Source organism: Ischnura elegans, chromosome 12 (assembly GCF_921293095.1).
Source record: "Ischnura elegans chromosome 12, ioIscEleg1.1, whole genome shotgun sequence".
In the NCBI taxonomy this organism is placed as follows: domain Eukaryota; kingdom Metazoa; phylum Arthropoda; class Insecta; order Odonata; family Coenagrionidae; genus Ischnura; species Ischnura elegans.
Genome location: NC_060257.1, coordinates 77,989,839 through 78,061,927, shown reverse-complemented (window position 1 = coordinate 78,061,927; position 72,089 = coordinate 77,989,839). Strand labels below are relative to the sequence as shown.

Here is a 72,089-nt window from a genome sequence, read left to right as displayed (position 1 = left end):
TAACACTAGAATTAGAAGGCCCAATGTCAATAAGAAATCTTTAGCTAAACCAGATGCTTCAGTTTGTCTGCATAACTCTTTACCATCCTTGTGATGCCTACCTTTTTTAAAACCATGAGATAAGAGACGACCCATCAGAAGAGCTATGCAATCATCCGCACAATGTCAAGGTGTTGGAGTTGGACTACTGTCCTATGGAATGTCTCAATAAGAGGCAAAATTTTGAAGAGAGAATATGATGGTGGTGGCTTACCACAAACATATTGCCACCAATTGAGGACCTTACAAAATCATGGTAAACCAGTCCACTAGATTTTCTAGAGCAATGCATTTCAGTGACAATTGACATTTAGCCATGACAGAATACACCCATGCAGGCCAAAAATTCAACTGTCAGATGCTTTTATTTTCCTCCTGGAGAATACGTCTGTTTAGCATTAAAAAGTCTGCTAGTTTATTGGTCTCAGTCACAATTAAGTCACTAATATCACCTACCAGTAAAAGGTCAAAATAAATTCTAGGATCATGTCCACAGTCCAGTACTTTAAGTCCTAGAGTGTCAGTCAAGGAGAATGCATGTTTTTTTAGCCTTCTGTCCGACCAAGTATAGGTTTTGATCCCAATCCTTTCTGTGAAGGCAGGGTTTTGAAGTGTCTCTAGGGAGCTCAGAGAAAGATTGTCCACCTCTTGTGTTTCCTCTTCAAAAGAGGAACCCCACTCAGAAACACCAAGCAATGAACTCTCACTGTCCTCGAAGTCCACAGAGGGAAGCACTGCTGATTCTTCAGGGGACAATGTTCTCACAGAAGAGGCACTAATTTCTTCCACCTTTTTCCTCCTTCCGAAGTGAGGGGAGGCTGATAGGAAGGTCAGCAGATGAAGACACATGGTCCTGGATGGAAGGCCTGGAGACATGTCACTCATGGCAGGTTGGCTGGAGTCAACTTAGAAATTTGACCAAAGGGCAAGGTGAGGGACACAATGGAAAAATTTCCTAGAAACCTCCTTCCTTTTATCTGATGGGGTGACTTGCTGACTTGCCTGGTAAAGATGTCAGTTAGCAAGTGTCATAGTCATCAAACAGCTCATAATTTGCTCGTGGATTGGATGAGCAGAAGTAGGAAGAATGTGACCTAAAGGAAGAAATGATAGGTGGAGTTAATTTACTGCATACATCATCTGATATGAGTAAATTCTTAAAAAGCATGCATAAATGCCATACGTTCCTCAACGATAACATAGGAAAATTAATTCATTATAGACTGACACAATGATGTGGAACTACGGATCAGCATAATTGAGCCATGTGACTTCCTATATGTGAACTAAATATATAGTCATTCCTAAGAAATAACATTGAACCCTTAAGAGTAATAGCCCCAATCACATATTCTTTAAACAACATCAACCCAGGATGATACAGAAAGTCCATTACTTTAAGTATTAAATCGAAGAAACTTGAAGATGAAGGAAGTTATGCTGCACTAATCTCAATAACCAAGGAATCAATGCGAACTGCAATGCGAAAGTTCAAGAAGAAAGTATTCGGTGAATTACTCGAAGAAAATCCAAAATCCTTTAGGTCGTATGCGAGAGAGCTTCAGGGAAAACGTTCAACCGAAGACTCGTTATTTGAAGAAGATGGTAAACTTGTCACCGAAAATATTGACCAAGCTAACACGTTAAATTCCCACTTAGAAAGTGTATACACTACTGACGATACTGAATTTAATCTAGATATCCCATATACTGAGGAATCGATGGAAGATATCTCAATGCGACGTGATGGGATAACTAAACAACTACAATCGACTGAGATTAGTCAATCTCCCAGTCCGGAGGGAATACCCACACGTGTCCTCAGGGAGTTAACTCCTCAGATCGCACCTTACTTAGGGAAAATATTTAAGAAGTCACTATCCGAAGGAAAGCTACTGCTTGACTGGAAAATTGCAAGCGTTACACCCATATTCAAAAAGGGAAACAGACATGACCCAATTTCATTAACATCGATTAAGGCAAGATACTTGACCATATCATTACCTGCAATATCATGAATTTCTTGGACATACGTAACTTCCTCCATGACTGTCAGCACGGATTCCGAAAAGACACGGTATCCGACGCCCAGCTGGGTGCCGAAGAACTCACCCACCAGGATCCCCTTCTCCCCCACGTACGGGTCTCCACGCACGGAAAACACGCGGGTGATCAGGACGCCAGATGTTTCGGCTACTCAGCACAGCAGAGTCACATGCTGTCTGGACGCTATCCTAGCGTACGAAGGGTTTTTGACGAGGTTGTCTCCCCGGTGGGCTCGGGTCCGTGGGGGCGCGTCTCCCCAAAGGAAGAGATTACTCTCTTCCCCCCGTGCGGGGAGTTTATTATGGAAAAAAAAACCTATTGACTGCCATGATTATCTACAAGATTTTAGCAAAGATGTTTCACTGCTACTTCAAGACGGAATTATTCTCAATGGCAAAAAGGTATCAGTAGTTCTGAAAGGGTTTTGCTGTGATGCTCCTGCCAAGTCCTTCATTTTAGGAATTAAAGGACATACAGGGTACAGTTCATTCACCAGATGTACTCAGGAAGGAGTTCTGTATCAAAACAGAACGAGTATATTGGCGCTTGAATTCATCAAGCGGGTAATTAGGGGGGTGGGAACACAGTTGTGTCACGTGTTGTCGAGTATTGAGTAGGGGTAACACGAACAATTGTGTTTATATGGATGTTTGCCCCAGTACCTTTGAAATTGCAGCAGAGGCTCATTAATGATATTTCAAATTCAAATATTTCCTTGAAATGAAGTCTTTCATTCCAAGTGAGTTTGCCAGACGACCATGAGGACTTAATGAAGTGAAAAGGTGGAAAGGAACTGAGTTTAGACAATTTTTGCTGTATACAGGGCCAATTGTTCTGCGGGATGTATTACTACCCGATTTTGAGGATCTGTGTAATAATTTTATTAGTCTGAATATAGCTCTCACCATACTGTTGAGCCATAAGCATTGTTTCCAGCATCAGAACTATGCAAGATAACTACTTGAACATTTTGTCAAGACTTTTAAAAATATATATGGCCAGGAGTTCATCACGCACAACTTCCATGGGTTATTACATCTGTGTCTGTGATGATGTGTCTACATTTGGCCCCTTGGACAATTGTAGTGCTATTTAATTTGAAAAATTTCTTCACACTATGAAGAGACAGATGAGGAAGAGCGACAGGCCTTTTCAGCAAGTAATTAAGAGAATATTGGAAATGCAAAGGTCGAATGTGTGGTTTAACAACTGTCCAGACTCTAATATTGAAGACAACTTCCCAGTTTTTATGTTTCCCCATACCTCAGGCCCTTTGAGTCAAGGTTGTGACAAATCAAGACAGTATAAAGGCATGCAGTTCAGAACATTCAAGTTAACAACTTCGTCCCCCAATAAATGTTGCAGTTTAAAAAATGGGGGAATAGTTCTCATTTTGAATATTGTCTATTCCTCAATTTTGAGTTCAATGGCAATTATGCAAGCAATTTAAGACTCTGACTGATTTTTATACTCGTCCTTTTTGCCCAAGCTCCTCATTGGGTATATATAAGGTCTGTGACCTATCAGATGTCCAAATGGTACTAGTTACTGAAATATTAGAGAAGTTGGTGTTATTGCCATTAAAAAATGGCTCTGGTCATGTTGCCCTGCCTCTAGTGCATCTCAAGGTATTTTTACGTGTTGTCTAGTTTTGTAAATGCATTTTGATATTTTGAAATGTGATTATTAACAAGGATACATTTTGTTCTACTTTTTCCAGGAAAATCCACTTTAAATGGAATTTGCAATTGTTAAATTTACAGAAGAAGACGATGCGTTGGGAATAGTCCCATTGAATTGGATAAAAAAAGATAGGCAGAACTGCTTTTATCCAAATGTATCGACAGACGAGAAGGGAGATAAGTTGATAAAAATGAGGGCAGAACCAGGGTACAATTGGAATTCCTACCCAATAAGAATACTCCGAGAATTTGGTAAGAGTGGTATACTTTTCTTATTTATGAATTATCTAATTTTCCGTTTCCTTATATCACCGTGATAAAATGGCCTGTACATTCATTCTTGCAGAAAACTATACTGAGGCTAGGAGTAAACTACGTCTAGCAGAGGACACATCTAACTTATCGAGTGATGAGGAAGTTAGTCAGGGAAGAAAACGAAGAGAGAGAGTGCTTACACTACCTGGTGAAGAAAGTGACGAAGAAAACGCCCACGGAGCACCGAAACAGAAAAGACACGTGAGGAAGGAAAATTTTATCCCGGCGTATCCATCAATTGAGACATTCTCTCTTCAGAGGACGGAACCCTCAGAGTAGAGTATTTCAGTAGCAGATTTTTCATACTCCGAGGGGAGAAAAAAGTTGAGGGTTACTGGTTGGGAGGCAATGCAAGAACAGTCAACATCTACCAGCTCACATTCACCTTTTTCGGGTATGTTAACATGTTAGGTTTATTTTTGATCATTTGGATGTTATCAGTGACAAAACATTTTATCATATTATGAAATGGGTGATTCCTCAACTTTTCTAACGGTTAAAACTTTCTGTAGCCAGTGACAGGATGATTATTGGGCAACTTCAGGCCACCTTTCCATCTTGGAACAAACCATGGACACCTCCCACTGTGAAGGATCCAAGGCACCAGGGACGGCCAGAGTGCCATCGCCATTCAACTACTCCCGGCACCTGGATGAGACCATTTCAGATGATAAGTTGTCTTTCTACTCGAATCACCCACAAATGTGGGAAAAACGATATCCTACGATTCCTTCGGAAGCAGTGCACGGCATCCCAGAGGGGACACATGGTGGTGTTACAATCATGAGTTGGTTGGCTGACACAATAAAATCCCGGTGTCCAGAATGGTCCTATGCTGTACAACAAATGTGGGAGAAAGTTGTATGCTGTGCATCAACTAGCATACGAATTCAAGCCTCAGGAATGAGTAATAACTCACCCTACCTAGACCTGGAAACCTTTGATGCTATGGTTACACGAGTGTACAATTCACCTGACTGTGCACTTGCATTCAGAGTCAAGCTTCATATTATGGCAATTCATGAACGCCTAGAGAACCTTGATGGAACAACTACTGATGGGAGATCCTTGGAGCCACTACTACCACTCACCTTGGACAGGGACATTGTTTACATGCCCACATTCCCTGGGGGGAAGTTGTGCATACCATATTCCATGCTGGTGTGCGTTCTGGATAAAGTAGAGTCAGAATTCTCATATCATGTGTACATGAACTCCAGGTACAACAATGCCATTCTTAGAGAGGCAGAACTCAAGGGTTTTGGGGACTGGCTGTACACACTCCTTGACGATGTGTACCGAGCATTTGGAAACAGAGCTGTGAATCTATTCAAGTCGCTGGAAGCACTGTTTTGTGGAGTTATATTACAAAGTCTTCCAGAAGAAACTCATGACCATGCGTTTCTTGATGAGATCATGGAAGAACTTGCAGCTGACTCGACTCGCACTCAACCTTATTTACACAGATAGAGGGAAAGATGATGACACGAAATGGCGTAGAATCCCCTATCTCGGTCGTATATCCAAAAAAACTGGAAAATTACTACCTAAAGATCAAGTGAAGGCTGCCTTCTACAGTAGAAATACACTGGGCAAACTGTTGGGCAGTGCCAAGGACAAAATTAGTGCCGGAGAACACAGCGGAGTATATAAACTCCGTTGCAATGACTGCAATTCCTGTTACATAGGAAAAACTGGACGGAATTTCAACATCCGGGCCAAGGAACATCGTTCATGTTTTATTAACAACAAAGAAACCTCACACTTTGCCAAACACCTCTTGGATTCCGACCACACAAGCGATTTCGAACCGATAATCCTACATAAAGAAAACAACGGCCCAAGGCTTGACGCACTCGAGCAGTTGGAAATTTTAGTGGGCCAAACCTCACCCAACATAACATAAGTTAACGAGCAGTTGTATTCTCACCATTCACCACTTTTCAATGTTTTTTCTGAGAAACCATTACAGATGACACTCACCACTCCATAACACCCCTCCCTGTATTTCGTCATCATACACCAACCCTCGGCTACACCGTGCAGTGACCCATCAGCGACGTACTTCCCAAACCTACCTTCCCTTCCCTTACCCCCTCCACCAAATAATACACCGCAATTCAAGACACCACTTCTCTCACAAACTATCAGCAATACATTGTATGCTTCACAGATTATGATTGATTCCATTGTCGAATTACAACAGGATGAAGGAGCTAAACACAATCAAACTAATTGCATCCAATAATGGGTACTCCGAAGTTCCCCCCCTTTCTCCACCTCCACTCTACCTCCCCTCTAACGCCTTCAAGGGTATAAATTCTGTGTACTGAGACTTGTAATTGCCAGATGATGATACGCTGTATCGAAACCGGTCGCAATATATTTTATTTTGTGAAACAGCTAAGTGTTTTCTTAACCTTTGTGCATCATGAAGGAGTTTCACCATGTAACGCCAACCACCATCGCATTTATAGTGCATCTAATCGCAGCGGAAACCTTAAAACCAAAACATGGGAAAAACACCCAAAATTGGGGTTTTTCGAATTTTGTGGATGTTACAGAGTGAAATTGGCAAATCTAACCCAGCCATTCAAAAGAATAAAAAAACACAAAAAATACTTATGTAGAAGTTTGCCAAAAATACCTACATATACTAAAAATTCTTTTAAAAAATCAAATACCGTATTTTCCGGCGTATAAGACGACTTTCTAGCACCTAAAATCTTTTTTAAAAAGTCGGGGTCGTCTTATACGCCGGGAATGTGGCAGCAAGGAGGAGGGGTGGCCGCACTGAACAAACACTTCACACATTTGCAGAACCCTAACCCTAACCCAGTGCTGAGATCTAATATACCAGGCTTTGTGAACTTCCATGTTAAAAGGAGGCCAAGGGAGAACCAAGCAAGACAATTAAACCAACGGTCGGAGGCACTTTAACACAATCAGCAGAGGTCAGTTGTGAATGCAATGCATTAACAGGCGCGTGAGCACGGAATATAAATCAGACAACTGGCTTTAACACTGACATACGAAGCAAAAGGCAGTACACTACCTCCCATTCGAAATATGGGCACCACACCCCGAAACACTACGATGGTGCTTCATTTTCACTTTATAAAATTAAAGACATCACACGGATCACGAGAGCTCCTGACTTGCCAAGACAACGAATTCAAAACGTGGTCACGTGGTAATAACGGCCGTGGGGCCACGTGAGCTCTACGGAAACCCTCCCCTACTTCCCCCTTCCACTCTCACCTCCCCTACACCTTTCAATATTTCTCTCAGATGGCGTTGGTGCAAGCTACCCGGAAGCCCCATAAGAGATCGCACTGGTTGTAATATACCGTATAAATGCCAAACAGTCAAGGCCCCAACATGGCTCCACTAACAAGAAGAAAGAAATATGAAGCCAGTTTCAAACTAAAAGTTGTAAACTTTGCCATGGAACATAATAACTGCGCTGCTGCAAGACATTATGGAGTAACAGAAAAGATGGTTCGTGACTGGAAAGCAAACGAAAAAGCACTGAAGAATATGCCAAGGGGTAAGTGTGCATTAAGAAGAGGCACCCCACATTGGCCAGAACTCGAAAAACATGTAGCAGACATGGTGAATGAGCATCGCCAAAATGGTTATGTTGTAACACGCAATAAAATACGCTTGTTTGCACTTCAGTGGGCAAAATCTAATCCAGATCACAGCAACAGATTTAAGGCCACTGTATCCTGGTGTACTAGATTCTTAGAAAGGCACAATTTGGTACTGAGGCAAAAGACAAAAATTGCACAGAAATTACCTGTAGATCTTGATGCCAAATTAAATAACTTCCATCGATACGTAATAAAACAGCGCAATAAACATGGCTATGCGTTAAATAGTATCGGAAATATGGATGAAACCTCAATGAATTTTGATATGGTTGGAAATAAGACTGTCCATCTAAAAGGTGAAAAAACTATTTTAATTAAAACAACAGGACATGAGAAGTCCAGTTTTACAGTGGTACTAGCTTGCACAGCTGATGGCGCCAAACTGAGACCAATGGTTATTTTTAAAAGAAAAACAATGCCGAAACTCAAGTTCCCTGTTGGTTGTTTTGTACATGTGAATGAAAAAGGCTGGATGGATGAAGAAGGGGTAAAGCTATGGCTTGATAACGTATGGAGCAGGCGACCAGGTGGACTTATTAAAAAACGTAGCCTACTGGTGTGGGATATGTTCAGGGCTCATTTAACTCCCAGCACCAAGGAAAGGCTTGCGAGACTAAATACAGATTCAGCAGTTATTCCTGCAGGATTGACATCATTGGTACAGCCACTGGATGTGTGCCTAAACAAGCCGTTTAAAGATCGCATTCGAGAACAGTGGAATGAGTGGATGGTTAGCGGTGAGAAGTCATTCACAAAAGGAGGAAACATGCGTGCTCCACAGTTGGATGTTTTGTGCAAATTTGTTATAAAAGCCTGGAATGACATTGATGCAAAAACAGTAATCAAGTCTTTCAAAAAGTGTGGCATATCAAATTCGTTAGATGGTATGGAGGAAGACTACTTGTGGCAAAATGAAGAGGAAGTCGAAGCTGAGACCACACCATCTGATACGGAATTTGATCCATATGATGATTGCCTTACAAATCTAGAACAAGACGTTATTGATGTACTGATGATATCAAATGACGAACAGGAGGATTTTAAAGGTTTTTAAATGGAAACTGCGTTGCTGACTCGCAGTGACTTGCGAGCTCTCTCTATCGTTTGTTAACTTCCTTATATCAGACTGCTTTAGGAAAAGTTTAATCCACTTGCACTGTTTTAGTTTTATATGTTTTATGAGGAACTGACTTATGTTTATTAGTGACCGTTTTCATGCTATCATGTCATGCCATGATGTCATAAGCATATTAATTAAAAATTTCTATATTGAAATCAAATCTGATGTTTTTTATTTACCGGTAGTGTGCGTTGGAAAAGGGGTAGTCTTATACGGAGAGTATAGCACGAATTATATATTTTAACAAAAAAGTTGGGGGTCGTCTTATACGCCCAGTCGTCTTATACGCCGGAAAATACGGTATTTTTCCTAAATTCAATTTTGAAACAAAAAAAAATTAAAAAGAATGTTCTACGGCATAAAAATATATGTTCACGAATTTTTTCAGATTATTGAAAGTGAAGGATCCCTTGGGAGAAAATCTTTTTTGAAAAAAAAAATTACAACAGGAGACCCTGAGGACCACCTATGCATCTAAAAATTTTGCTGAAGGGGTTTCTAAATATTTACTTTTTAGTGCCTAATCCCAAATAAAAATCTAGCTGAGCACAGATTTTACCATCTAATCCCACACAGCCTTTCATACAAATTTAATTAAAAAGAAATATTATACGTATAAATTAGAAAAATCAATAATGTAGCCATAAATAATACAATGAAAATTGAATAATAATTTTTCACCTAAACACCCTGATAACCTAAGATAAACTGTAACACTAGAATTAGAAGGCCCAATGTCAATAAGAAATCTTTAGCTAAACCAGATGCTTCAGTTTGTCTGCATAACTCTTTACCATCCTTGTGATGCCTACCTTTTTTAAAACCATGAGATAAGAGACGACCCATCAGAAGAGCTATGTATTCATCCGCACAATGCCAAGGTGTTGGAGTTGGACTACTGTCCTATGGAATGTCTCAATAAGAGGCAAAATTTTGAAGAGAGAATATGATGGTGGTGGCTTACCACAAACATATTGCCACCAAATGAGGACCTTACAAAATCATGGTAAACCAGTCCACTAGATTTTCTAGAGCAATGCATTTCAGTGACAATTGACATTTAGCCATGACAGAATACACCCATGCAGGCCAAAAATTCAACTGTCAGATGCTTTTATTTTCCTCCTGGAGAATACGTCTGTTTAGCATTAAAAAGTCTGCTAGTTTATTGGTCTCAGTCACAATTAAGTCACTAATATCACCTACCAGTAAAAGGTCAAAATAAATTCTAGGATCACGTCCACAGTCCAGTACTTTAAGTCCTAGAGTGTCAGTCAAGGAGAGTGCATGTTTTTTTAGCCTTCTGTCCGACCAAGTATAGGTTTTGATCCCAATCCTTTCTGTGAAGGCAGGGTTTTGAAGTGTCCCTAGGGGGCAGAGAGAAAGATTGTCCACCTCTTGTGTTTCCTCTTCAAAAGAGGAGCCCCACTCACAGACACCAAGCAATGAACTCTCATTGTCCTCAAAGTCCACCGAGGGAAGCAGTGCTGATTCTTCAGGGCACAATGTTCTCACAGAATGAGGAGGATGTTCAAGATGGATGAGATCAAGGTTACTAAGTGACAGTGAAAAAAAATATGCCCACATTCATAAGGAGGCTTTGGCCATCATATGGGCGATAAAAAAATATGATCGCTACCTCAGAGGTAGGCACTTTACAATTGTAACAGATAGCAAACCGCTTGCTTCTATGTTTAATCCTGCTAAAGCTGCTCCTACCATTGCGGCAGACAGGCTGCAGAGGTGGGCATTGTTTCTAGCCAACTATGATTACAGTGTGAAATACAAACCAACACACAAACACGCCAATGCAGATGGGCCATCGAGGTTACCAGCAATGGATGAGGAGGATGATATTAATTGTGATGTTGAGGACATGTGTAAAGTAAATCTGTTGGAAATGGATTTAAGTCCTGTAACCTGTGAGGAAATTAATAGGGAAACTAAGAAAGACAGGGTATTGTCCAAAATATTCCATTATGTTATTTCAGGATGGCCTGAGACCATTTCAGAGGAAACTAAACCTTATGCCAGGAATAAGCATAATTACTCAATAATAGATGGTTGTATTACAATGCATGGAAAAACTGTAATTCCAAAAGTATTACAGGGCAAAATTTTGAATGAATTACATGAGGGGCATATGGGGGTAGTGAAAATGAAAGCGGTAGCAAGAGATTTTGTATGGTGGCCTGAGCTTAGAAAAGACTTAGAGAATATTACAAAAACATGCACAGGTTGTCAAATCACGCAAAATTCTCCGAGTTACTAAAAAAAAAACATCACTGGGAATGGCCAGAATATCCTGGAATAAGATGGCATTTGGATTTTGCAGGTCCTTTCCAGGGTAGTATGTATTTAATTGTCATTGATGCGCATTCCAAGTGGCCTGAAGTGTTTAAGATGAAAAATATAAGAACAGATAGCACAATAGATGTACTGCACACACTCATTGCTAGGTGGGGCATTCCAAAAACTATTGTCACTGATAATGGGCCTCAGCTAACTTCCAGTGAATTTAAGAAATTTTGTCATGAAAATGGTATTCGTCATTTATTTACAGCACCTTATAATCCATCCTCCAATGGATTGGCTGAAAGAGGGGTGCAAACTTTCAAAAAGGCTCTCACTGCAGCAACTAATGATAAAGGGTCAAATAATCAGAAGCTGCAGAGATGGCTTCTCAAGTATCGTTCTACCCCACACTGTTTCACTGGGAAACCACCTGCAGAATTGCAAGTGGGGAGACAACTTCGAACAAAATTAATTATGTTGAAACAAAGTTTCTCTGAGGTATTGAGTAATAAGAAACACACAGATGTATGTACTTATAAAGTATATCATCCTGGTGATTTAGTGAACATCTTAAACTATGGAAAAGGGGACAAATGGATAAATGGAGTGGTTGTGAAACCCATTGGTAATAAGATGTATGTAATATGTACTAGTGAAGATGTATATTGTGTTAGGAATTTAAAACAGATCCTCTCCAGAGAGGAAGGTGACGGTAGAACCCCTATGAAGAACTTAATAGACTCAAAGACTGCTCATAGTAGTGGAAGTCAGGTTTCAGATCGTGAGAACTATCTAAAAGGGGATGGAGTTATAGATTTAGGTTGTGAACGTCTACTCAAATCGGCTGTGAGTCCACAGCCATCAGCTGGTGATAGTGGTTTCAAGGAATGCATGGATACATCAATAACACAGGCTGATTCATGTATGGATTCTGAATGTAAGAGCTCCCAAAGTGATCTAGTGACCCCTAAAACTCCTGAAGGTGGGACTACCCAAATTTCACTCAGACGTAGTCAAAGAGTGAAGAAACCCAAGATAGTGTTTGATTTGTGACTTTAATTTTTGTTTATGCTGGTATTTGTAACCAAATTTTGTTTGAAGGTATGACATTAATGTTTTTCTTTTTTTTTGCAAGGAGGGAGGTGTACTATCTCTATGTTGGTAGCACTGCAAATAAGTGAGTAGTACGGTGCGCAATGTAAAATGTAAGAGTGTAAAGTAACATTGGTTAATAAACAGTTATTAAGTACCATGTGACCATGTCTGAACATAACAGAGACTATCATGAAGTCTTTCAAAAAGTGTGGAATCAGCAATGCGCTGGATGGAAGTGAAGATGACATTTTGTATGAGGAAAGTGACGACTCCCGAGAAAATATGTACGCGAATGATTTTAGCAGCAGTGATGAGGAATTTCTGGGGTTCTATGATGAATAAACACTGATATATTTGCTCATTAATAATTTTAAAATTTTTTAATATTAAAGTTCCGTTTTTATGTAAACTTTTATCATTAAAATTCTTTTTTGTATTATCCAAGTATTTTAGTTTTTTTCGTAAATTCTAACCTGAAAAATCCAGGTGCGTCTTATAGGCCGGGAAATACGGTAAGTACCAATAAAATTTTTAAAAGTGATGATGTCACATTTATTGTTAATGAGATAAATTGCATTGATATTTTCAGTTTTGTCATTATGGTATGCTAAATGTAATACAATTGTGCAATTTTAATACATGATTATTGTCTATTAGATTTTATGCTAAATGAAAGTATTATTTTTTTCTTTTAGCTAAAGGTCCTTGTTTCAGTTGGAGGGAAGGATGCACGTAGTGCAGTGAACAATGTTATGAGAAGGGTGACGGATGATGACTTGGCATCGCAGTTTTCCTACAGTGGCAGGTTATTATCAAAGGAGAATGAATGCGTCAAGAAAAGGACATTTAAATCAAGTCCTTTATGCAATATGGTTCACTGTAAGTGTTTATTTATTGTTATCTTAGTCAGCATGTATGAGATATTTATAAGAATCAGTGTGTGTAATTTCTCATTTTTCTTTTATAGTAGCATTAAAAAAAGGCTTCAAGGACAGCACTGATGATATTATAAAAGATAGCATCAGCCTCTGGTTGCAGCAAGCAAAGCACCGTAGCACACGACGGTATCGTATGATTTTGTTGTTATGCTCTACTGCTAGTGATGAGAAAATGGATTCATGAATTAAAGTAACTGAGTCAGGCAAGGTGTAGCGGAACGACATCCTTATTAGAAAGAGAGATGGCACTGTACAATGAATTCGTGGAACAGTCCCATCTCTCTTTCATCAGATTCATTAATTTTCTTGCTCTTCCTTTGACCCACAACTGTAGGCTATGGCATTAGAGGATGTGGTTGGGACTCTCATGACTCCTATATACCTATTTGTATTTAAATAAATTAAGGTCTGATCAGTTTGTGCTAGCAATGTTTATTTTCATTATCCATTGTTTTTTTTAGGAAATGAAGGAAGGCAATCCTGCACCAAGTCCAGAGTGAGCTCCGAATGATGAGACTGTCGTTTTGTATTTTTTGGATTAAAAATAAAGTGATTCATGCCTTATAGATTGAATTTTATTTCTGCATTAGTGCCCTGGTATATATAAGTACTTGGAATTTGGGTCTTGTAATATCTGCAATTAGATTCTCCTCCTTAATTTGGCAATGTTTTTCATCCATTGTACCTTAGCCAGGCATGACAATTAGATTTACGAATATATTTTCTGGAATTGAGGGGAGGAAGTATCAATTTTTTAGTCATAAATAATCTTTTATGCCAAATATGTACTCTTGAAATTTTAAAGTTAGTGCCCTTGTATCAACTCAGCCTATAAAAGGTGATAGCTTTTGTCTAGTCTTGTATTGCTTTCAGCTGTTAATAACCACAATACACTAGTTATTGGGACTGGGATGTGTTATTAGGTGTTTATTCATCTTATAAGTTTATATGTTGATTTAATTGAATACGAGTACTTCTATATTTACTGGGATTTTTTAAATGGCCTGATGTTTCCTGTAAATTTTATTTTTCCTTTTCAAGAACTAACTTTATAGTGTAAGTAGAATTTAATAAATAAATTAATTGGCATGTTAATGGGCAAGGTGTCATACCCTTTATTCAGGCTTGTTTTTTCAAGCTTCCAACAACCTTGACCGGTGGAGACTAGTTAGCTTGAATCAAGCTTACAGGCTTGTTTTTTCCAGGTTGCTGCAAGCTTGCAGCCTTGATCAGTCAAGCTTGACGTTTGCATTAAAAATAAGTGGTCTCCACGTCCCTAGGTAACGTTTGGTATGTGCCACCCAGCCAGCACACAGGATATCTTATCCCAGATATGAAAGGGATTTACAACGGAAAAGATGCGCTTCGGAAATCCGTGACGGATAGTACACGGAAAAAATGTCAATGATTTATCCGTGATTATGATACTAGGTCGCGCGCGAGCGTACAACTTCCCGAAATTGGAAAATGTTAATTTAATTACCTGCCGAATAATTTGGCGAAAAGTTCTCATGCTGAATAATTTGTTAAAATATAGGACTATATATGAGATACGAGATGTGGTTGACTAGAGTAGTATGAACGAGACGCTGGGTTGATATTGATGGTGCCTCATTCTGTATCCGGGAACGCTTGCGTTAGAGAACCTTGTGGAGTGAATTTTGAGCTTTTATTACATTGGGCATCTTTTCCTTACTTTTGACCATTGCACCGTTTGGACTATTCTCCTGTTTTTTTTTTACCGCTGCGCTCTTTGGATTGTTACTCTACCGGCTTCGACACCTGACCTCTTGGTATACGATTTTTGGATAAATTCCGGCGGTGAAAGTTGGACGCCATCTTGAACGTTTTTTTATCTCCACAACTTTTGGCGTTGCTGAGGTGGAACCCGAGACTGAATTTGCAATTCAAGGTAAGAAAAAGGCTTAGAATTGATGATAGTCTAATTCTATCTACTTAAGTCTTAGATAATTAAGTTAATTTACCATGTGCTGTCGCACTTGAAAACAATTTCTTGTGTTGCTCTCACTGGGAATGTATCTTTTTAATATTTTTGTCGAATTATTGCCTGCATGGTTTTGTACTGAAGTTGTAAAAAGTATGGAATTTTGGGAAGTGATCGGTTTGGCGTGATGGGGGATTTGGATTCTCATTTCTTTGCGTATTTCAATTTCACTATGGCGGGGATGCATGGAAGCCATTTTGTAAGTTGTGCGTATTTAGAATAGGTAATTCGAAGGCCAGAGAAGTTCAAGGAAAACCCTCCTCTGTGGAATTACCGAAATTTGAGTGAGCTAGCAGGTGATTAATTGTTAAAAATACCCTTCCACCATCGATATTAGGTACATTACATTTTAATGGTTGCATTTAAAAGAACTTATTTCACTTATTCTTCTATTTTCTTATAATAAATTCTTGTTATATTAGTTTTCAACATTGTTTTGGATAATCATAAATGCCAACTTAAATTTAGTCATTGGTACCAACACCTAAGCAACGTGGCTAACATAAATTTTTATGATTATATATTTTCTGGTTATTTCAGATGTCTTGTAATATGTATCCATTATCGTCACTATCTGACAGACGAAGACGTCAAATTAGAGCAATCAGGGATCCTGTAGATGGGCAAGAAGCAGTAGCTCCGGTAGATGTCCCGATTGCTGTTCCTGATGAACAGACTGATTTCACTCATAGTGAAAATGAATTGGTGGAAGGTAGCGCAAATGCAGATGATAGTGATAGCAATGGATCTTTTAGTTCGGTATCATTGGTGCATGACAGTGAGGACTCTGACGATGACAGTGATAATAACAATAACGAGAATTTTGAGCTTGCTCTTGCTCATTGGGCCAGTGAAGGTGTTTCAATGAGAAAGGTCAGTGAGCTGCTGCACCTTCTTAAGGGACACAACTGCTTCAAGCATTTACCTTCTGACTCCAGAACTCTGCTCAATACACCACGTAATACTACTGTAGTTCAAATTGGTGGTGGGTCATATTGCCACATAGGTATAGAGAAGGAGTTAATGTCTCTGGCTGCTATTAATGCGGCCATCATGGAGGTAGAGACACTTAAATTACAGTGCAGCATTGACGGCCTTCCTTTGGCCAAAAGCTCAAGTAGTCAGGTGTGGCCCATTCTGATGTCCTTGCAAGATTTGTCTTCTATTCCACCCTTTGCTATTGGAATATTTCATGGTAATGAGAAGCCTAAGTCATTCTCTGAATACTTGGCAGAGTATGTTAAGGAAATCACAATCCTTCAATCAAGGGGTCTTTTGTGTAATGGTTTGAAAGTTTAGGTAATTGTGACATGTTATGTGTGTGATGCCCCTGCCCGTGCTTATGCAGCCCAAATCAAATCGCATACTGGCTACTTTGGTCGTGGAAAATGTTGTGTGGAGGGGGAGTATATAAATCATAGAGTCATTTTCGATGAAATGAATGCACCACTGAGGACAGATCAGAGTTTCATGGAAGTTATAGATGAGGATCACCATGTAGGTTATTCTCCGTTGCTAGCCATTCCTGACATCAAGATGGTGACAGATTTTCCCTACGAATACATGCATCTGGTATGCCTTGGTGTTATGAGGAAGCTACTTCTGGGTTGGTTGAAGGGCAGTCTTAGTGTGAGATTGCAGGCAAGGAAAGTGGTGCACTTGAACTCAAAAATACAAAACATTGTAAAGCATGTGCCATGGGAATTTGCAAGGAAGCCTGGGAGTGTCAATGAGGTACTAAGGTGGAAGGCCACCGAATTTAGAATGTTTCTTGTTTATACTGGCCCTTTTCTTCTAAAGGGAATATTATTAAAATCGGCATTCAAGCATTTTTTACCGCTGCACTATTCTATTCGAATTTTATTGTCCAATGATTACTTAAAGAGTGGGGATTATGAAGGAGCACTTTTGAAGTACTTCGTGAAAAACTTTGCTCTCCTATATGGTCGTGAGGGATTAACTTATAATGTGCATGACCTTCTTCATTTGGCAAGTGATGCAAAGATACATGGGCCCCTTGAGAAGTACAGCGCTTTTAAATTTGAGAATAAACTGGCACAAATTAAAAGGCTAGTAAGAAAGCCAAATCTCCCTCTACCTCAAATTGTCAAGACGGTTGCAGGAAATGCCTCAATTCCATCGACCTGAAGGTGTTACTGATAGGACCCGTCAGTATAAACATCATCATGAGAGATTACCATTTGCCCCAAAGTATCCTCAGTAGGGGAGACTGGGGCACAGTGGGACACGGGGTACAGTGGGACAATTGATTTATTGAAACAATTTACTCGGTCAAAGGGGAAATGTACTTAAATTAAGGAGGTCACATCACGAGGAATAATACACAAAAATCTTATTCCATAATCTTATGTAGCTTCGCGTAAATGTTATAAAATATGTTTTTTGCTATAATTTTCGTAACTTTCTCGATGTGGATATTAATGCAATTCTCCTAATTATAGCTAGTTTCATGCGGAAAGGCTTGGCGAATACATTATTTAGAGACTTTGCAATATTTTACTAAACATATTATACGAAAGTAACATGTTTAAAAAATTTTCTGACTAATATAAGACTTCAGGACATGCGGGGCACAGTGGGACAGCTGAAATTGGGGCACAGTGGGACAACTTGGATTGGGGCTCAGTGGGACAACTCGGATTGGGGCGCAGTTGGACGCCAACTTACAGCCCAGGTGCTTCGATTTATCAATCTCTGTAACCTAAACGCACTCAAATTTCTCACTTAAGCTTACTTTATAGTGTTTTGGCTCCATATTGATGCTTTAGGATTTTAGAATTTGAGCACTACATTTCAATTCAACAATGTGAGGACAAAACTACAGAATGGCAACAGCAATGAACATAAGAAATGTAAAGCCGAAGTGAATAATTAGTGTGAACTCCAATCGTATGCGACAATTTGTCTACATTTCCTAAATCCCACATCTGTTTTATAGATGTGCTCTTTGTACGGAACAGTTCAGTCTTGGCCAGAAGCGAGCTTCAGGTAGTGAGAAAAGAGATTCTCAGAAACATTAGTTGCTGCGACATTTCTCCTTTCTACAGGCCTGCTCAAGGAACGTTCAATGTTTTTCATGATAGGAAGAGTAGTAGGAAATTGAAATTTAGTTTTTAAAGAGAATTTTAAGACAAGAATGTTTGTTACATACTATCTATTTAATGCAAATTATTTATTAATTGAATTTTTGAGATTCACAGCTTATAAAATAAATTACCACCATAGTAAACTGTGGCTTACAACTGCAGCACAACTGCACCACAGACTATGCCACAAAATCTCCTGCTATCCCCTGCTCACGAATTAATTAGCATATGAGTTTGCTCAGAGAAATTGAAAGAAATACCCACCAAGCTGCGATCAGAAAGAAATAGCTGATGATGGTTTGTTTTACGGTTTTATGAAGCGGAAACCTTCGATTAGCCTTCGGAAACTAGATGCAACCTCACTGGCAAGAGCCATTGGCTTCTATAGGACGGTTGTGAGTGCATTTTTTTCCTATCCATCGGGTATTTATGTGAAACACGTATTTTCCGCTGGAAGTGTAACCATGATGAAAGTGGTTCCACTACCGTTCAGCTCCAAGGAAAAGTAATAGCCCCCAAAGGTGAAAACCAGTAGGTGAAGTTACCTCCTGTGAAAGAGGTTCCTCAATGACATTATGCTACATTATAAATGCTCAGGTTAATACAATTCCTCCACTTTTTGTGTTGTCTAGAATGAAATCCTCCCAAAAATACTGTTTAAGTGTCCCATAGGATCAGTAGATGCCGCAAACCCTTCTGGAGGGATGACTATCAATTAATTTTTGCTGGTTTCAAAACATTTCATCATTCATGCAAAATGCTTTAAAGAAAATCCTGCATTGCTAATTTTATATAACCATGAATCGTATATTTCTGCCGATGCTGTTGAGGTAATAAAAATAAATGGGTGGTACTTTTTTCTTTGTCTCCTCACTGCAGTCACAAACTACAGCAATTAGATAACTGTGTGTTCGGCCCTTTTAAAAAATATTAAAATGACTGCAAATGGCCAATAATCCACCCAGGAAAGAGAATAACAATTTGCAACTTGACTGAGTTAGTGGGGACAGCATATAAAAAAGCATTCACATAACAATAACATCTAACAATACATATTATTTCTACGTTAAGTTCAACCAGGATATGCCCTGTTAACCCTAGTATTTTTAATGACAGAGATTTTTCCCAAGACACTGTCAAATATCAGTTTGTTTCTCCTTCAGAATTTAATTTAGAACCCGAGTAGAATCTCAAAAGCCCAGGACATCCCGGATTGAAACTTTCTTTTAGACGGCAAAGTTCTCACCCCCTGAGGAAATACGTCCAAAATCTATCAGGCTAATATTTAAAAATACTTGACAAAGGAAAAGATAGGAGATACCTACGAAAAAACCAGTTAAAAAGAGACTGGAATATTAATATCATCAAAGGAAAGGGAGAAAAAATAGCCTCCTCAAAAGAAAATGTTGAAAAATGAGCGTTAAAAATGTCAAGATATTTTACGATTTTCACATAAAAGGACTACAAAAAAGGATTGAAAATGGAAGAAATAGCTACAATTTTAGAATAAAGTGGCTAAATTTACCACAAAGGACAATTGACAGAACTTTAGCCATTAAATAATTAAATTTTGAAGAAAAAAATTGTGACTTCAATTTCATAATTACATGACTTCATATTTTCTACCAGCTCATGTGTTTTGAATAAAACTTTCTTGATTGATACATTTGCTTGCATGTATATTTAACATATTAATAATAATTAATTCATTTGTACCCTTTATTAATTCTAGCTTTATATTTTATTGACAAATGCAAGCCTGTCCCACTCTGCCCCAGCCTGGGGCAGAGTGGGACACTTTTCAACAAAGAAGAAACTTAAGTATTTCAACTATTTTAAGTCAATTGTATTTCTTGCGGATTTTTTTATACGTTTTAGAATATACTCTCCAAACAATCGCACAAAAATTTTCCATTGGCCAATAATTCTGTGGGAAATAAAAATGAAATGCTAAAACTGTCCCACTGTGCCCCAGTCTCCCCTACTCAAAATATGCTGTTACTGATCACCTGACAATATCTGATAAAGCCCCTAACAACTGTGTGATCACCACATGTGGAGATATTGTGGCAGTTGAAGTTATTGCATCTAGGGATGGTCAGGTGTTCATAGTCGGGAAGGCTTTCGAAAAGATTTCCTCATTTTATAACACGCCAGCTCCTTCAGATGGAGTAGTAGTAGTGTTTATTTTATAGGGTGCGTCGGCGGCTAAGGCCATTTTGCACCACTCACTGACTGGTATTGATAAAGGGGATTAGGCCCGTTCTGAAATTAACGTGTCAATAATTTACAAGAGGTATCATTTATATTTTATTGAAAAGTCGAGTTGAGTGTAGGAATGCTATCAGTCGGGAAATGTTTTCGGGAGTGTCTCCTAGTACCTCAGCTAGGTTGACTCCGAGGTTGTGATTCACCCGTGCAGTACGATATCTTGCACAGTCCGTCAGGATATGTCGCACTGTTAGTGGACAATCGCAATTTAAGCATTGGGGCTGTATTCTCTCTTCGGTGAAGAGGTATGAATGGGTTAATAAGCAGTGACCAATTCTTAAGCGTGTTAAAACCACTTCCTCCCTGCGGACATTTCTTATAGAGGTCTGCCACGCAGTTATTACGGGCTTTATTTCCCGAAGTTTGTTATTTTGGATTTCGAGCCATTGCGTCTTCCAATTTTGTCTAATCATACCCCTCATGGCATTCCCTAAATCTTCCGCTGGCATTAACTGAAAATCTGTATCCGGAGACCTGAGCGCATCTTTGGCTGCAGAGTCTGCTTTCTCATTCCCTGGTATGCCCGCATGTCCAGGGACCCAAGCGAAGCTTATAGTGGTCCCTTTTTTACTCAGGGATAACAGAGTGCTTTGTATGTCCTGAACAATGGGGTGACAAGGAGAATAAAGGGATATGGATTGGAGAGCACTGTAAGAATCTGTACAGATCATAAATGACGCAACACTGTTTTTAATGGATCGGAGAGCAATCCTAATGGCAGTGAGCTCAGCCGTAAAAATGGAACAGTACGGATGCAATTTTGCCTTAAGGACTCCATGATATGGGGATACCACAGCGCACCCACAGGCGGTATCCGATTTCGAACCGTCAGTGTATACAAACGTAGATTCGGAGTTTTCGGCGCGGAATTCCTTGAAAAGTTGTTGGTATTCTCCCGGCATAGTAGTAGATTTAGAGCAGCGAGTAAGATCAAGTCTCAAAGCTGGCCGGGGAATTAACCACGGCGGCACGTTGCTGTACCCAGTGGGGTACGTGGCGGGCAAGGTAAAATTGCGTTCTGCGATTAGGTTTCTGAAGCGAACACTTAGAGGTTTAGTGGATCTTGTCTTTCGGTTAAAAAGGTCTAAAAGCAGTGGGTGAGAAATAATGTTAAAACAGGGGTGGTTCGGCGCGGATAAAATTTTTGTGGCATAATTGCACATCAACGTCTCTCTGCGATTGACTAGGGGAGGCTCTCCTGTATCGGCGTAAATGCTCAAGACAGGGGAGGTCCTGAAGGCACCGGTTGCTAAACGCAGTCCCGTATTATGAACCGTCGAGAGCGGTTTCATGTAGGTCTCACGGGCGGATGAGTACACAATCGATCCGTAGTCTAGCCTTGAACGTACTAATGCTCGATACAGCATAAGCATTGAGGTACGATCCGCGCCCCATGTCGAATGTGACAGAAACCGTAAAATGTTCAGAACTTTGAAGCATTTGTCTCTTAGAGCTCGGAAATGTTCGCGCCAATTCAGGCGCCGGTCCAATGTCATACCCAGAAATCGGGCGTTCTCAACGTAAGGAAGCTCATTACCATTGAGATATAGGGACGGTGGGGCTTGTACACCCCGTCCTCGGTAAAAGTGAATGCATTTCGTTTTCTCAGTAGAGAAACGGAATCCATTCCTCTGAGACCAAACGGAGAGCTTATTCAGAGTCAGCTGGATCAGCCTAGAGGCATTCGTTAATTTTGATGACCTGCAGAAAATAGCGAGGTCATCAACAAACAAGGAGCCCATAACTGGGGAGCGGATACACTCGGTCACATCGTTTATCGCAATGGCAAATAGGGTCACGCTCAGTACGGACCCCTGGGGTACTCCATTTTCTTGTGGATATAAGGTAGATAGATATTCACCTATTCTAACTTTAAAAACTCGGGCATACAGAAAGTTTTTAATGAAAATAGGTAGATTTCCTTTAAACCCCCATTTATCAAGTGTCTTAAGAATTTTGTACCGCCAAACACGGTCATACGCTTTCTCTAAGTCGAAGAACACGCCAATTACGTTTTGCCGCAAGAGAAATGCTTCCTGAATGAAACTGTCAGTCCTGACGAGATGGTCGGAGGTTGACCTACCCCGTCGAAAGCCGCACTGGATATCCGAAAGAAGGTTCCGCCGCTCCAACCACCAAACGAGACGACGGTTGACCATTCTTTCCATCACCTTGCATACGCAGCTGGTGAGAGATATCGGTCTATAGTTGTTTGGGTCCGATCCATCTTTTCCTTGTTTAAGGATGGGTACGACTATGGACTCCCTCCAAGGGTCTGGAAAACTACCCTCTGACCAAATTTGGTTAAGGGATCGCAGCATATGGGGGAGTGCTTCTTTGGGAAGATTTCTTAGAAAAGCGTTATGCACCTTATCTATTCCTGGTGAGCCGTCACGGGATTCGAGGATGGCGGAGGTCAACTCCCACAGAGAAAAGGGGTCGTTGTAAACCTCGCCAGAGTCTCTCGGGTTAAAGGTAAGAGGTAAAGTCTCATTCTGCTCTTTCAGTGTTCTAAATGGTTCGTCGTAGCTGCCGTTACGACTTGTCTCCGCAAGTCGACGTCCAAAGCACTCGCTTATTTCGGGAGGTGTCGTCAGAACTCGGTCAGTCTCCTTCAGGGATGAAATTGCAGGGTTGTGGTTAGAGCCAGAGATGCTTTTAATCTTCCTCCAGATGTTGGATATGGGAGTCCTGTGGTTTATAGAACACACAAACTCCTCCCATGAAGCTTTCTTGGCCTCCTTAACCACTTGCCGAGCTTTCGCTCTGAGGCGCCGGAAGGCGGTGAGATTTGTCGCCGTAGGATATTTGCTAAAGATTCGGAGTGCCCTCTTTCGCACCTGTATAGCTTTTGCGCACTCCTCGTTCCACCAAGGAACTGTGGGCCTGTGAGATTTGCATTTAGAACGGGGTACGGTGGAATTTGCGGCTTCTAGAATGTTATCTGTGAGTACTTTTATGTTCCCCACACCATTCACATTGTCGTCGTGGTTAAAATAAAAATTTCTTTTAAAAAGAGACCAATTGGCCTTGCGGACAACCCAATTGCTTGGTTGAGTCGGACGGTGGATAAAACCGCCACCTTTAGTAATTAAAATAGGGTAGTGGTCGCTACCGCATAAATCTTTATGTACGGACCACTCAAGCCTACGCATTAGGCCACCTGTCGAAATACTTAAGTCGATACAAGAGAAGGTACCGTTGAAGCTGTTGAATCGAGTTTTTTCACCGGTGTTTAGTAAAAACAAGTTAAGGTCATTGATAAAATTTGTGACTATGTGTCCCCTTTGATTGCACTGAGTTCTTGAGCTACCCCATAGGGTGTCGTGTGCGTTGAAGTCACCCATTAAAACATAGGGCCGAGGTAACTGACGAACGAGGGATTCTAAATTAACTCGACTCACAGGTGCACCTTCCGGCAGATATACGTTGCAGAGAGTAATTGCCTCGGGTGCGTGTACTGTCACTGCAATTGCCTGCAGCGGAGTGTCCAATTGCACTCGTGAGGTGTATAGGGCCTCCCGAATAGCAATTGCCACTCCACCCTGGGCTCGCTGACCACTGGTGTCGTCAAGTCTAAAAAATTTAAAACCTTTTAAAACGGTCTTGTCTGTCAGCTTAAAATGCGTCTCTTGCAGGCATATGCAGACGGGGTTATAGTCTCTAATTAAAACAACCAGCTCCTCCTTGTGCCTATAAAAACCATTCATATTCCATTGTAGAATAAAATTCATGGTTTAAATTGTTAAAATAAATAAATAAATAGGTTAAAATCTGGAAATGTACGTATGTACACAGTGAGCGGAGGATCAACGTTTTAACCGCTGTTTCCTCTGCTTTATCCTGGCCTGGAACACTTCTGTGTCCGAGACACAGAGGTCTTCTTCCATGGCATCATATTGTGCATCTTTAGAGGATGTGGGTGGGGGTGTTTTATCCCGCTTATTCCCAGCATCCTCAGAAGTAGATTTTGGGTTTTTCTTAGGGGAAACCGCCTTAGAATGACTTTTCCTGTCTGTGACTTTATTAATTTGCTTTTCTGTTTTTTTTTGTTCTCGTGTGGGCATCTTCGTGCTCTCAATACGAAAATCATTATAAGTCTGAGTAGAGATGGTACATGTAGTTTTTTTAGTGGTGGTTGCGACTATTTGCGAATACGATTTTGAAAATGTTGGGGCCATCTGTGACCGGTATTTCATTCGTGCCTCGGAGTAGGGGATTCTTTCCAGGGTCTTTATTTCCATTATCCTCCTTTCATCTTTCATGACGGGACAATCTCGGGAGTACGATGGATGCGTGCCCTCGCAGTTGACGCAGTAAGGCTCCGATGAACATTTCTCACCGTCATGCTTGTCCTTGCCACAGCGCGGGCAGGTGTTCTTGCCCTCACATCGCGGTGCGATGTGGCCGAATTTTTGGCATTGAAAGCAACGCATCGGGTTGGGAAAGAAAGGTCTCACAGGTACCGATTCATAGCCTAGGTAGACTTTGCTCGGGATTTTATCCAACCCGAACGTGAGGATTACCGAGGTAGTATTAATCACTTCACCGTTACGCTTCGTTGTAAGTCGTCGACAATCAATGACACCCTGGGAAGCCATCTCCTTCTTAATTTCGTCTGGTTCGACATATAGTAGGTCGTAGTGGCTTATCACACCCCTAGATGTATTTAGAGTACGGTGGATCTCGACATTGATTGGTATATCGTGCAACTTTTCTACTTTTAACAATTTTTCGGCTTGTACGTTATTGGCTGTTTCGATTAATAGGGAACCATCTCTAAGTTTCTTTACTGAGTTTGGCTCTCCTGGAATGATGGCTTGAAGTGCTTTTTTAATGAAGAAGGGAGAAACCTTTTTCAAATTTTCGCCGTCCTTGGAGCATTTCAATGACAGAAACCGTTTTGCTCTTTCGAATAACTGTTCTCCTCCGCCCGTGTCCGGGCGGGATCTCTTTGGTGGAGGAAGAATTTCAGACTCCATGCTACGTTATATTTCATCCCCTGGGCTCCCCACCCACCACGGAGCCACACATTCGGGACGCCACACCGAGATTCGGTGTGGTCGCCAGGGCTACCCAAGGGACATAGGAACCTTCGAAAGGGGGTCTCTTTCGGGTTAGAACCTCCAGCGCGGGGGCCCTCCGAACCCACACGCCTTCAGCCACCCTACGGAGACCCCCATATCTCCAGCACTAACCCGTCCTGGCGTACGCTCGGAAGGAGCCGCCAAGCTCCCCAGCCGCCAGGAGCCGATTGACCGAGCTGGGCTCTTCTCGGCCGCCCGTTTTGCGGGGAATCCAGGGCCGAAGTGGGGTGTTGAACTCCGGCCCATACCGGGTATCCGACGCCCAGCTGGGTGCCGGAGAGCTCACCCACCAGGATCCCCTTCTCCCCCACGTACGGGTCTCCACGCACGGCAAACACGTGGGTGATTCTGGACGCCAGATCTTACGGCTACTCAGAGCAGCAGAGTCACATGCTGTCTGGACACTATCCAAGCGAGCGACGGGGTTTTTTAACGAGCTTTTCTCCTCGGTGGGCTCGGGTCCGTGGGGGCGCGGCTCCCCAAAGGAAAAGATAACTCTCCTCCCCCCGTGCGGGGTCCTTCAGATGGAGTGGGAATATATATAGCAAGTCCTTTGCTTCAAGAAAAGTTATATCCTGTCTCAGATGTGAAAAGTAAAGCAATGATGATTCCATTAGGTGCTCCAATTAATCACTACTATGTTGCTGAGCTCCTTCATCATTAATGTCCCTAAGGTGTAAGTTCTTGTATTCATTGCTTCCATTTATTTATTAAAGTGACCCAGTGAATTATGCAAAAGTAATTTAAGGATTTGCATTCAATTTTTTTTCAGTATGCCGTGGGTGGTTGCAGAATTTTTTCCTCATCGGAAATTCTTAGAAGCCACAGTGCAGACAATTCCTGAGAGCTGGGTGTATCATCATGCATCCCAATCATATGCCCTGTACCCACCAGAGACATTCCCTGCTCCTGTGGTGCAGCAAATGATAAGGAAGCAGCATAGTCCCAATAAATCTTGGAAGAAAATAAAATTGAAGTTTGTGACAACTCCATTTGGTAGGATATTCTTTGTAGATTCTTCATATAATTTTCCAATATTTCTAATTTTTCATTTCATTGTAATTAATGGCCCCATGCTTACGGTACCCTTATTCCCGTTTTGTTTTCTCATTATTCCAGATGATGTACTTCTACCACACATCTAGAAATTGAGGCAGCTGACTGTGAGGACTCTGATCTGGAAAGATTTGTTATGATGAAGAAAGGGGCAACAAAAAGGAAGAGGAAAATGAAGGACTTACATTATCCTAATGAGCCATGGACTGAGAGTGACCAGTCTGATGTGGATACTATAAGTAATCCTCCCTCACCTTCAGGTACTGATAAAACAAAAAGTGTTGATGTTTCATACTGTGGTAATTGATAGTACATGAGCTTTTTTTCTTTACAGCTGTAAAGTCATGTGACTTTCCATTGGAAGTGCCACCTGTACCAAAACCTCGAGCTTCTCTAGGTGGTGGAGTGAGTATCTCAATATCAAAAATGTGTTGAGATTAGCAGCCTAAGGGATTAACAATACTTGCCTTAGCCATTGAGTGTATTGATGAATTCATTTTATCCTATATTTCCTCAATGGTAGCTCTAAATAAAGCTGTTCTGAGTCCTCCACTTTTTTTCTTTCAGGGTGTTCGGGATACAGCCAAGAGGTGTAACAAACAAATAGAGTCATCAATGGCGAGGGAGGCAGTTGATTCTGACATTGCAGCAGCAATGAAGACAAATAATGTCTCTTTGAGTGGTAAGAAATTTTCTAACATGGAGTGGCTGAAATGTAAGCATTCCGTACATTAATAGGAACTTACAACAGATAGTATATTTATTGTCATTTTTTCTCTTCCACAGCCGAAATAAAATCTTTCATACAACATGAAATAGCTGAAATGAAGAAAGATATAGAGGCAGATGAGGGAAGACAAAGCAGAGGTCTTGGAGGCGATAAATGCAGTCGCATTTCAATTGAAATCTGCAAGGATAGGTTCAATTGCCGATTCATTTCCTCCTGAAATGGAGTCGAGGCATTGTCTGCCAATGGACACGTTAGAAGAGTTAATAGAGTTTGAAGGAGAAATTGCCTCCGATAAGGAGTATAGGAGATTTTTAGTATGTCTTGGTTAATTTTGCCCATGTAGAATATTGGAATTATCTCAAATGTCCTTTTTGACTTTTATCTGAAGATAACAGTAATTTTTCCCCCTTGCCATTAAAATTTTTAATGTTTGTGTTATTATTATGAATATTTACTGAAGCAATTGCTCTCATTGGCTACTGTATTATTCCATCACTGAATTTTTTGAGCTTCAATAGTTTTTTGTAATTACAGGTCAATTACTTGATGGAACGTTCGTCCAATTTATTGTACCGCAGCATCACAGAAAAGTTGTTCTCTGCTGCAGTCAACAAGACTGTGAATGACATATGCTCGATGATTATGAGCAATGACATGGGGAAGCAGTTCTGCATGAAGGGCAGAACCCCTCATAAAATCCCTTTTGAGAGTACCTTCCCAAATACCATTGACTTAATTTTTGGTAAGTATAAGTTTTGAATGGCTGCTGGTAAATTTGCATAATGCTGAGGTGGCCTGATTCATTCATTTGAACACCTCTCATCCTTTGAATTCATTAGTTATTAGCAGTAGCATAACTAAGGATAGGCTCTGGGGGGATGGGATGGTCTGGGTTGGCCACACTCCACCCCCAGGTATCGGGGTCCGCAACCTTTTTTTAAATGACATGCCTGGAAATATATTTTACATCATTTTAGCTCTAAAGATTTAACTTCAAGCAGATGCAGTTATTTAAGTTCAAAACTAGAGAATAGTTTTAAATAATTTTTAAATTTCTCTGAGGCTTTGGGGGGGATCTATCCCCTTGTCCCCCCATAGTTATCCGTTGGTTATTAGAAAATAAAAAATATGTTTTTTTTCAGACTCTGTAAAAACCAAGGGAGCAAATGGACCACAACTTGACCTCTTCACAGTGAAGAAAAGCATTGGGGAATGGCTCCGGTTGGCAAGGCTGCGGGGAGGATCGAAGAAATCTATGACAAGCGAAATTGTTTAAATATTTGTTTTGTGATGTTTTAAATAAATACATTTGCCTGTAACTTATTTCAATCCTCACTATTGTAATTATACATACAGCTGTACCTCTGTTTCAGATTTTAAAAATATGGGATCCTCATTGTGATGAAGCAACTGTGGGTTAATTTATATTTTAGAAGTGGGTGGGGGTTTCTCGGTGTCGAGTTTGTACTTACTCTCCCCTAGGGGTAAACCTTTCAATATTCGAGTTTTCAGGTGTTCGATGAACTTGCTGTTCTTTTTTTTTTACCATGAACAGTGAACCCAGATGAATAATCTAGAGCCGGCCGGTGACGGAGATTTAAGGGTAGTATCCTTGGGAGATCGGCTTGATAGTTGGTTTTAAATTCATTTGGTGGGTTATTGTTACCGCTGCATGATCGTTGGTAATTTTGAAGAATGTAGCGGTTCTTTTATATGATTTAGCTCTTGCAGCGTGAACGCGTCGAGCACAGTCGATATATCGATTACGTGTCAGGGTCGATATATTTTCGTTGCGATTGCTTCGAGTATGTTATCGATATATCGTTTGCTGTGTCATTCTGGTTTTCATGGGCAGTTATCCCGTTACGGATAACATATCCCGTCAAAGGCGGAAATGTATCCCGTGCTTTTCCCCATTATATCCGAGATATCTTTTCCCGTAGGAGATATAGTATCCGTCTTATATCGGGAAAGTATTATGATATGACTGGGATATATAGCCCCTTGTGCTAGTTGGGCAGATGCCCGCCAGCAACTCTTCTCCTTTCGCACGGATGCTCAACGTGGAAATGAAATCACATTCAACAGTGGTGTGATTTTTAAGCGTGGGCGTGAAGTTTTTGCTACAGGAAAATTAATCGGTTCAGTGTACATGATGAATATTCGTGTTCATGTGCTAAGGACGAGGAAGCAGAATTGCACTTGGTCATATCAGAGGAATTGTTGCGGCAATGGTACGAGCGCCTCGGACATAAAAAACGCCATGTGCGTTAAGTGCTTTCTCGATTCGGAATTGTTGTCAGGTGTTCACAGACCGCCTCATTCTGTGATGTCTGTGCTCAAGGAAAATCGCATCGAAAACAGTTTCGCTTACGTTAAGATCGGCCCCAAGCTATGGGTGAACTTATTAATACTGACGTAAGCGGGCCTATGTCCGTTGAATCGTTACGCGGTTCCCGTTTTTATGTTGTTTTTACAGATGACAACTCGCGATCCGTTTGTATATTCTAGCGTTAGCGCCGTGCGAAGTGGCTGCAAGCTTGAAAATATTTCTGAGTACGACACTGATGGCCATAAAGTAAAGGCTTTCCCTCCAATGATGGCGGTGAGTTCGACTGTACAGAACTATTGACGGTGCTCAGAGATCATGGCATTGAGCACCGCCCAACATGACCGGATACACTCGAGCGAAACTGTGTCGCGGAACAATCCAATCGGCACGTAGTTGAGTTAGATCCTTCGATGCTTTGTTTCCAAGCTGCCTAAGATATTTTGGGCTCACGCGTGTAATACGGCCACACGTTTAATGAACCCTACCGGAAATCAATCGTTCCCGGTAAAACGCAGTATCAACTATGGTCTGATCACGTATTTGACAGTCTTGATTTTCCTTATGCAGGCTTCCGCGGGTCGATGAGTATGAAGATACGTCTCTTTCGGGTAATACACCGCGTGGGTCCATTGTTCTCGGACGACAGTTTCGCCGGCGTTACAGTCGGCTTCTTCAGGTCAGTGAAGTAATGATGCAGTGAATTGGCCGCCTTATATATCTGTCCGTAGAGGCTAGGTCATCTGTGATTGGCTGTCGCTGCTGTGTCTTTTTCCACGCAAAACTCGTTTTCAGGCATGCGGAAGGGGATAGCCGTCTTCCCTATTGAAATTATCTTGAGTCTTGCTTATTTCGATGGCTTCCCGTATCAGGCGTGGAAAATATCTCCTTTCTTCGGAAATAAGCTTAAATAATATTTTCCACGCCTGATACGGGAAGCCATCGAAATAAGCAAGACTCAAGATAATTTCAATAGGGAAGACGGCTATCCCCTTCCGCATGCCTGAAAACGAGTTTTGCGTGGAAAAAGACACAGCAGCGACAGCCAATCACAGATGATCTAGCCTCTACGGACAGATATATAAGGCGGCCAATTCACTGCATCATTACTTCACTGACCTGAAGAAGCCGACTGTAACGCCGGCGAAACTGTCGTCCGAGAACAATGGACAGACGCGGTGTATTACCCGAAAGAGACGTATCTTCATACAGTCTTGATTTTTGCGCAATTTTGGTGTTACGTGACTGTACCAAAGAAGTCTCACTCGAAGGTGGACGACAAAGAAATTTTTGGTCATTTCGTAGGATACGTGCATGAAAAAGATGGCTATAAAGTGTGGGTGCCAAGACGATGTGAGAAGCTTTAAGGGCACCTGAGTCACACAAGTTAAGAAGGCTGTCATGATGGGCTGTAAAGTTTGGAAAATACGAGGTGTGACAATATGCTGTCACCCAACATTCCAGAGAAACGGGCGAGGGTGGAGTATTCTCCAATTACATTGAAAAATTTATACGTGTTTAACAGGAAGCGAGTGGCTGGCCTACGTTTATTACCAGCGATGAAAAGAAGGATGAGTAATAGATCGCGCGAGGAATAATCTTAACCTATTCCTCACGAAAGAAGGAGCCACCCTGGACCGAAACATTAGTGAATATAACGCTGGGAAGCGATCACTAGCCAAGATGTGTCCTAACTAGTAGTAGTGTTTGGATTTAGGGTGCGTCGACGGCAAGGTCATTTTGCACCACTGCTGTGCTATTTAATTACAATTGTTATGTATAAAGTAATCTAATGCATCTGATGTCTTCGTTGAAAGTGTACATAATTAGACTTTATTAAAAATGTTTATTTCTCTGAGAAACCGAAATGTACAGATTAAGTTGGTAGGGTGGTCTCCTAAAAGGGTTTTTAGGTCTCCCCCTAGATTATTTCGCCTTCGCGCTTCGCGGTACTTAACACAATCTAGCATGATGTGTCTAATACTTAATGGACATTTACAATCCCCACATTGGGGAGGTTCCTTCTCTTCAGTAAAGAGATACGCATGGGTCAGGGGGCTGTGCCCTATCCTCAATCGTGTAAGTACTACTTCCTCTCTCCGATTACTACGAGCTGAGGAGGGCCACGCTGCTACCGTGTCCTTGATGCCACGGAGCTTGTTATTATTTAGAATCCTCCATGACTCCCTCCATTTTCCAAATACCACGTTTCTTAGAGATGCTCGTAAGTCCTCGTGGGGAACCAGCGTTGAGACTAGAACTTCGTTATTCAGAGCTTCCTTGGCCATAGCGTCTGCTATCTCATTCCCGGCTATCCCCTCATGTCCCGGTACCCACAGAAAATGGATATTCAAACCCTTTCTCGAAAGGGTCAGCAGGAGAGAGTGTATTTCTTGCACGATCGGGTGCACGGGTGAGAAGCCAGAGATGGCTTGTAGCGAGCTCCTGGAGTCAGTGCATATCACAAAGGAGCCGCCGTGGTCATCTAGGGCTTCTAGAGCTGTCCTTATGGCATAAAGCTCCGCCGTGTACACACTGCACATCGGGTGAAGCTTTGCTCTGATGTTCCCGTGGATAGGGGAGACCACTGCACATGCACAAGCAGAGTTATCTTTCGAACCGTCAGTGTAAACGGGGGTAAGGTTGGGGTGATTCCATCGGAACATGGCAAACAAACGCTGGTACTCCGAGGGAGTTGTGGAAGACTTCGGTCGAGATCGTGAAAGAATATTCACCACCGGAGTGGGAGTAATCCAAGGGGGGTGTTCCGAGAATGAAACAGGATACACTTCAGGTAGCGTGAATTCGCATCCGCGAATAAAATCGTTAAAACGAACGCTTACTGGTCTGGTTGCTTTAGTCCTTCGGTTAAAAACATTAATAAAACGGGGTTTAAAAAGTAAACTATAACATGGGTGACTCGTCATTGCTAAAATTTTGGAAACGTAGCTACAAAGAAGCCAGGTCCTTCGGTAGCATAGAGGAGGCTCGCCTGCGTCGGTATATATACTGGGAATCGGGCTGGTCCTAAACGCCCCAGTGCATAGTCGCAGACCTGCGTTGTGCACTGAATTAAGTGCTTTCAAATACGTCTCGCGTGCGGACGCATACACGAATGAGCCGTAGTCTAATTTCGACCGCACCAGTGTGCGGTAAAGTAAAATTAAGGTGGTGCGGTCTGCTCCCCAAGATGCGTGGCTTAAAAACTTTAAAATGTTTAAAGACTTCAAACAGTTTACCTTGACAGAATTAATGTGCTCCTTCCAGTTGAGTTTGTGGTCGAGGGTCATCCCCAGAAAACGGACTGATTCCACAAATGGGAGGTTTCTACCACCTAGGTGTAACGTGGGATTTACATGGACGCCCCGAGTGCGAGAAAAGTGAACGCACTTTGTTTTCTCCAAAGAGAAAAGGAAGCCGTTATTTTGGGTCCATTTGTGAAGTTTATTGATGGTGAGTTGCGCCATACGCGATGCATTCACGACCCTAGATGATCTGCAGAAAATCGCGAGATCATCCACAAACAGTGACCCTAACACTGGCTCCTTGATGCAGTGAGCTATGTCGTTGATCGCAATAGCGAACAACGTCACGCTCAGAACCGAGCCTTGGGGAACTCCGTTGTCAAGAGGGTAAAAATTTGACAACAACTGTCCCGTCCTTACTTTAAAAACACGGTTGGCTAAAAAATTTTGTATAAAAATGGGCAAACAGCCTCTAAAACCCCACTCGCGTAGTACGCGTAGAATCTTACGTCGCCAGACCCGGTCGTAAGCCTTCTCTAAGTCGAAAAATACGCCGACTACGTGTTGGCGGAGAAGGAAGGCTTCTTGGATGAAATTTTCAATTCTGACCAAGTGGTCCATTGTGGAACGGTTCCGTCTGAATCCGCATTGTATCCTAGAGAGGAGTTTTCGACGCTCCAGCCACCAAATGAGACGTCGATTTACCATTCGCTCCATTAACTTGCACAGGCAGCTGGTGAGAGAAATCGGCCGGTAAGAATTCGGGTCAGCTCGGTCTTTTCCATGTTTTGGGATGGGGACAATGACGGACTCCCGCCAGGACGGAGGAAAATCCCCATTGGCCCAGAGCTGATTAAAAGTTTCAAGGATTTCCAGCAACGCCGATTCCGATAGATTTCGGAGGAAGGCATTGTGGATCTCGTCGGGTCCTGGGGACGTGTCGTGGGAGTCATGAATGGCAGATTTCAGCTCCCAAATGGTAAATGGCATATTGTAGTCTGCCGTTGTTTTAGGCTCCATAAAGGATATAGGGACGTTCTCGAGCCTTTTCTTGAGGATCGCAAAAGAAGGGTCATAGCATTCGTCGCTGCTCACTTTGGCGAGTAATTGGGCGAATACGTTCCCTATCGCAGCTGGAGAAGTGATAACCTTTCCTTCGACTTCTAGGAAGGATATACCTAGATGCTGGCTGCTACCCGATATGCTCCTCACCTTACGCCATACCTGTGCAAGTGGAGTCCTGTGGTTGACACCGGAGACAAAATTCATCCAAGAAATCCTCTTTGCGTCCTTTATTACCTGACGCGCTTTCGCTCTTAGTCGCCGAAAAGCGGAGAGATTATTTGCTGTAGGATACTTGTTGAAAATTCGGAGAGCTTTCTTACGTTTTTTAATGGCTTCTGCGCAGGTTTCATTCCACCATGGCACCGCATTTCTTGGAAGGATGCTTCGAGATCGTGGTATGCTAATTTCGGCGGCTTGAATGATGCTGGATGTCAAAAGATTTACGTTTGTTACACAGTCGTTGTTTTTATCCCACACGTAGTTAAAATTTGAGTTAAAAAGATGCCAATCAGCTTTCCGGACAATCCAACAGCCTGGTCTAATAAAATCGGGGTTTATATTTTGCTCCCTTTTGATTAAAAGGGGAAAGTGATCGCTCCCACTAAGATCCTTATGCACAGAGAGTTTGAGTTTATTGACCAAACTAGTCGATAAAATACTCAAGTCAATGGAGGAAGAATCGCCGCTATAAGAGTTAAAACGGGTTTTCTCGCCGTTATTGAGTAAAAAAAGGTTAAAATCACTAATAAAACTTGATAAAATACGTCCCCTGCGGTTGCACTGTTCCGGGGTGCTTCCCCATAGACGATCGTGAGCATTAAAATCTCCGAGTAAAATAAAAGGCTGAGGTAGCTGGTGAACAAGGGATTCTAGATTAAAACGGGTGACGGGTGCACCCTCCGGCAGGTAAACGTTGCACACCGTTATCGCCTCGGGAGCGTGCACCGTCACCGCTACCGCTTGGAACGGTGTGTTAAGATTTATTCGGGAGGTGTAAAGAGCCTCCCGGACAAAAACCGAAACTCCACCATGGGCTCGTTGGCCACTAGTATCGTCCAGTCTAAAAGTGTTAAAATGTTTTAAATATCCCTTGTCTGTATCTTTAAAACGCGTTTCCTGCAAACATATACAGAAAGGGTTAAAATCATTTATTAAAACAGCCAGCTCCTCCTTATGCCGATAAAATCCATTACAATTCCATTGTAATATAAAATTCATAAAAAGGGTAAAAGATAAATAAAAACAGAAAAAAAGGATGTCAATATTGAAACGTGGAGCAGCATTAGCCCGGAAGTCTTTGGAATCATCGCTTTAAGCGACTTTTCCTTCCCTTATTCCTGACTTTTTCGATCTCTGTGTCCGAAATACAGAGATCTTCGTCTATGTCCTCCTGCATCGGTTCCATACCTTTGCCGGAGGGACCAGGAGAGGGAGTTTTCTCTCGCTGGTCAGGTTTTCTGGTGGTTTTCTTTGTTGTATTTTTGGGAGACACTACGGAGGAGTTAGGGGTGTTTTTTTTAGTATTGCTATTGTTACTCGCATTTGTTTTTTTTAATAAATCTATCTGCTTTTCAGGTTCCGTCTGTGTAGAAATGGTGCACTTCTTAACTGGAGCAGAGGCGATTGCGGCAAAGGAACGCGAGAAAGAGGGGGCACTAAGGGCTTTGAACTTTTTCCTTGCCTCCAGGTAAGATATTTTTTCCATAGTTTTTATTTCCATAATCTTCCGTTCCTCTTTCATTTTCGGGCAATCGCGAGAGTAAGCCGCGTGGGTACCCTCGCAATTCACGCAGCAGGCCGCTTCCGCACATTTGTCCCCATCGTGCTTGTCCTTGCCGCAGCGCGGGCAGGTGGCCTTGCCCTCACATCGCGGTGCGATGTGGCCGAATTTTTGGCATTGGAAGCAGCGCATCGGTTGAGGGAAGAATGGTCGCACAGTTACAGATTCGTATCCTAAGAAGACTTTAACGGGCAGTTTGTCTAGAGCGAACGTGAGAATTACTGACGTGGTATTTATCACTTCACCGTTTCGCTTCGTAGTCAGTCTGCGGCAGTCGATGACGCCCTGGGGGGCCATCTCTCTCTTGATCTCTTCTGGTTCCACGTAAAGAAGGTCGTAGTGACTTATTACTCCCTTAGAGGTATTTAGAGTGCGGTGGATCTCGACTTTAACTGGGATGTCGTGTAATTTTTCAGTTTTAAGCAATTTTTCAGCTTGGATGTTGTTCGCAGTCTCTATTAGTAGGGTACCATCTCTTAGTTTTTTCACCGAATTTGGCTCTCCAGTAATTATCGATTGCATAGCTTTTTTTTATGAAAAAGGGAGACACCTTTTTCAGAGTGTCACCTTCTTTGGCGCATTTCATAGACAAAAAACGCTTCGAGCTTTCAAAAGACTTTTCTCCTCCGCCCGTGTCCGGGCGGGATCTTTTTGGTGGAGGAAGAGTAATCGTCTCCATGAAAGTAAGAACATAATTCATCCCCTGGGCTCCCCACCCACCACGGAGCCACACATTCGGGACGCCACACCGAGATCCGGTGTGGTCGCCAGGGCTACCCAAGGGATATAGGAACCTTTGATAGGGGGTCTCTTTTGGGTTAGAACCTCCAGCGCGGGGGCCCTCCGAACCCACGCACCTTCGGCCGCCCTACGGAGACCCCCATATCTCCAGCACTAACCCGTCCTGGCGTACGCTCGGAAGGAGCCGCCAAGCTCCCCAGCCGCCAGGAGCCGATTGACCGAGCTGGGCTCTTCTCGGCCGCCCGTTTTTCGGGGAATCCAGGGCCGAAGTGGGGTATTGAACTCCGGCCCATACCGGGTTTCCGACGCCCAGCTGGGAGCCGGAGAACTCACCCACCAGGATCCCCTTCTCCCCCTTGTACGGGTCTCCACGCACGGCAAACACGTGGGTGAATCTGGACGCCAGATGTATCGGCTACTCAGCACAGCAGAGTCACATGCTGTCTGGACGCTATCCTAGCGTGCGAAGGGTTTTTTGACGAGGTTGTCTCCCCGGTGGGCTCGGGTCCGTGGGGGCGCGGCTCCCCAAAGGAAGAGATTACTCTCTTCCCCCCGTGCGGGGTGTGTCCTAACTGCTTTTGGTGCAAGCTCAGCTCGTAGTTTTGGGGGTTTGTGTTCCAGGGAAGGTACAATATCAGAGCCCCACACTATTTTCAGTTTTACCGAAGGATTTGGCGAATTTATGTACGCTGGTTTTAAGTTCTTGGAGAAGTGGAGTTTGCTTTATCTCTTCAGAATTGTTTGTAACTTGGGAACCATGGGGCTCCGATGACTTCTTAGAATTACGTTTTTGGCGGTCTGTAGTTTTTTTGAGGCGGCTGGGAGCTGCGTGGATCCAGTCTGGGGAGGCGTAGCTCAGCAGCGGTTTGATAGTAATATTATCAAGTAAAATTTTGGTTTTAAATGGTTGTGGTACTGAAGGTCTGAGCTGGGATTGGAGGGCAGCGGCGACTCCCTTAGCTTTATCGATGGCGGATGTGATTTGCAAAAAAACCATGCTAATCGTTCGTCGAAGTGGATTCCTAGATATTTAGTTAAATCTTGCTATGAGATGGATTTATTTCTGAAGAAAAGGCGAGGCCCTTCTTCGGCTATCGGGAGTATTGGAAAGGCTATGTGAACACATTTAGCGGGACTAATGGTTAGCTTACAGTCGTCGGACCAATCTTCATATTCGTCCTGGTGTTCCTGAAGTCGGTCAGTCGCAGTTTCCGGGTAGGAGCCCTGGGCCATAATCGGGGCATCATCAGCGGAGAGCAGGAGTTGGGTTGGGGGTGGGGTATTGTTGACATAAATGTTGATAGGGGTAGGGGAAAGAATAGCTTCTTGAGGAACGCCGGATAAAATGGAATGCAAGAAGGATTTTGCGAAATTAACTAGGACGAAGGAGCGGTCGGTAACGAATTATTGAATTATTTTTAGAAGGTAGAAAGGGGTTTCTACGGCTGACAGTTTGTGGATTAGGCCCAGGATCCACACCCGGTCAAAGGCCGCCTCCAGGTCCGGGAAGACGCAGTGGCTGAACCATTTCTGGTCGAAACCCGACGTGATTGATTCAATCAGACGCAGGATTTGATGCGTAGTGATATCTTTGGCCGGAAGCCTGCTGGCTCCGGTCGTGAAATTTCTTCGTTTCTGATGAATTCTTTCAGCCAAAGATGGATGAGCACTTCGAATACCTTGCCAAGAGTGTAGAGGAGATAGATTGGACGGCAGGAAGAGGAAATCATAGGTTTCTTCGGTTTTGAGATCATGTTTACTTTGGCTTGTTTCCAGGTCGTTGGGAAGTATGAAGTGGAAAGAAGGAAACTGTAAAATTTGGAAAGGAGGTATATCGTTGGTAAGGGCAGATTCTTGAGGAAACCGTTGGTAACGGAATCGCGGCCAGGTGCAGAAATGGATTTGAGGGTTTGGATGGTTGATTATATTTCAGGAGGGGTGATTGCTAAGGGTTCGGAAATTGGGAGCTCATTTAGACAGAGCCAGGAGCTGTTGCTGAAATCCTCTAGCTCTAATGGCAAGTCGTTTGTGAAGCGCTTTGCAAGCATCTCGCCGAATAGTTCGGCTTTTTCTTAGTCTGCAGTTCCTAGGCCGCTAAGTTTTCATTGAGGGAATTCACATCGCAGAGCTTTGAAACCGCGCAGATGGTGCCGTCCAGTCCCTGCAGATTCTGGATTTTCTTGTGTCAGGATAGCTTTTAATGGTTTTCGAGGAGTCGCTGTACGCGATTCCCGAGTGCATTTAATTTTGTGCGGTCTTATCGTAGGCGAGATAGTTGCCATGCTTTTCTTGCCGCAGTCCTATGTCGGATGAAGACAAAGATCTCCGCAGGAATGGTATCAGGATGCGATGCCGGAGGAGGAATATACGAAGCCTGAGTTACAGATTCAGTGATAAGTCGAGATAGTTGTTTCGTGAAATGGTCAACGTCAGATCTGTTGTGCAGAGGATTCCTTTTAGCCAGAGGGAGTTATCGCTGACAATTCTGGTGAATTTATTGTAGTAGATTCTCTGTTTGGATTGATTTATGCGATGGGCCGGTGAGCAGGGGATAGTAAAAAGGATTGGTACGTGATCGGATGCGGACGAGTCCACGGTAATGGGCTGGTTTTGCAGAGGAACTTCAAAGGTCATAGCGACATCAAGAATATCGCTGGAACCGCGGGTTGAAAACTGGGTAGGACATGATGGAGCACGGATATTTAAGATGTCCTTCTGCTGCAGTCGATGGAGAATGGTGCCAGGTCGGTTGGTGACATTACATCCCCAGTTGGCATTTTTGGCGTTAAAAGCTCCACCTATAACTGTCATCCCTTGCAACAGTGATACTATTGCGTGGAATTCTTCTCTTTTTGGATTGCTACTTGGCGGTCGGTAGACGGAACACTCGTTGAAGTTGCCGATTCTTGTTCGAATTGACACTCCGACGGCTTCAACAGCAGAAGACTGATTGAACGGAAGCCTGGAGGCTTGGTGATTAGCCATCAGTAAGTAGGCTTAGGGCTCCATAGATTACGGCATTGAAAATGATTTGATTTAGGAGAGGTGGAAGGGGAAAGGAGCTGTTAAACAAGGCTGGAAAGCCAGGAGGTAATATTTGTTTGAGGGCTTGGGCGAAAAAGGTTGAAAGTATGTACTGAAGATCGCAATATACAAGAATGGGCTATTGATGTGCGGAATCTACAGTGGAATTTGCTGGTTGTTGCGGCAGCGAAGGAAATTGTTCGTTGTTGATTGCAGGAGCGGTGTTAGCGGTGGCTCGTCCAGCTCGCAGTTTCCCAGCATATTATTTATAATGTGGGCATTTCTTGTAATTTACCGGATGAGGTCCTTGGCAGTTAGCGCATTTTGCTGTATCCGGGCGAAAAACTTGGCATTCCATGTGAGAATGCCGGCTCCCGCCTCGAACGCATCTGACATTCAGTCCACAAGATTTATAAGTGTGGCCAAAGCGTCGGCATTTAATGCACTATCCTGGTGATGGCCGGAATGGTTCATTTGTGCGATAAGGCCGCAGAGAATAGTTAGTTTCTTATATTTTCCCCCATCAGCTGATGAAGTGAGTTTCAGCTGAAACAGCAGGAGTAGACGTGACGGTAAAGGAGGTAAAACTGTGCCTGGGTTCTCCGCGAGAGGGCGTTCTCAGAAATTGCGCTCGGATTTCATTGGCCAGGTTGTCCGGAGCTGGATGGGGGAATCTTGAATTTCAAAGCTTACTGTATTACCATTACGAGACTAAGTTGTCTAAAACGGCGAATCTGTTGGAGACTTCTTCGGGCGGCGGCAACGTCATACGAGGCCGTTTGCGCACTGCACTAAAGACGCCGTCACTAAATGGCGTGGTTGAAGACGGCAATTGCGGAAGGCCCAGAAGTGCACCAAGTTTTAGTGGTTAAGTTTGTCCTTCGATACGGAAAAGTTGACGTAGCCGGGCTCACAGTCATTGCGTTCACTATAGGAAGGAGTGGGGGAAGGGGCTGTGCGATGAATAACCAGGTCACGAACGGGGAAGGCCGACTGACGCTGGTTGGGGGCTGGTGATGGCGGTTCTTTAGGAACGGGGCTGACGGTTGGCTGGCGGCTCTGCCGGCGGTCGATGTTGTCGCATTCTCATACAGCCTCCAGGCCCGGGGAATGGGGAGAGTAGAACTCCATGGCGCCCAATGGCGCACTGTTGCTGTCGGGATCCTTGTCAGTTGACGTGCTATGCGACGAAGCACGATAGAAAAATGCACTGGCAAGTCGCGCGCAGAAGACTGTCGCTAGAGAACACACAACCTGTAGAGTACAGCTGCTCCGTGTTCGGCGGATGAGATCGACAGTAATTGGAAAACTCGACGATCTCCACTCACTGTTATCCAGTCCCAGCGCCGAGGCGCTTCGATTGATCGAAATTAGTGATGTAGTCCACAACGCTCATTGAGAAGAGGTCGCGGAAGTCGTCACCCCAGCTCCGAGTAGCAACGTAGTTCTAACCTGCTACACCATAGCCCATGCAAGACTTGAGTTATATCAATATTTAGGAAAATAAGAACGTCGGACATTGTAACACCACACAAACTAAGCATTGATCACACAGCGCCCTGGAGAGTGGGAGCCGTCCGTGGGAGACTATCTCGACGACATGACTGATGAACTCTCGCCCCTAGGAGAGGGGTGCTATATTTCGGAACATGTGTCTGGCGGTCCTAAGAATTAAGCATACGTCGTCCACTCCAAATGTAATCCAGAATTTGAGAAAAGATAGTGCCAAGTCCGAGGAGTAGCTACTAACTCCTCCAGCGATGAAGCGGTGTGCTTTGATTATACTCTGACATCGATGGTCCCTGAAGGCGCTCCATGGCGAAGACTTACCTATTAACATAGACTCCACCAAACGAATAAGCACGAAGTTGCTACTCGGGAGGAGACTTAACTCTTCATAGTGGTTTACATGAGGAGGAAACGAGACCTGGACTACGACACCCTGACACCCTACCCTACTGATTTAAAAAGCGGAGAGTGGATGGTGAATGAACTGGAGAAGCAGCGTTAATTTTTATTTCCATTTACATAAATATCTATTCCTTGCACATTTTTTCTCTATTTTTTAATTTCATTTTCATAGTTCCACACACACAGACTGGTCAAAAGAAAAAAATATGAAAAACCGTTCATTTACATGAATTTGATATTATGTGATAAAAAATGAAAAAGAGGGTTTGCCTTGTTTAAATCATACTCTAGTCTTAAAACAGCAAACCTGATCCCACTATTAGAAATAACAAAAAATACACCAAAAATCATTATGTATTAACATGCAGTTGAGTTATCTGTGAAAAACATGAGTAAACTATTCCAATCCATTGTTGGGTGTACGTCTGCATGCTTAATATTTTAACTCGACGTTTCGTTCCTCTGGCAAAGCACGTTGTCAGGAGACTGAAGATGTAAATGACTGATGAAGATGAGATGAGATGAAGATGACTGATGATTTTTCCTTCGTACCGTTGTATATATTTACATCTTCAGTCTCCTGACGACGTTCTCAGCAGGAGGAACAAAACGTCGAGTTTAAATATTAAGCACGCAGACGTACACCCGAAAATGGATTGTAATAGTGCATCTAATCGCAGCGGAAACCTTAAAACCAAAACATGGGAAAAACACCCAAAATTGGGGTTTTTCGGATTTTGTGGATGTTACAGAGTGAAATTGGCAAATCTAACCCAGCCATTCAAAAGAATAAAAAAAACACAAAAAATACTTATGTAGAAGTTTGCCAAAAAATACCTACATATCCTAAAAATTCTTTTAAAAAATCAAATATTTTTCCTAAATTCAATTTTGAAACAAAAAAAAATTAAAAAGAATGTTCTACGGCATAAAAATATATGTTCACGAATTTTTTCAGATTATTGAAAGTGAAGGATCCCTTGGGAGAAAATCTTTTTTGAAAAAAAAAATTACAATAGGAGACCCTGAGGACCACCTATGCATCTAAACATTTTGCTGAAGGGGTTTCTAAATATTTACTTTTGAGTGCCTAATCCCAAATAAAAATCTAACTGAGCGCAGATTTTACCATCTAATCCCACACAGCCTTTCATACAAATTTAATTAAAAAGAAATATTATATGTATAAATTAGAAAAATCAATAATGTAGCCATAAATAATACAATGAAAATTGAATAATAATTTTTCACCTAAACACCCTGATAACCTAAGATAAACTGTAACACTAGAATTAGAAGGCCCAATGTCAATAAGAAATCTTTAGCTAAACCAGATGCTTCAGTTTGTCTGCATAACTCTTTACCATCCTTGTGATGCCTACCTTTTTTAAAACCATGAGATAAGAGACGACCCATCAGAAGAGCTATGTATTCATCCGCACAATGCCTAGGTGTTGGAGTTGGACTACTGTCCTATGGAAAGTCTCAATAAGAGGCAAAATTTTGAAGAGAGAATATGATGGTGGTGGCTTACCACAAACATATTGCCACCAATTGAGGACCTTACAAAATCATGGTAAACCAGTCCACTAGATTTTCTAGAGCAATGCATTTCAGTGACAATTGACATTTAGCCATGACAGAATACACCCATGCAGGCCAAAAATTCAACTGTCAGATGCTTTTATTTTCCTCCTGGAGAATACGTCTGTTTAGCATTAAAAAGTCTGCTAGTTTATTGGTCTCAGTCACAATTAAGTCACTAATATCACCTACCAGTAAAAGGTCAAAATAAATTCTAGGATCATGTCCACAGTCCAGTACTTTAAGTCCTAGAGTGTCAGTCAAGGAGAATGCATGTTTTTTTAGCCTTCTGTCCGACCACGCATAGGTTTTGATTCCAATCCTTTCCGTGAAGGCAGGGTTTTGAAGTGTCTCTAGGGAGCTCAGAGAAAGATTGTCCACCTCTTGTGTTTCCTCTTCAAAAGAGGAACCCCACTCAGAAACACCAAGCAATGAACTCTCACTGTCCTCGAAGTCCACAGAGGGAAGCACTGCTGATTCTTCAGGGGACAATGTTCTCACAGAAGAGGCACTAATTTCTTCCACCTTTTTCCTCCTTCCGAAGTGAGGGGAGGCTGATAGGAAGGTCAGCAGATGAAGACACATGGTCCTGGATGGAAGGCCTGGAGACATGTCACTCATGGCAGGTTGGCTGGAGTCAACTTAGAAATTTGACCAAAGGGCAAGGTGAGGGACACAATGGAAAAATTTCCTAGAAACCTCCTTCCTTTTATCTGATGGGGTGACTTGCTGACTTGCCTGGTAAAGATGTCAGTTAGCAAGTGTCATAGTCATCAAACAGCTCATAATTTGCTCGTGGATTGGATGAGCAGAAGTAGGAAGAATGTGACCTAAAGGAAGAAATGATAGGTGGAGTTAATTTACTGCATACATCATCTGATATGAGTAAATTCTTAAAAAGCATGCATAAATGCCATACGTTCCTCAACGATAACATAGGAAAATTAATTCATTATAAACTGACACAATGATGTGGAACTACGGATCAGCATAATTGAGCCATGTGACTTCCTATATGTGAACTAAATATATAGTCATTCCTAAGAAATAACATTGAACCCTTAAGAGTAATAGCCCCAATCACATATTCTTTAAACAACATCAACCCAGGATGATACAGAAAGTCCATTACTTTAAGTATTAAATCGAAGAAACTTGAAGATGAAGGAAGTTATGCTGCACTAATCTCAATAACCAAGGAATCAATGCGAACTGCAATGCGAAAGTTCAAGAAGAAAGTATTCGGTGAATTACTCGAAGAAAATCCAAAATCCTTTAGGTCGTATGCGAGAGAGCTTCAGGGAAAACGTTCAACCGAAGACTCGTTATTTGAAGAAGATGGTAAACTTGTCACCGAAAATATTGACCAAGCTAACACGTTAAATTCCCACTTAGAAAGTGTATACACTACTGACGATACTGAATTTAATCTAGATATCCCATATACTGAGGAATCGATGGAAGATATCTCAATGCGACGTGATGGGATAACTAAACAACTACAATCGACTGAGATTAGTCAATCTCCCAGTCCGGAGGGAATACCCACACGTGTCCTCAGGGAGTTAACTCCTCAGATCGCACCTTACTTAGGGAAAATATTTAAGAAGTCACTATCCGAAGGAAAGCTACTGCTTGACTGGAAAATTGCAAGCGTTACACCCATATTCAAAAAGGGAAACAGACATGACCCAATTTCATTAACATCGATTAAGGCAAGATACTTGACCATATCATTACCTGCAATATCATGAATTTCTTGGACATACGTAACTTCCTCCATGACTGTCAGCACGGATTCCGAAAAGGTAGATCATATGAAACAGCTCGTGCTCTTTCTTCACGATGTTCTAAAATCTGGTGAATTGAAGAACAAGCTGATGCATTATTTCTAGATTCTAAGAAAGCATTCGACACAGTACCTCACAAAAACCTTTTATACAAATTACAGTCATGTGGATTAAACGAAACAGTGGTAAACTGGATAAGCGACTTTCTCAGCGATCGTAAACAAAAAGTAGCTCTTGACGGAATTACCTCCGATGTAGTCAAAGTTACATAAGGTGTTCCACAAGGAAGCATAATCGGCCCCCTTTTGTTCATTATGTACATTAATGATCTCTGCTCCCGCATCAGCAGTAACATACGTTTATTGGCTGACGATGCAGTCATCTACCGCAAAATTACTGATCACTCTGACATTGAAATTCTATCATCAGACTTAAACAATGTTCATTTGTGGAGCCAAGAGTGGGGACTCGAACTTAATATGAGCAAATGCATATCGGTACATTTCTTGTGAAATTCGACCAACTATAACCATGATTATGCTGTGGATGGTATTAACAAAAAGGCAACAGATCAAGAGAAGTACCTGGGAGATACGATAACCGCTCGTGGGGAACACACATAAGAAATATTTGCAGCATAGCCCTGAAGAAATTAGGATTCGTCAAGCGTATTATGGGTAGATTTTTGGATGAGAAAGTAAAAGAAAGGAGCAATTTTGCACTTGTCTGACTGTACCTTGAATATGCAGCGAGCCTATAGGATCCGGTGCAGAAAGACTTAATCCGCGAACTGAATAAAATACAAAGGAAGGCTGCACATTTCGTAAAAAACAGCTATGGGTGTACAGACAGCATTACCCAGATGTTAAGCGAATTAGGCTGGGAGCCACCAGAGACTCGGAGGCTGTGCGCTAGGCTCAGATTGCTTGAACAATTGAGAATGGATACTTTAAGAATGACACAGAGAAAATAATATTAGAGCCACACAATATTTCCAGATCCGATAAAAGCGATAAATTAAGCGAGATGTTTTACCAAATGGATAGATATGGGAATTTTTCCCCTGAATCATAAAGGATTTTAATAAACGCTAGTCCCAACTTCGTTAGAGCACTTCACTTTCATGCGTAAATGGATGGTGTCCTAACATCCCCTGCCACACGCCTTTTAGGCGGCTTGCAGGGTATTATGTATATGTAGATATGGATGTATTCCAGGCAACATAAAAACTGCACAATTTTATGGTGAACACATGCAATTTATCTCAGTAAAGCCTTGCTATTCCAACGTAATGACGAAATCAAAATGTAATACATATCTTGGATGATTACTCTGCAATGAGCAAATAAATAGTTATTTTCATTTGGGACCATCACTTTGTGTCCACACTTTCCTTTAAGCATACATTAAGTACGAGGTACAATGCTATATCAATCAAGGCCCACTCCTCCATTCAGTTTCATAAGAGGAATTCAATTGTGACGACTTACACTATATCACAAAAGTAGAACATTTTTTTCCATAAAAAATAACATCAGTATGTTTATGAGAATTCCTTATTTAATAATTAATTTTCATGAACTGAGGTTAACTTAGCAAAAATGAAAATGTTATCGCATAATTTTGAATTAAATGCAACTTCCAAAAAATGACTGGAATAATTAAACAGCTGTACATTAGGGTGGGTCGAAAAAAGGTTTTTTTTCCTGATCAAATTTGCCCTATGCGGGAAAGTTGCGAAATGATATAAGGATCTCGCACACAAATTGTTTTTCAAATCGGATAATATTAACCACTGCCGCCCGAGCTCTAAAGTTTAAAATTTTGCGAAAAATCAGGCTGATTTCTGAATCAAACGGCTATGAAGACGAATTTTATGAAAATATGGGATAATGGATAATATCAAGAGTGCATACATGTTTATAAATTATGAAAATGAAATTTGAAGTTTTTTTGACAAAATCTATGGTTAAAAAAATGTCTATGAATTAACAACAAAATTGGAGTATAGACCACCCGCACAACACAACTCATTTTTGCCTACATTTCTAAAATTCCATTTCGGGGGCTAAATTGCAGCTGAAATAGTATTTATTTCGATTGAATTTCATTTCTTATCAAATGAGTCATAATATGGTAGTAAATAACCCCACAAAAAGTAATAATAAGGTAAATTATTTGAAATTAACATCAATCATAATGACGAATAACGTACCTGTGGAGCTATTTTCAACAAGAAATTCAGCCAAGGCTGAGAAAAAACATAACCTGCACACCAAGCATTTCACTAAGAAGCTCTCTGCCAGTTTCGTAAAGAAACTACCCAGAACTCACCACGAGGAAGAGGCTACCATGGAGTTCCACCCGTGTCCCCCCAGCCAACCTTCCGAAGGACACGATTGTGAAAGCACATCAATTACTCTGACAAAATTATTTTGTGATTTTTTTCGAATTTCGGCTGAATTTCTCCGTCTCTTATGCACGATAATGCCCATCCATGCCTGCGTTCTATACTGCACACGGATTTTGATGCTAACATTATCATTTGTACCATCCTTTCAACTGCTTGTTTATGGCAAGGAAAAGGTACTTCTAATACAGATCTTTCCGTAACAAGGTCTTCCAAGTTTTTGTTTGTCATCCCAGCTACTATTGGTGGTTGATTTACCTCAATTGGTTCCCAGTCAACCGAGTCAATATAATTTTGAGCATCAAAGGTTAGAAAGATTTTGTGCTTTCCCGGCGAATGGGCTGAGTGAAGAGTTCTCGGGATCGCCACCGGGTCAGTAACTCCATATCTGCCGTCGTTTCGATGACCGAGTCGGGCATCGAAACGTCGGCAGGTATGGAGTTCCTGACCCGGTGGCGATCCCGAGAACTCTTCACTCCATCGAAGGTTAGCTTTCGAAAATTCGAATTTCCTCAATTCCTCCTGCTGAGTTTCTCTTGATTTCAATGTATTTGTGATCGCCATTGCACGGATTTGTCTGCGTTCATTGGCTAACATTGCAAGCAGAATATTCTCTGCGTGAGCAAAATTACATTTCCCTGAATCATAGAGTAGCGGCGTTATTTGATGTCTCTATCTATATGTTTCATAAAAAGAATCATGTTCATAATATGCTTCGGGCCTTCTGTTCAATATTGTCTCAATTTTATTGAAAACCGCATTGGAGCGTAAACTTCGATAACAAATTTTGCCAGGGTCATCAGTTCTTTTGACGGTGCTGAACGATAGTTCATTGCAATGACGCAGGCAAACAAACCAATGCAAAGGTCTTCTTATGGCCATTTCCATTCTCCTGATTACTCCGGCATGGCTTCCGGTGTTAACCTCAGCTCCATCGCACACAATTGCTTGGAGTCCATCGATAATGATCATTTCCTCCCCTAGAAAATTCGCTATGGAATGTTAGAGGCCAATAGCTTTGCTGACACATGGGGTGACATGCCATAAGTAGCGTAAACCGGGCTCTTGAACGAGGGTTACATGCTCCTCAACTATTGTTTTTCACTTTGATTGACTATAAACGAAAGCAGAGTCTTTCCTCTCGTCGAAGTAAAGCGCTTGCAGTTTAACAGTTCCCACATTCCTCCGAAGAGAGGTGCGCAATCTTTCTCTTTTCCTTCTAACTTTGTTCTTGCCAACAAAAAGTACATTGACTCCTTGAGTAACCAACCCGATATCTATTAGGTGCGCAGATGCAAGTGCTGCAGAGGAATGGTTTGATATGCAGAATTATTCACAGGATGATACAAATCTTGGCAATTTCAAATTACTTACACTAACCTTTTTCCATGAAATCCTCTCCTTCACTTGCATTACATAACTCTCCGTTCAATGTCATTTCATCACCTGAGTCTTCCGAACAGAAGTGTTATGACAAAAAATAGGGTGGAATATTCGGGTGTTCCTTTTCTCCTTCCAACCTGCAAAGCCTCGTCTTCCTACTTTTAGTCTCCTGCACATCGATGGTGCCTATAATCATTTCCCTGCCACTTCTCTGTCCTTAGGGAATTCCCATTCTAAACTAGGCATTTTCGAAAGAATATCACAAACAGAATCAGTCTCACTAAAGCAATTTACATGACGCAACATCAAAAAGCTGACGTGCGAGACGAAGAAAGTCTTGCTTCAGATCCATGAAAGCATTCTTGTTGACAGATCGAATAATATTGCGATTATTTCCATGATATTGAATAATTTGTCAAACAATTTGCCTATATCCAATAACTGGGATAGAGGATCTATGCCAAATGCCTTCAATGGCATAAGTCACTGTCTCCGCGATTCCCGGCAGAGAAATGATGGTATTTTAACTTTCTTCTTAAATGTACCGATCATTTTCATCATCTCTTAATAAGTGGGCAAATCAGTACCCATGAAATTTTCGGGTGCAACAAATATCACGCACTCCACTCCACGGTACGCTTTCCCTCTATTCTAACTATTGCGTCAATTCTCCCGTAATCCTTTGGAAGGTTGGCTGGGGGGGGACACGGGTGGAACTCGATGGTAGCCTCTTCCTCGTGGTGAGTTCTGGGTAGTTTCTTTACGAAACTGGCAGAGAGCTTCTTAGTGAAATATTTGGTGTGCAGGTTATGTTTTTTCTCAGCCTTGGCTGAATTTCTTGTTGAAAATAGCTCCACAGGTACGTTATTCGTCATTATGATTGATGTTAATTTCAAATAATTTACCTTATTATTACTTTTTGTGGGGTTATTTACTACCATATTATGACTTATTTGATAAGAAATGAAATTCAATCGAAATAAATACTATTTCAGCTGCAATTTAGCCCCCGAAATGGAATTTTAGAAATGTAGGCAAAAATGAGTTGTGTTGTGCGGGTGGTCTATACTCCAATTTTGTTGTTAATTCATAGACATTTTTTTAACCATAGATTTTGTCAAAAAAACTTCAAATTTCATTTTCATAATTTATAAACATGTATGCACTCTTGATATTATCCATTATCCCATATTTTCATAAAATTCGTCTTCATAGCCGTTTGATTCAGAAATCAGCCTGATTTTTCGCAAAATTTTAAACTTTAGAGCTCGGGCGGCAGTGGTTAATATTATCCGATTTGAAAAAAAATTTGTGTGCGAGATCCTTATATCATTTCGCAACTTTCCCGCATAGGGCAAATTTGATCAGGAAAAAAAACCTTTTTTCGACCCACCCTACTGTACATGTATGACTGATTTCTTCCATCAGTTCCTCTCCCAAAACTTGAGGGTAATGATAACTGGTTATTGTAGTGGGGAGTGTCAAAATTCTGATTCACACGGAGGAGGAAATAATTTAACTCAAAGCTAATTGGCACCTGAATGTTGCAAACATGGACACTATGTGAACAAAACTGCCTTCATTGAATTTCATCCCATGCCATCACCATGCACAGAATTTCGAAACTTTATGCACAACATACTTCTGTAGAATTAAATTCCAAGAGCTGTTGCCGAATAGCAGTAGAATAGGTTAAACTGAGAAATTCTTATATTAAAAAAATTCATATGACAAAAAGAATGGGATTTGCTGTTGTTGGGGTATCTATGAGTGCCACCAACAAATGGAAAATAGGAACTGCTCAAACATATTCTTAATACCTAGACTGAGTGTGTCAAGCATTCACCTAAATAACTGAATCATCACAACACTATAGATATGTCCTCACAAATATTGATCTTAATGCCATAAGAACTGCTGTGGTAGAAACTGACATCTCTGATCATTTTCTCATTTTCACTACAGTCTCAATCAAACTCATACAAAGTGATCAGTAAAAGAAATTCCAGTGTTCATGTTGCGTATTTTCAATACATTTAAGCTCACTATTGGTCTGAAGTATATTACGCTAGTTCCTTCGAAAAAAGCTTTCAGGCCTTTTACACTACCTTCCAACATCACTTCGATGTGGCTTTTCAGCTGGAAAAAAATTAAGGGTTGCTCAAAGCATAAATCCTAGGTCACCATGATATTCATTTTTACTCCAAAGTCCTTAAAAACCTTGCAATGGAATCAAAAGCATCAGGTAATGAGGACTGTGAGGCACATTACAGGTAAATGAATATCTGGTATAGGAAATTACTTGTTACTGCAAAAAGGATGTTTAATGACAATACTTTATATAATGCAAGCAACAAAACAAAACCTGCCTGGAAAATTATAAATGCTGCCAGAGGAAATTTCAAAAATCACTCTTTACCTAACATAAAGGATACTACAAAAGGCTGACAAATAAATCACACCACCCTAGCTGATCTTGCAACTCAACATTTTTTCCAAAACCCCAAGTCACCGTCATCCAATAACCCTTTCAGATTGTCATTCTTTACTAGACCTTGCAGAGAATCTGATCTCATTCATTAGCAGAGTCAATCATTACCAGACTAAGCCGCAAAGAAAGTACTGGGCCTGATGAAATAAGTGGGAAAGTGATATTATCTTGTTTTGATAGTATAAAATTACCTTTAATACACTTAGTGAATGAATCGCTGAAACTAGGTATTTTCCCAACACCACCAAAAAGGTTAAGAATAATACCACTCTACGGAAATAAGAGCAACGCTGATGACCTCTATAACTATAGCCTGATATCACTACAAAATAAGTTTTCCAAAATTTTTGAGAGAGTCGTGTATACTCAATATCCTGCATAGAAAATTAAACCTATTCCCTAAAGACCAATATGGTTTTCAAGGAAAATCCACCACGTCTGCTATTTGTCAAGCAATCGACAATGTACTACTCTCCAATGTTAACAAACATGAAACCTTGGGGCTTTCCTTCAACTTCTCCTAACAATTTGATCTAGTGAATCATAAGCTCCTCTTTCACAAACTAGGTCGCATGGGCATCAGTGGCAAACCTCTTCTCTGGATTACACCTTACCTTCACAGTCCATCTCAGACAGTTAATCCTTTGATCGATGACACTAAACATACCTCTAGCATTATTCACCCTCAATGGGTGTCCCACAAGGGTCTATTCTTCTAATACATCAATGATTTACCTGCAACTATATCATACACAGATAATATTACACCAATTCTCTATGCAGAGGACACAAACATGATCATCTCCTCTTCTTCACAAAGCTACCACATTGAAAAAGCTAGGCAAGTTGCAGACATACTTGTAAACTGGACCAAAGATAACCATTTAATTGTTGTAAACACTGAAAAAAAGCAAATTTATTCATTTCTCCACCACTAATAATCTCTCATCAAGCTTCCTGATTAAGAGCAATCACAAATCAATGGAGAAAGTGTCTTCTCTTCAGTTTTTGGGGCTGTTTGAGTTCAAATTTTTCTTGGACCCAACATACTGATTTTTTGAGCCATAAATTAAGTTCCACATGTAATGTTCTTACTGAGACAACTTATCCATACAGTGAGAAGTTCAGTTCAGTTCAGAAGAAAAACAGTTCACTCCTTAGACTGTACTAGGGAGAATTTTATTCCCATATCCTACACAGCATCTTATTTCATTGCGCATTTTGCGGCTTCAAAAAAAAGGCTGTCAGAAACATAGCCCAAAAACCATACAATCATTCATGCAGACCCTTATTCAAAGAACTGAGCCTTCTACCACTTCCTCGCATTTACATAACGATCACAGTGTTGAACATCAAATCGAATATTGTTCACTTTCTCCTCAATAGTGACCATCACCCCCATCACACGAGGTGCAAAGACGATATACTATACACAAATATAAGAACAAACTTTAACAAACTTGGTCCCAGGGAAAAGGGGATAAGACTGTACAAAAACTTCCTGCTCATATGAAAAATATAAAAAAAATCAATATATTTAATATGTATTAAAAAGGTTCCTTTTACTAAGATCCTACTATTCTTTGGAGGAATATATTTGATTAAAGGAAGGGCTTGATGAAATGTATACAATGCGTTTATTTGTACTGGATGTTAATTATAAGTTAAATATGTTTACATTGATTTATTATGTTTTCTTTATGATTGACGTGCCTTATATCATTGGACAAATGTACCTTGCTCTTTGGGGAAATATAAGCTATTATTATTACTTTTGCACCAAAGACAAAGTTACTTGTTACCAGCAGTAATTAGAAATAGTCGTGAGTTGAAAGTGAAAAAGAATGGCCTCTACCATGATAACTTAGTAAGCAAGGCTATTGCCTGCTGTGCCACAATGTGAAACTAGAGACCCAAACACTTGGTTTGGAAAACCTAGACTGAAAATCACCTAGGAGGATGATGGCCAAGTGGTATAGCTGGTAGCATACTTGACTGACAATTGAGAGCACAGTTTGAATCCTGGCTATGCCAAATGATTATTGTGAGATTCATCCATAATGCAAAGAAGTGTTTGATGTCTGATAGACTACAAGAGAGACCATGATAAGCTGGTGTTAGCAATGGTTTATGAAAATAAGATATTGCGGCCATACAAATGATCTATGTGCCATACCTTTCAGCAAATCTATGAAACCGAGTACTGAGGGTAATAAAATCAAACATCTTCCGTAAAAATGACAGTGTAATTGGGGTGTAAGGGTGACATTTGGGAAACTTATATGATCACCTGAATAAAAATGTGTGTGCTGGCACTTGATTTTTACAGGAGTGATAATCTGTGCATACAGGGTTATGTTAAACGTTAGCATTCATTGTAGTTTTGACCACTTTTGTTAGAGAACTTCCCCTCATATAAAAAATAATATTGTAGAACACGTCGAAACCAGTTGCAGAATATTAAAATAAGTGTGGAAAGCACTAAGTGCCTTTATTTTATTTTTGCATGCCAGGGGTCCCACTCCAGTTAAATTATAAAATTCACGGTTATTTCCCGGTTTTCACTGTCTAAATGCCGTCAAGTTCACGTTCTGTTGATAAGCTATTTTATGCAGAAATATTGATCACATAACAATCACCAGCCGGACGTTAACTAAAATTTCATCAAACATGATAGACGCCGTGAATGCAAATGTGGCAATCAAAGTGCTACAAGGCAGGTGGCAAGGATGCCAAAGGCCAACATCTACAAATGAAATAAACTGATGGGTGAGGTGAATGAATGATGTCACCTATCGTTAGCAAAATTCAGGGCCGGCCAAAGGCTGTTGAGTGGGAAAATGGAGGGAGCAGGATGGCATGGAAGTGAAGAAATGTCTGAATTTGTGCCAGGGTTAATGAACACTTCGGTTACCAGTCTAACCGGCTTTGGTACAGTCTTAAGGTCAATGTGTTGTAATTACGCAAGGACCAATAATTGTGCTTCGAATATATGTGTGCAGATAAATACATGGACAGTGTCTGCTTGTGACTGACCTTGAAATATGATCGACATATGACTTTTTTTTACATTTCAACCATAGTTTTACCATCAAACCAGACTAGAGAGATTTTTAAGGTTTTACGATGAAATTCACGGCTTATTCATGGTTTCATCCACAGTTAACTCACCAACCATCAACTTCCCCTTATGTCTTCATAAAAGTTTTCAGTCCTCAGTATGAGAGCCTGGAACTACATAGACTCCTCCTTTATCTCTCATTTACAGCAACCATAAATGCTCCAAACCTCAGAACTACAGTAGAAGGCATATAAGGTAATGGAGATTAGAGACAAGAAATGAAGGTCACAGTGAACCTTAGAGGAAAAAGGCGAACTCCTGTAAGTAGTGGACTCGTGGATGGATGAAAGAGAAGACAGCATGAGCTATTACTTGTGATAATTATTTCATGAATTGGATATGATGCAATTGTGACCACATAGACAATCAATATGCCACAACTATCAAATCAACGGAAGCAGGTGGCAAGGATGTCAAAGGCCAACATCTACAAATGAAATCAACTGATGGGTGAGGTGAATGAATTCAAATATGAATCACTCGCTTGGATCCAAAATTACTACTCACAACAAGAATTAATTGAACATTAGGACAAGATAAGTTATGACAAAAAATCTTCCTCAGAGAGCCCTCCTCTTGTAAGTTAAAAAAAGAACGTGAATATTTTCATCAACTTTTCATGTGTTGGTAGCTTCATTGTAGTTCCAGCTCATTTACTAGTTCAGAATGAACTTTTCATTGAGGGAAGGGATGGCTCACTACAACTCAGCGTGTACACTGCAATGAATGACACGAAGCCCACAAAGATGTAGGATACACCCAGTGGCTTTAACCCTTGGGCTGCTGGGGTTTGTGATTTTATCTACCAGCCCTTGTGGGAGATGAGAAAGAAATATTTTTCCCCTCTAGCCTAGCTCTTTCAAGTCCAACTACACATCAAGGATGCAACAATAAATAGTCAGTAACATCGAGAGGAAGATATAGAACCCATATGTTATTAGTGTTTAAAACAATGGAATGAAAAAGCAACAGGTGGCTGGTGGAATGTGCCTGCGAAAACTATTAGTAACAGTTGGAGAAAGGCACATTTCGACTTCTCCAAAAGTGAAGGAGAACTTGATGCATGTCCAAGTACCAGTACCAGTTGTGATGGCGGTACGACGATCTAATTATTAACATAGCTAATAATTATTCATCCAAGAAACTTTGAAATCAAATACCACGTAGTTAAAAATGAGTCAATGAATTTTGTTCTAAGCATGCCTCGACTCGGGCATTCACATAAATTGACTGACAGCGACAACCGATTCACTGTGCGTAAGATCAAGAAGGACCCTATACCCAGCACTTCCAAGGTAACTGCTTACCTACAGAAGTGTGGTGTTTACATGAGCACTGTTCAGAATGTGTTGCAGCAAAATGGGTACCATGGCTGAGTACCAGAAGTAGGCAGAACCTTCGGATCAGCGTGATCAATAACAAGAAGTGGGTAGATTTCGAGCAGGAACATCAATATGAGCCTCTTGAGCATTGGGATCTTGTGCTTTTCACAGACGAGAGCAAGTACAGCATATTCTACTCTGATGGCTGTCACATGGAGTGACATCAGAAAAATACAGAGCTTGATCCCAAGGAATTGAAAGCAACAGTGAACCATGGGGGAACCATGGGGCAGTTCTGTGTTACTATGGGGATGCATTAGCTAGTTTGGAGTGCACTTTGTGGCAGGGATAGTGGACCACAAGATGTAAACTGACACATTGGAACAGAATTTGTTCGTTGGTGCTGAGGAAATGGGACCTAGAAACTTTCCCTCCCGTCACCCCCACTAGCTTTAGCCACACCAACAAAGATAAAATGAACAGAGAATAATTCGGAAACATAATAAAGATACACTCGTATGTTACACAGAAGTTTTAATAACCGACCCAGGTTTCGACAGTACACTATGTCATTATCAAGGTGACTATACACAAATTTGTGAGCTTGTATATACCAGGGAGGAGGTGGTGATGGTGGGAGGGGGAAGAGCTAACAAGGAAATGGATTCCTCAAGGTCAGTGGATTTACTTGCTGAGTCCACAAAAACTGATAATAAAGGAGAGGAGTGGGAGGGGTACAGAAGGTCGTTTACCACACGTACATTTTTTTTGCGACATGCTCTTAAAATTTCTAAATTCTCGAAAGGAAGTCCAACTTTTTTCCTTTATAAAGATTGTGAAGAACCTTGACTTTGAAATCACTGCTATGGTTGCAGTCTAACTAATGTTTAGCAAAATTAGAGGTTGAATCGCCTCTTACCCAACACTTCATGTGTTCATTTGCCCTAGTTTTTATGGCACATCCAGTCTGACCGATACATACAGAATTACAATCAGGCATATTGCAATACAATTTATATACACCGCTTTGGTCCTTGTCAGTAAATTTTGGCTTTGAATTCAATAAAAAATTGCCAACAGTTGTCACATTATAAAACGATAATTTTACTTTATCTTTTGGTAACATTGCAGTCACCCGATAAGATAGGGGACTAAGGAATGGTATTTTCCCCAAGAGGTTGCAGATCTATCACTATTAGGATATGTTGAGGGCAAGGTTGTGACGTCTCCATTGTGTGCTTTTTAAGTTTCTTACCAAGGATTTTGTCAATTGTAATTGATTTATACCCGTGTCGAACAGCAATTAGTTTGAATTCAATTGATTCGGCTTTTACTTGATGAAAATCCATGTTGAAATGAAAATACACAACCTAGGTAACTTTTCACTGGAAAAGTTATTGGCACGACGCGTTTCGATGCTGAGGCGTCTTTCTCAATTGTCTCAAGACTTGAGAATGACGCCTCAGCGTCGAAACGCGTCGTACCAATAAATAATTTTCCAGTTTAAAGTATACCGGGACTAGCCGCGGTGATAACTTTTACGGGAGTCACCCGCAATGCACAATCGTGCGAAAGACCACAGAAAAAAAATCATTCGCCTTGACCGGGATTCGAACCCGGATCCCCCGATTTCCGGTCGAGTGCTTTAGCCAGTTAAGCTACCAAGGCGTCATTCTTCCCTGTGGATATTAATATATATATTAATAAAATAATTTTCCAGTGAAAAGTTACCAAGGATGTGTATTTTCATTACAGCAATTAGTTTTATGGTGGACTTTTTAAAAATTTTAATTTCACATGGGAATGGCGACCAAGCGGTGTATTAAGGAGTGAAATGCCGACATTTTATGCGTGTGATGATGACACGAATCGTTGGGTATAACAACATCAGAGAATAATTCGTCCCAACTCCAGTCACTATGGTGCGCTAAGCCAATTAGAATTGAACTAATGGTTGTTCATTTGTTACCATACTTCCACATTTCGGTGTCTGAATGGCAAAGGTCTGTAAGACATTATATTGATAGCACTGATTAAACCTAATGTTCATCTTAAGGGCATATAAAAATTTGAAGAAGCGTAGAAAAGCAAAATCTTAAACCAAAATAAGTAAATTCATAGAAAATGTTGAAATTTAACTGTCTACGGAGCACAACCTGAATTACACAGAAAAGATATGGATGCTCAAATATTGAGGACACAAGTAAGCTTAAGGGGAATAAGAATAATAAAAACTTTAAATGTAAACATGATTTTTCCATGTTTTTGTATCCCCTTGAAATTTGAGACAAAGAAATTCTAGACTTCCTAGAGGAGTGGTAACCCACCAACCCCTTACTCAAGCTCACACGAAGCCATATTTACTGAATTTCAATTATTCAGAAACAAAGAACCACACTACGCAAAACTTTGCAAACAAAATCAACGAGGTAAATCTCCCGTAATACGTTGCAACTGATTACATGCGGAAGGTTCCCGCGACTGATAGTGTGAAATATTAGAATACGGATGGGTTAAATCCGTAAAAATCTCACCTTTTTCCACTTCCACGGCGGCCAACTTCCTTCCTAGTTCGGGCCAAGCATCAACAAATGGACTGCGTGATCACTTCGCGAAATGCGGTTGCTGCATCCATTCTACATTATCCAAAATATTCAAACAGGCGGAGTGAAGTTAGCAAACATGATCTCGTGGAAGAAATAATTCACCACTGTGTTGGTTACTCACCTGGTGGAATGAGGTTATGTGAGGTCACGTTCTTCACCAACACAAAATATGATTGCCACGGGAGTATTTAATGATATTTTAACTTAACCGCGAAAACAATACTCAGGTATTTTATGCCCGAACACAACTCTCACGCAACGGGCATAGCAACACGATGCAAAACTTTGGTCGGCGAAAGAAAACAAAACCAAACATAAATGTCAAAGCTGGTCAAGGCCAACGAGTCCAACCAGGGAAGCCGGCCAGTGACCATATCCGATGCTATGTTGTTCCCTCAGTGGCGCCATGACTTGGGCAAGAACTAATTCCCGGGAATTATGAGCTCGCAAACATGCGACGCAAAATTCTTCCGCCGCAACACAAAGCCACTGAAGATGTTTTTATAATAATAATAATTATATTTACGGGCAGAGCCCTTTTGCATGTATATGTATAAGAGCGACAATAAGCAGTCATATTTAGATACAGACACACACAAAAATAAACTAATGTTAAATACGATTGGCCTCGTTCTGTTCCTAACGATGCTGAAGAATTATTAACCTTTTTCAGAGGAAGGATGAATTAACGGTTGAGCAAGAAATATAATGTGGAGCTATGTGAATATTTTAAAATTATGCAACTACCGCGGCGAATTATATTCTAGAGATCAGTTAGAAATTTAAAAAAATCTATAACCAACAGGATAACCCCTGATAGCAGTTGACTTTATAATTGCACATTTAAATGAAAACCAAAAAATAAAGGAGATATTTTTTGATATGAGAAAATCTTTCGAACCTGTGGACCATGCACTCTTACTGTTAAAATGCTTATCCCTATGAATCATAGGTATCTCATTAAATTGGCTGAAAACCTACTTTACTGGACGAAAACAGAGGGTAACCATTCGGCAAAATGGCATGAACTATTCATCCTCACTCAGGGAGATTGAGAAAGGAGTACCACAAGGGTCAGTACTAGGTCCACTGTTATTTTTAATATTTATTAATGGCCTGACACTAAGCTGATGAAAAACCCTTATAAAAATGTATTTTATGCACTGATGATGCGAGTGCTCTAATATCTTGCAAAACTGTTAATGAAGTATTAAGATCCAGAAAGCCATTAATAGAAAGTATAATTGAATGGTTTACAAACAACAACCTGGTTCTAAATACTGAAAAAACGCAAGTTTCAATCTTGTCACATAGACATTCTCTTTTACATGATGACTTTGATTTCGGCATGGTTAAAAACGTAAAATTCCTTGGTATTTATGTTGATTCATACTTAAAATGAGACTTCCACACACACTCTTACGTAAAAATTAAATACTATTTTCTAACTGATGTCTATGATCAAATATACTGTCAGAATGTGTTGCAGATGCTGCAACAGGGGTACAGGAACATTTTTGAAAAATGACATGCCTAGAAATACATTTTACATCATTTTGGCACTAAAGATTTAACTTGAAGTAGATGCAGTTGTTATATTTCAAAACTAGATAAAATTTTAAAATAATTTTATTATTTCTCTGAGCTTTGGGGGGGATATATCCCCTCATCCTCCCCATAGCCATGCCACTGAATACTTTTTTCCTCGATGTCGGTCCTAGGTCAGTCCAACAACGCCTTAAGTCGGCTGCAGTACGCTGTGATTTCTGATGTAAAACCGAAGTCGGGCCGACAAAAGATGCTACTGGGGTGGACTATGGGGTTTTTTCTACTCCAGGATATCATATGGTGTTATGCTCTGGGGTTCCTCACCTAAGTTGCACAATGTTTTTTTAATTCAAAAGAAATTGTTGACGGTAATGCTTAAACAGCATCATCAAGTTCACTGCAGACCTCTATTTAAAAAATCAATATTTGTTAACTGTGCCTTGTATATACATATATCACTCTGTAATCTATGCAAAACAACACTTTAGTGACTTGACACAAAATAATAATATACACTCCAACAACACCAGAAAGTGTAATAATTTACATTTACACCAAAAACATTTACCCATATCACCAAAAGGACCCCACGCACTGTGCACAAAACTATATAATCGATTGCCTGCCCGTATAAAATGTGACGATAGAATACCTGTGTTTAAAAAAATGGTCTTTGCTTACCTAGTCGAAAAGCGCTTCTATAGTATTAATGAATATTTGAGCCCGTAACTTGTAAGGCCTTACATTGTAGCATTTTGCATTCGATGGGTATATCACACTTTAAATTAATATTTGATATCTTTACTTGTCCTATATACCTGCCTTGTGTGTGACTGCATTGTATCATGTGGACAAATAAAATAATTCTAATTCTAGCAACGAATTTCTCATAGACGTCTCACCATGGTCTCGAACATCGCGTATATATCAGAGATGTAATCGAAAGACGTTCAGATTTTCTTTTTAAACATATTTAAAGGCAATCAACCCTTTCCATACCAATTGTTTAGGAGCGATTCTGCAGTTGTGGTAATTAAAATCACGATATTTAATATGGATTTCTTACCATCAAAAATTAGTCGTTAAAAATGATCGAGAAAATAGGCCGTAACTATATAAATCGTACTTAATTATTTTTTTCGCCTAAAATTAAAGAATACCATAGTTAAAATGAACATTTTTAGAATCTGATGCAGTGAAAATTTTTATAATATCCCCACTTTTAATTACAAAAATAAAATGTTCGATTTTTCACGTAATTTTAATACAGTGTAGAGAAAAACTTAATTTTTTTCTCATAGGTACGTAAATTTTTTAAAACCACATTATTAAACAGAGTATCAACTTTAATTTTCAAAACGGAAAATCCCACCCCAACTTGCCACTCCACCTATTCGACCCAGAGTCCTCTAGATGGCATTTCTCTACACTACTCCCTCATAGGGTCTTTGTAGTGTATTATCAACAATCCAGAGGACTCTGATCCGACCTATCCTATCAATAGTTGTGTGCGCGAGTGTGCAACCGCCCGATGCGAAATATTTTGATGTTTGTCTCCAAAACAATCGAAAATAATTAATAATTCGGATTTTTAAGGAGATTATTATTATTACTCCGGAAATTATTCGTATTACTGTTATTTCAGTTAATTATGAGTGAAATTTTGTCATAGTCCATCCAATTTCATCAAATTTATGATTTGTTTAAAATATCACGTTTTCGCTATTTTTTTTACCTAATATTAAGATAAAAGTAGTTAATGACGCTTGCCGCACATGAGATAATTACACCAGGAGTTAGATTGAAGTCTATATTATTAGACGGAGAAGAAAAATCTAGCTCTAACAAGCACCCCTCCGATTTTTTCGTGGTAAATCCAAATGATATCTGGCGGTTCTCGCATCCCTTCACCCGCAATACAGGAGGTAGGCGCTCGGGAACTTAACGTGGTATGCGTAGCAGTTCGTTTGATAGACAGGATTATCCGTAAATATTGGGAGCATGGAACTCAATTACTTAATATTTGCAGTGCCTTTATGATACGTACCCTCTTCTCACTGTTTTACCCTCGGATCTTTGTGCGGGAGACCCGTGCGGACGGTAATGAACCTAACGGTTCGGTTAATAAATTAACCTAAAGGTTTAACGAGAAAAGTAAGTAAAAAGAGGTAATTAATATAAATTCTGGAAGTCTTGATAGTCCACGTCGAAATTCGTAAAAAAATTATCACAGAAAAGAGTTCACTAGTTCATTACATTTTATCGGTGAGATAGAATCAGACACTCTAGACCAGTGCTTAGTTTACATACAAACACCCCAACACGTTTAATCCACACCATTTTCAAATAAAATATATCATCTTTTATCAAAGTTTTTCATATGTCCGCAGGGCCTTCTCCTCGAGTTTTTCCATAAAGAGGTTGGCAATGATTGGCGATAATGGTGAACCCATGGCTGCTCCTTTCCGTTGCCCGTAAAAGGTTCCATTCCACACAAAGTAGGAGTTAGTAAGGCAGAACTCAACCATTTTCGGAATGTCTTCTTCCAGTCCTTCAGCGACGAGAGACTTGGTGATTTCGACGGCCTCTTCTATAGGTATATTGGTGAATAGGGACTCCACGACGAAACTGACGAGCATGTCAGTATCGCTGACTCTCAGTTCTTTGATGGAAAAACTCGAGGAGAAGGCCCTGCGGACATATGAAAAACCTCCAAAAATGTTCCTGAGATACGTCGACGACACTTTTGTCGTGTGGCCGCACGGAAAATCTGAACTGAACAATTTCTTACGGCACTTGAACATCCAAAACAGCTCCATCAACTTCACCATGGAGATCGAAGAAAACGGTCGGTTACCCTTCTTGGATGTACTTGTCTCCAAAAAACAGAACGGAAGGCTTGGCCACTCAGTGTACCGTAAGCCAACGCACACAGATCAGTACCTGAATGCCAACTCCCACCACCACCCTCAGCAGAAGAGAGCCACCTTTAGCACTCTTTACCAACGTGCTTTTTCCATTTGCGACGGAGACTCCATTGAGAACGAGAAACGCCTCATCATCAATGCCTTCAAGAAAAATGACTTCTCTGTCAACACTATTGTCAACATGGTCGCGAAGGAAGAGAAGAAGCACAAACAACTTGCCCAAAAAACGACCGCCGAAAAAACGGAGCGGGATATAGAAGAGAAGAAAATCTTCAATTATGCCGCAATTCCCTATGTAGCCGGGACATCCGAAAAATAGCAAGAATTCTGGGGAAACATAATATAGTGACACGTTTTAACTGTGTCACGAAGGCATCCAACCTCCTATGCAAGGCCAAGGATCGCGTGCCCATGAATACCCAAAGCGGAATATACGAAGTTAAGTGCTCTTGCGGAGACTCATACATCGGCCAAACATCAAGAGCCATGAAAATCAGAATGCAAGAACACCTAAGGGCCACCAAAAATAGACAGTTTCGGTTATCCGCCATCGCCGAGCACGTATGGGAAGGACCAACACGCAATGTGGACTTCGAAAGCGCAAAAATCATCGCTAGAGAAAAACATTACTTTCCACGACTCATACGAGAGGCAATAGAAATCGCGAAAACATCCACTTTCAACAGGGAGGACAGCTATTCGCTCTCAAACACATGGAAGAGACTCTTACCCACGGACCAATCAGAACGCACCTAGCCCAAACCAAGGCCTATATAAGACGGGCAAAAAACCTGCATCCGATACTTCGTACCTGAAGACGCTAGCTGCAACGCCGGCGAAACTGTCGTCTTGAAGATGAATCGACGCGGAGGTCAACCCGGAAACCTTGCTACGCATGTTTACCTACGGTACATCATTACGGTGTCAGTCAGGAATGTGGGGCGCATTTATTGTGGGGGCGCATTGAGGGGACCTATTTAAAAATACAAAACCAATAGGCCACCCGGCGTTGCTCGGGAAGGATAGTACACAGAGAAGGGCAAATTTTGAGTTCATGATCGCATAGCAGGATTTATTATATTCACTGTTTGAGCGCGTCAATAGGTGGGCCTACCCGGCAAGATGTCGCACCGCAGGTGTATTTCGTGACGTGAAATACTGTAATGAGAAAACGACGCTAAAGACGTGTTAAAAATAATAAATAAATCCATAAAAATAAAATCCGCAAAATCCTCGATTAAATACTACTTATTCTATAAAACACATTCTGCAACGTTAATTGCGTAAGTCTCTTTAATCATAGCTGACCATTAATCAGAGAGAATGCGTTCACAAAAAAATGGGATGTGAAGCAGCCATCCCTACTGAGCAAGTTTATGGCAATGCATTGCCGTCACATTGATATCATCCTCGGTGCAAAGGCAAAGGATAAACTGCTGCCCCTTCCTGGCTTTGGACGTTTACATAATCGTCGAAAAGTGTGCTAGCTGGGAAATGGAGCTTTGTGGAGTGAATGTCGCTCTCGTGGGGACTACCGACGGTCAGTCCCTCTAATGAGGGCTCATCCTCGACTCCGAGCTTAATCCGACCCTTTCCCGGGGACCCGAGCTCGCGAGGGAAAGACCCAAAACACCGGGAGGGCCCCCACCCATCTGGGCCACGTGTAGTACAATTTGCATTTTATAATTCTTTTAGTGCTATCAACAATTTATTGGCTTTATCGTCTTCTTGATCACACCAGAAATACGGGCGTTTTTTGATCGTCTTTCTACGATGATTTTTAAGAATTTTGTACAATCTGCGATAAAAGTCCCCTTCTGACTTGGCAACGCTGCAGCCATCAACTTTGGGGCGGGATAGGAAAGCCCTCTCTCTCGACGCTCAACAATGGCAAATTATACTTCCGCATTCATGGAAAGGAAAAACTTGCCCACTGCTCATTCAGGCATGATGAGAAGGCATAAGAAAAAAGGAAAATCTCTGAAACATGAATTAAGAAATATATGAGTCAATAGGATACAACCCAGGATGTTTGGCGGGGGGTGACCAATCTTCAACAAGCAGCATGCAAAATTACTGCCGCATTTCACGCCGCAATTTCATAGAAATATTCTACTCATTCATGCAAAGACATAACTTGCCAATGGTTAGTAATTCCTTTGGCGAATCAATGCAATTTTATAACTAAAAAGGAAAACAAAACATGCAGTGAGTCGTCCGAGCGAGTGACGCCAATAATTCTATTAATTGAGACACCGTTGCTATCCTAAATAGTACGAGGGAAGAAAGGCGTTCTAAATCTCTGTGCTTTGTAGTCTATTTCTTTTAGTTTCTTCTCGTGATCACGTCATAGAGCGTTGGTAAACGTAAGATTTGTTACACGTCGTCTGAGGAAACATTTCCTCCAAGTTTACTAATAAAATGATGCATATACTTCGATCTACGCTCCCGTAAAGAATGAGTAACCCTGTTAAGCCTTGAAATTTTGCAGCTATTGACAACGATGAAGCACGGAGGAATTGCACTTCCTTGAATGAGAAACAAAAGCATTCCATAGAACCTTCACCCTCATATGACGAAAAAATGAACAGTATAACACATTCTAAGGAGTGCTAATATTACTGTAATGAGAGAAAACCCAGAAACAAAACCACATTATTGTAGACCACTAATTTTCTCTATTCTGGGTGTGGGTCAACTTTTCTCCTGGCTTAATGATGTTGACCGAGTGGTTTACAACGTCGTGGTGATATCCCAAGTCAGCCAGCCCACTATAACCCCTCCACATATCCGTCTTAATGATCGACCCCTTCTTGACGAACTTTTGGATCGCCTCGTTGAGTGTGGAAGCGTATCGTCGATCAACGTGGCAAAGGAAGGTTTCTCGGGTTCCTATATCAATTCCTCCCAATACCCACTTGGTCCTGGTCATCCTGCCACGATTGTACTTCCGGCGACCAAAGGCGCTCTCGTCAATCTCTACGATGTGTCCTGGGCCCCCTATCTGCCGACTCTCCTCCTGTAGCCATACAAGAATGAGCTCCCTCAAGCTGGAAACTATTCTTGCCACAGTGTGCCTTTCCAGCCGTACTTCCTTCGCAATGACATCGTCCGGATAGCGATTCAGCCAGCCGACAGCAACCGCAACAACATCTGCTATGCTGGAATGAAATCCTGCGAAGAAAGTCTGCGCCTTTATGGTGGTCGACTGCAGGCACTCCGGATTCCCACAGCTGTAAGTGGGAACCCTGCCCTTGGACTTCACAGCTCGCAAGCCTCCACATCCGCATTTCTTCGCTTTGGGAATGATTCCCAAAGTTAGGAGAAAATTGACTATCCCTACGAGAGCGATATTTATTTATTAGCGAGAGAGCTAATTTTAATATTTTTAAACTGAGTATTTATTTACGGTTCAACAAAAAGTTTTGATTACCCTATGAAGTCCTAAGTACAAAATGAAATTTAAGTGGATACGCTGAACATCGCATTACATCAGTCAATTTATTTCGAGCGCTGCGTTTTTTAATTGGGTGAATGGGATGTGAACGACAGAGTAACTGCAGGGCATGCTGTAAAATGAAGGTACTTGGAAAAATGACGGGGCAGTAAGGCGTACATCACATTTATCTTTACAGATATTCACATTTGTATTGTGAATGGAGACGAAGTATACGGCTGAACGCTAAAAATTGGAATCATATTAGATGAATACAAACTTTAAGCTCATACCGTAAAATACTCCACGCGCTACAGCATGAAATCGACACGTAGGAAATACTTATTTTATAAAAAAATTGAATAAACCTGAAGAAAATAGGCAATGTACAATTAAGTTATTAGAAGAAAGAACAGTACATAATCATATCAGAATCGTTCGGTAATCGAGTCGCGGTACAAATTGTGTAAAACAGTTCATTGCGTGCATTAAAATAATGTATAGAGAATTAGAAAATGTGATGCGATTTTCCCATCGTTTTCATCATTATATAAATGTTGAAATATGACATGAAATATCATTGGCATAGAGTTTCCTCCACAGCAAAGGAAAAGACGTTATTGACTATATAAGATTTTTAAAAGTGTTTTTTCAGGCTTATTGGACCCTTTCGAATGCTAATGTCATCTGTGTAATTATGATTGTTGTTACTAAAAAGTGGTTGAAGGTTCAGCTGTGGAATAAAGAGTCAGTGCATCTAGCAAGAGGAAACTTAAAAAGTGAAGAAGATATTCGATCGGTACATGACATGACGAATAAATTTTGACAGTCGGAAAGAAAATTAGCGACTTGCATTTTTAAATCTTTTGGAAATGGGATTGATCGGTGATTCTTAGAATTGTTTAATTGTTTCCTGAAAACACAAGGGAGACTAAAACAAATTACCTATAGTGAGTACGAGGCCATGTGAGCGTATCATTTCCGTAATTTGTAATTTCATTATAATCATTTTCGTTGTCCATCTTACAAAACTACGTCGAGGGCAGGGGAAGGTATGAAATTTTTTCCGTAAAATCTATTTTTGTATGAATTTTTTCGCAACGTAATAAGTATAACCCCACCTCAAAAATGCCATAAATAACTGTTTGCATAAAATATCTTTCATAGCTAAGAGAAATGATCCATATGGCATCCATAATTCTGGAGGAGTGGAGTAAATATTAAAGGTCTGTCCGGAAAAAACGGGAAGTTTCCGCCAATTTCATTTTTTCGCGGGAGAATAGATGGCAACAGTTTACTTTTTATGAATTTTAATTTAGTTTTTCATATAATAGCAAAGTATAAAAATCAATCTGTCGAGTAAAAGTCACGGAAATCCGTTGGACTGAAGATAGGGGTGAATTAACGAACAAACTGACAGCAGTCCAAGCATGTTACGATGCGTGCTAGTTAAAGTTAAATTTGAAAAATTGCGCAGTGGTGACTTCTTGAAAATAACTTACCCGCAACGAAGGTATTTCATTCAAGGTACAAAATTTGAGACTGTAGACTCCAAAAGATTAAGGAGTTAGACTCAATAATGATCTATGGTGGAGTAAACATATTCGGGAAATGACAGGTGAAGATAATCGTAACTTAGGTTTTTTAAAGGATACTAGGAGAGTGTGACGACTAAGTGAGAGAAATTAGCTACTTATCCCCCTTTAGACCCCATTCGGAATACATCTTCATGCATTTGATACCCTGCGAGCCACCACTAGGCTGTTTGGCAGGGGGTGATCAATAACTACCAATGTTGTCATCCTCATGAAATAGGCTTTAACCCTTTCACTGCTGTGGACGTACCTAGTACGTCCGCACGGCAGACTGCGGTGGACGTACTTTTTCTTCCTCCTCGCCATGCGGTCAGCACTTTCGCCGAAGCACTTCGAAGGGACCCACTAATCCGCGACCCTTTCCTCGACGAACTCACCCACGCAGGACCGTCTCATCGGCCCTACCAGCGGGGGCCCTACCTCCGGAAAAGTGACCGCTCTGACTGCAATTTGAAAATAAAGCAATCAATCCGATCATCACAATATGATTGTTTTCATCGCACTCCAGCCAATCAAGCAATCAAGTACGTTTTTGAAACGTGTTTCTGCGATGAAAAATAATGATTTTGTTAACTTTGATATAATGGCTCTTTTCCGGTGGTCCGCAGCCACGTTTTGTTCCAAGGTTAACAAAATCGTTATTTTTTATCGCAGAGACACGGTTCAAAGACGTACTTGATTGCTTGATTGGCAGGAGTGCGATGAAAACGATCATATTGTGATGATCGGATTGATTGATTGATTTTCAAATTGCAGTCAGAGCGGTCATTTTCCGGAGGTAGGGCCCCCGCTGGTAGGGCCGATGAGACGGTCCTGCGTGGGTGAGTTCGTCGAGGATAGGGTCAGGGATTAGCGACCCTTCGGAGGGTGTACCACACCCATCCTGGAAGTACCTGCTCCATGGGCCCAGGAAACGCTTTTAACATTTTCGCCGCATGTGAGGAGAAGGTTTCCGGAGATTGAACAGCAGTGAAAGGGTTAAGGTACGTTTTCATAGACGCGTCAGAGGCGCACGCGCGCGACGATACGCGTCACGTATTCGCGTGAACCGTTCACATGCAAGCGAAAGCGAACCTGCGCGTAGGATGTGCTTGCGCGACTTCTACGGCAAAGAAGAGATTATAAAAAAAAGGAACGACACGACCGTGTGTGAATGTTGCAAACTAACTTTCAGATATATGAGTTGGAGTGTATTTCTGCGAACATATTTGAAGGGAAGAAATGGATGCAGTACTGCCATTGAATCCTGTACAAATGGAATGGAGGTTTAATGCCTTATTGGGCCTTGTTTTACTAAGAAGACGGCGATATGCAAGAAAAAGGTGGTGGGTTCGCCCAATATTTGAGGAACGCAGAAGGCAGGGAGACTACCATCATCTCCTCCAAGAGATGAGGCTTAACGACCGCGAGTCATTTTTTAATTACTTAAGAATGTCCCCAGAAATGGTTTAGTTAGAACTATCGAATTCAGATGAAATTTATCAAAATTTTCGGTCGTCATATGGCTCATTGAAAAATTTAGTAACAATTACCAATCCAATTTGATGAATTATATCAAACAGGTTTGGTAATTGATACCGAAATGGCCACAGCAGTTCGATAAAAACTATCAAAATCAAAATATAATAAAACATACGTAGCGTGCACATGTGAAATATTTTCAATCTAGAAAACACTCTTATGATTTAAGATCACAAAATTAATAGTTTATCGTAAGTTTATGCCAAAAATATACATAAAAAAGTAAATAAAAAAACACACCTGCTAACAGCATCGAACGCGGGCCCTCCGCGTGGGAGCGTTGGGCGCTAACCACTGGACTAAATCGGTTGCCATAACAAACGCCTACACAAACACAGTAATATTTTATTAATGTTCATAATGAACCTTTGCGTTGAAATGTGGATAAGATGTGATTAAACTTTCCCTTTGTAAGCTTAAGAGTAATACTTGATGCACACAATTGCACTAAGTAGTTACTCCATATCCATATCTAGTGCATATGCGCAATAAAACTTTGTTTGTACGCTTTTTACATCGATCTAGAGGTGATTTTAACGTGCTGGGTGATATCCTTAGCATGGATTGCGTCTAGTATGACGACTTTAATCACGTCATTCAACCTGATCGCGAATGATTATGCCTCAGGAATACCTCCAATAAAGGTTTTTATGTGTCAAAATACACAAACATCTCCTAACAGCTTTAATATTCATGATAATACGCTGTTCAATCATTGTCTTTGATGCACCGGCTTACGGATAACATTGCAATGTAAAGCAATAATAAACAGAAAAATGAACGTAAATAAAATTAAAACTTTATCGCCATCACATATAATAAAAACAAAATCATTTCTACCAAATTACCCGGATTTCCGAAATGATAACTTCATCAACGAAACCTCGCTGGTCGGCCATGTTTGAGATTCTACGCGTCCTACGCGTCGAAAGTTGAACATATTTCATCTCGGGAGACGCGAAGCTAGGCGAACGTACGCGATATCACGCGAAGAAATCCGGGCTTCTGATTGGCTGAAAATTTCGCTTTCGCGTCGGTTCGCCTGAAACGCGTTCATGAAAACGTACCTTTAAGCATAGAAGTTAGAACGCGTAGAGAGAAGAGCTGCCAGGTCCTTAGTGCAACTAAGTGCAACAAACTCACTCAATTAGGTCGGTGAAAACTCACACCCTGCCAAACACTAATATTTCTATGACCGTGCGGTGTGCATGTGGCGGTCCTGTTGCATGCTGCATGTTGGTGATTTGTCACCCCCTGCCAAACACCCTAGAGGTGGCTCTCGGGGTAATATGTAGATGGCGATTACATGCTTTTATTTTTCCATGCGCTTGTGGTGATCTTGGTGATTGGTCACCCCCTGCCAGACACCCTTGGCTCGCATGGAGTTATGTAGATACAGAAGATTAAATGAAGTAGTGAAGGTCAGCGAAAGCTCATACCCTGCCAAACACCTTTGAGGAACCTCGTCACCAGAATTCCTGAAACACGTGGACAAGCTAAAAATTGGGGTGGGGGAGAAAAAGGAGCTTTTCGCGTTCCCCCCTCCACTCACAAAATTTTGGCGTTGCCAAATCAGCGGAGGCAATGGGCGTCAATTTGATCACTTTTCATAAAATCCTTATTTCTCATCGTAGAACCTCGATCAAAAGACGCATTTAATCGCTCAACGGCAATGAGTATGATAGGTGAAATTGTTTACCTCCAAGTACTGGCATTAGTAAAGTAAAAAATGTACTACGAAAGGTCATATCGGCAGCGGTTACCTCATACTGTGACGCCCGTCTCCCGAGGACCCGGATTATAGCTGAGAGCCCGAGAAAGGGTTCGAAAAAGGGTCGCCCTTCCGTCCACTATACCTGACCATTTCTTGGCCCCAGAAAAGTACCACTAACCAACATTTCTACTATATAACCTGCCAATGCAAATAAAAAAGGAATACTTGGCTTTATATTAGCTACCTCAAACGCGGTACGGCTGTATTTATTCCGCGCGACCACCATATGGGTAGAGTAAAGTGCTTATCTCATGACTTCTCACCTGAGTTACTTATTTCATAGCATAGATGTGATCTCATAATAATAGGTGGGATCATTTTTCTTTAAATGGCAGTGAGCAAAGGGTTGTTTTCGACACCGTTAGCTAACCCCGATAGTGGAACCGTTGAGTACTTTTTAGTCTGCTATCAACATTGATATGCATGGCCATTGATTGAAAGCCAAGCAAATCAATAACGGTAGCAGCTCTAAAAAGAGCTTTGTCATCGTCTCACTTCTAACCAAGAAGCCTCGTCCTGTTGCCCACTCTACCCTCCATCCTCACCTCTTTACCTCTCGGTGTAAAAGCATTTATGCCCGGCAACTAAGTCGTAGAGCAACTCTTCCTCACACCGAGCCCTGCTTCTCCAATCATATTCCAGCAAATGTGTCTCCAGGGATCCCACGGCAATTCTCCCTATTCTCCTCCTCATATCCCTTTTAATAATCGACCACAAATTTTCGACATTTTGGGTGTGGGTGCTCCTATCCCCAGGCGCAACAAAATTGGTTGAGTGGTTAACAACCTGGTGCTTGTACCCCATTTCCTCCAATTTCTTGTACCCTCGCCACATGTCTGTCTTAATGATGGAGCCCTTTTTAACATAGGTGGAGATGGCTCGCATAAGGGTTGGACCGTCCCGCTTCTTCACCACGCAGAGAAAAGTTTGGCTCGTCTCTCTGTCGATACCTCCCAAAACTCGCGTCGTCTTAGTCAATCGGCCACGGTTATACTTGCGTCGCCCAAAAGCACTCTCATCGATCTCCACAACCTTGCCAGGACC

General features: G+C 41.2%; 1 protein-coding gene, 1 long non-coding RNA gene and 1 other non-coding gene across 3 annotated transcripts; 1 reads left to right on the top strand and 2 right to left on the bottom strand.

Moving 5' to 3' along the window:
• Window positions 1-42,027: 42,027 nt before the first annotated feature.
• LOC124169627 lies at window positions 42,028-58,602 on the bottom strand. Its single transcript, XR_006867179.1, has 3 exons — window positions 58,366-58,602; window positions 58,173-58,274; window positions 42,028-43,951 (listed from the first exon to the last, which is right to left on the bottom strand). It is a non-coding gene; the product is annotated as an uncharacterized LOC124169627 (long non-coding RNA).
• Trnas-gga lies at window positions 57,234-57,306 on the bottom strand. Its single transcript has one exon. It is a non-coding gene; the product is annotated as a tRNA-Ser (tRNA).
• A 3,827-nt stretch (window positions 58,603-62,429) lies between the features above and the next one.
• LOC124168731 lies at window positions 62,430-63,038 on the top strand. Its single transcript, XM_046546998.1, has one exon. It carries the CDS (start codon window positions 62,430-62,432, stop codon window positions 63,036-63,038), a length of 609 nt encoding a protein of 202 aa, XP_046402954.1.
• The last annotated feature ends 9,051 nt before the right edge of the window (window positions 63,039-72,089 follow it).

What these genes read in the sequence shown, in the direction of transcription:
- LOC124168731 (XM_046546998.1), top strand. Translation starts at nt 62,430, where the DNA reads ATGTCAGTATCGCTGACTCTCAGTTCTTTGATGGAAAAACTCGAGGAG.